General features: G+C 34.7%; 4 protein-coding genes across 4 annotated transcripts; all 4 read right to left on the bottom strand.

Annotated features, from left to right (window-relative positions):
• Window positions 1-3,246: 3,246 nt before the first annotated feature.
• Window positions 3,247-3,962, bottom strand: LOC110710396 (calmodulin-like protein 2). The gene has a single exon (XM_021888690.1). It carries the CDS (start codon window positions 3,841-3,843, stop codon window positions 3,295-3,297), a length of 549 nt encoding a protein of 182 aa, XP_021744382.1. The 5' UTR covers window positions 3,844-3,962; the 3' UTR covers window positions 3,247-3,294.
• A 4,728-nt stretch (window positions 3,963-8,690) lies between these two features.
• On the bottom strand, window positions 8,691-19,838 carry LOC110710472. Its single transcript, XM_021888777.1, has 19 exons — window positions 19,741-19,838; window positions 19,408-19,638; window positions 17,407-17,493; window positions 16,680-16,769; window positions 16,426-16,552; window positions 16,113-16,213; window positions 15,609-15,777; window positions 15,336-15,457; window positions 14,380-14,508; window positions 14,204-14,302; window positions 14,053-14,110; window positions 13,857-13,932; window positions 13,649-13,778; window positions 11,460-11,617; window positions 10,982-11,054; window positions 10,717-10,911; window positions 10,025-10,118; window positions 9,457-9,818; window positions 8,691-9,389 (listed from the first exon to the last, which is right to left on the bottom strand). The coding sequence occupies exons 1-19, from the start codon at window positions 19,813-19,815 to the stop codon at window positions 8,904-8,906; spliced, it is 2,862 nt and encodes a 953-aa protein (XP_021744469.1). The 5' UTR covers window positions 19,816-19,838; the 3' UTR covers window positions 8,691-8,903.
• Window positions 19,839-27,122: 7,284 nt separating this feature from the next.
• On the bottom strand, window positions 27,123-36,967 carry LOC110710475 (227 kDa spindle- and centromere-associated protein-like). The gene is made up of 15 exons (XM_021888782.1): window positions 36,666-36,967; window positions 35,974-36,101; window positions 35,645-35,716; window positions 35,439-35,552; window positions 34,513-34,581; window positions 34,346-34,402; window positions 32,116-32,169; window positions 31,965-32,027; window positions 31,762-31,824; window positions 31,371-31,535; window positions 31,130-31,285; window positions 28,605-28,685; window positions 28,437-28,498; window positions 28,186-28,310; window positions 27,123-27,574 (listed from the first exon to the last, which is right to left on the bottom strand). Exons 1-14 carry the CDS (start codon window positions 36,835-36,837, stop codon window positions 28,229-28,231), a joined length of 1,338 nt encoding a protein of 445 aa, XP_021744474.1. The 5' UTR covers window positions 36,838-36,967; the 3' UTR covers window positions 27,123-27,574; window positions 28,186-28,228.
• A 2,304-nt stretch (window positions 36,968-39,271) lies between these two features.
• LOC110710322 (60S ribosomal protein L44) lies at window positions 39,272-41,505 on the bottom strand. The gene is made up of 4 exons (XM_021888606.1): window positions 41,407-41,505; window positions 39,789-39,968; window positions 39,627-39,701; window positions 39,272-39,523 (listed from the first exon to the last, which is right to left on the bottom strand). Exons 1-4 carry the CDS (start codon window positions 41,407-41,409, stop codon window positions 39,464-39,466), a joined length of 318 nt encoding a protein of 105 aa, XP_021744298.1. The 5' UTR covers window positions 41,410-41,505; the 3' UTR covers window positions 39,272-39,463.
• Between the last annotated feature and the right edge of the window lie 14,209 nt (window positions 41,506-55,714).

Here is a 55,714-nt window from a genome sequence, read left to right as displayed (position 1 = left end):
GAAATGTATGTCACATCCGGCCCCGCCAAAGGCTTGAACCCTCTATGTTATGTGACAAAATGCTTGTACCTGAGACACATTTTCTATAGCTGATGTGGATTAAACCACGATAAGGGATACTAGCAATCAGGGTAAAACCTAATTCAATAAATTTTGATCTTTTCAACTCAAAAAAAGAAGAAAAGCAACGTAAATTTTGATCTTTTCGAAAGAAAAGCAACGTTTTGAAATCAATTCGATTCACTTGAACCAACTCACAATTTTCATGTTTTCATAAACTCAATCAATCTAAATTGTCATTAATGAAAACGAATATTTATAGGCATACAATCCCATGTCCGATAGGATAAACAAACCTAAAAGATAAATTAAATCCTAAAAACACTAATAATATCTTTATCCTAAATAAATCATATGAATACGATAAAATAAATCCTAAAGAAAATAAATCTAGACTCCTAAATTCTTGATGCTTGATCTGCACCATTCTCCCCCTCTTGAAAAAAACTTGTCCCAAGTTTTCTCGAACCAAGAAATCATCCAGATCAAATAAACAAAATATGAAAATATATTCTCTAGAAGATCATTGTTTCCACCTCTTCTGATTTCACCACCACTATTCAGTGTGGTTGCTTCCATATGCCAACAATTAAAATAATTAGGAAAAGATATATCATGAACAATAAAGTCTAATTTTATCACAAAAATATGTTGTATAGCTTGGATCTTCTGTTCATCTTGATTAATTGCTTGGGTTGCATCAATAAATGGATAAGACAAAGCTAAATCTAATTCATCATCTAGCACCTCGATTTCTTCTTCATCTTGCACAACCAGATTTGAAACATTATCAACCTTGTTCATAGAATTAGAGTCAATTCAACCACCTCTATCTCAAGTGCTTTTATTCTTTTATACTCTTGAATCTCAACCATAATTTCGTTTGTGTTACTTGTTGCAATTGTTGATTCACTTCCAACATTCTCTCCATATGAGTTATAAGCTCTATTTGGCTACCCATATTGAACAACAAATTGCAGTAGCAAAGTACACGTCCAATAGCAAGCAATCACATAATAGACTTAAAACTGACCCGTTTGGAAAACACTTCAGTTTAATAGGAGATGTTCACCAAAAATTCTGAAATTTTGTATGTGAAAACTAGACAAAAAAACACCTAGCTTCAAAAAAAGAATGGTTGAAAAAGCTTTTGTTATGAAGGAGATATAGCCACTTGAATCTGACCCTCAAAACGGTTCAAAGCTGATGAAAATAAAGGGCTACCAAGATCTTGATGAACTGAAAAGTTTTACAAAAACCTTTGGCTCTAATACCAATTTGATGTGGATTAAACCACAATAAGGGATACTAGCAATTAGGGTAAAACCTAATTTGATGCTTGATCTGCATCAATAGGGGAAGAATTGACAAAGAATTATAAACATAAAAATCATGATATGCGTGCATATACTTGTAGTTTTGACCTTTCACAGGTCAATCTAGTCTAAGTTTGCATGCTAGACTCATTATGAGTGACTAAGTGAGGGGATAGGATAACTGGATAAGGAAATCCTCACCCCAAAGTGTTTCTAGTGAGATTTTATCCCATAATTTAAATTATAAGGTCAAACCCTTATCTCGAGGTCAAGCCTTGCTTGATACGGCTAGAGTACAGTAAATTTAGTTAAACCTCGAGAGTATATGTTGGAATCTCCTGGCCTATTATTTGAAACGGTCTAAAAGTTTAGTGTTTCGGCTCATTCATGATGTATCCTCACAATAGATACGAGGTGCCCCTCCTATCACAGGAGGGGTGGGGTGAGGATCGAACCCCCATCACACGGGGGGAGATGGAGGGACGACTAACCATCCCTCCACTCCTTGATCCTTTGTCTATCTTGATCTATGCATATTATGAAAGGTAGGTGTTTAATTGGTTCGTTGTCAAATACGAGTAATAATTTGATATTGCCAACTCAGTATTAGCTAGTAAGAAATTATAACAGGTTGTGGTCTTAAATTCCAGTTTATAAATAATTAGTAGTACGGAAGTAGCGGAACATATTATGATATTCCGTTACATCTGTTGTGCACGAGGAAGAAGAAGAGGACGAGGCTAAAACATGTCATGAAGTCATGAGTTCTACAGCTAAAATGGGATGCCTTATGGCTGTTAATCCATCATTTTGTCAGTACTCACTGCTACAAAGAGTACAAACTACAACTACAACTACAACGGATCTTTTTATTTATTTATTTATTTTAATTCTTTTTCTAAATAACTACTTATTTATTTATGTAATGGTAGGGATCTACTACTATAGTAAAATGTTTATTTACATTCACTTGTTGGATAATCGAGTAATTAAGGCTTGACTTACTTGGTTAGATCCTTACTCATATCCTAGAAGTTTGAGGTTCGAATCTTGTTAGGTGAAAATGTTTGGGTTAGGGATTCCCTTACCTTCGGATCCCCTTTATATTTACTCCCCCAACTAGCTGCCTCGCAGAGAGAGAGAGAAAAAAAAAAAAAAAAGATAATGAGGTGAACTGACATTACTATGGCATGAGCATTGGAAGGACTTTGCTTAAGAGAGTTTATAGTACACTACCTTTGTTCTGGAAAGTTTTTACCATTCATTGTTTGCACACAAATTGATTAGGCAATTAGAAAAAGTAAGCATTGTAGTGCATGAATATAATGTAAGGAAAAATGTGTATGAAGTAAGGGAGAATTAGTGAAAATGTATAACTATATATGATGAGATAAGGGGAATAAGTATTCGGTAAAAAAAAAAAAAAAAAAAGAATATGTATTTGCTAAAATTGGATTAAAATATAAGTGTTAAGAACATTTTTAAACAAAAGAAAATGAAACATGTTACAGCTAGAATTTTTCGAAAACAGAGGTAGTATATGGCTATATGCTATCAAATTTTTTGAATAATGCAAACATTACTTGCTAATTAAATTAGCCAACGTTTAATATGGATGAAGACTAGAGACAAAAGAATTAAGTCATCATTGCATATCATTTGGCCACTACTTTCGTTTATGAAACTCGGGGTTGATGATCAAGCATTGAATTCCAAATCTTACAATTAAAAAACTCAACCAATAAACAAAGTTTAAAAATGGCTAGAATTCATGAGTTTTTTTTAAAGGTATACATTTCTTCATGTATACCCATTTTCCAAGTGTTTGTTGTATATTGACCCAAAATAAATATAAAAAAAATGAAAAGTGTATCAAATAATAAATAATGTTCCTTTATAACATTTTTGAATATGAAAATCATCCCATCATCAATTCAAATTCATGGAAATCAACTTTTCCATCAAGATTAAGATCAACCACCTTAATCATCTTCTCAATTTCATTCATATCCCATCCATTATCCAACCCTAAACATGCTAAAACCCTCTTAATCTCTTTAGCATCAATAAAACCATCCTTATCCTCATCAAACACCAAGAAAGCTTGTCTAAGGAGTTGTTGCTTTTCTCTCTTCTCTTCCTCCTCTAGCTCCATGAGGAGTACTTCATTCGCCTCGAGTTGTTCTTCAAGTACATCGAAACTCGATTCTTCTTCTTCCTTGACTAACCCTAGTTGCTTTACCACATTACAAGCCTTCTCTTTGGCTATTCTTCCATCCTTGTCCATGCCAAACACGGTTATTAACGCTTTTGCCCTTGTGTCGTTGGCTTGAGCTACATTCTTCTTGCATGGGGTTGGAAGGGTAGGATTGGAAATCGAATTTCGAGCATTTGAGTGTGGAACTACTCCTAGAGATGGTACTACGTTGCTTACAAGCATTTGGTATACCTTACGAATTCCTAACATATTGAAAATAATAGAAAGAATAGATATAAAATTTGTCAAAAAAAAAAAGAAGCACAAGAATTAAAGAAAGTTTTAGATTAGAAGAATAGTAGATTTTGTCTTGGTTTTTTGTTTTGGATGTTCACTACATTTATGTAGTGGAAAATTTGGTAACACGTACACCATTGGTGTGTTTCCTAACAATTTCTTCCCACTATATGCCCAATTATTGAGGAAAGGTACAATTAATATTATTAATTATCATTATCTTAATTTTAATAATGTTTACCAAAATATTCTAGGAGCATTAATTTGCCTTGTCGAATGGGATATGAACTGGATTTTAATTAGTGTATATAATATGGTTTATTATTGTGTGACTACAAGAAGAATGCCATATACATCTAGCTTGATAGTTGATACTATAATTAACAAAGAATAATATGAAGATGGATCATGTGATAGTGGAATAATGGATGTAAATCTTCACTTATGAAATGGAATATTGGTAATTTATAAATTAAATTAATCAACTCTCTTAATGGAAAAAGACGATTAACCAATTAATAATCAAGGGCATTTGTAAATTGATGGTAACGTAGATCATAAGATAAGGTCAGAAATGTTGGTATAATAGTAAGTGTGACTTGTAATCGAGTAACTCCTTGAAATGGTAAGAAAATTATATACGAAGTATTAGCCAATTAGTTGATTGTCTCATAAATTTTAATGTAAGAAAAAGAAATGATGTATGTACTTTTTTTAGGAGTTCAACATGTAAATATCATATAAATAAAATTTAATTGTACCGATCGAAATATGATTTTTTCATGAAAAAAAAAAAGTGAGTCAATTACTGAGTAACTAATACTATTTCGTACGTACTTCAGTAGTACATAGCTTAGGTATATACTTTCGTACGTAGCTATTAATTTGCATCATATGCTCCAGTTTGCATAAATAGGAGTATTACCTAACAACTTACTCTTCCTCCTACCTTACCCCCACCCTTTGTACTTGTGCACTTTAGTGCCTATTCTAAAACTTAGGTAATTAAGGTCGCTTTTTTTCTGTTGCCTATCTCGGACTAAATTTATTGTTTCATAATCATTAACCATATTTGGATCGTACAATACAACCAAACTCGAAAATGAACATGATTAATAATTTGTGTAGAATATTATATCAAGGAGAATTATTTAACCATAGACTTGAGTATATATCACCTTACTTAAAACTTTACAAAAAAATGATGTATCAATTGAATATGAGTCAAATAGATCCAATACCAAACAAACTAACTCATTACCAAATATGATTCACACTAAATTGATCAAAACCAGGCCAATCTGGATCAAATTACTCCTTTTGCACCTCTACCAGACACCAGTCTACCCTTCCGACAAGACCAATCCATTGAACAACATGCTAAACTATACCTCTAACCATGAGATTCAAACCAACACGCGGCATTGAATATATTGAAAAGATCATTTGTTAACTCTCATCCCTATTTTTTTTGGGTTGTTTGTGTGAAAGTTATAAATCATCTTCATTCAATATTGTCATTGAAATTGAAACAAAAATTATCCCTAGTCCGACAATAACGTTGAATTGATACATACAAATTAAAGGCATAGCTACAAATATACGTTGAACAGAAACATATAAATCTACATTGTATGATTTCTTGTCAGCTACGTATTTAATTAATTTCATATAGAAAATGGAGATCCAACTACATGTTGCCTTTACTAAATAAGTGCAAAAACAACTGAGCAAAGTCAGAAAATCCACAAAATATAAATAATTATAATTTTCTGATGGGCCTTCATTTTCAGTGTCAGTATGTTTAGTGACAACCCATTTTATATTCCATGCACCTCAAGGTCCAGCATATTACCTTCCATGAAGGAGGCATTAAAACGACTATGATATTCATCCTTAATGTTGCATATAAGCATTTTTATATTGATACTCCGTATAAGGTCTCGTTTATTTCACTTTAGTTTTACTGAAATGGAATTATTTTTCATTGAACTGAAATTATTTTTACTGATTCTCTACTATATTTCTTCTTTAACGTTACTAATATTTACTGAAATGAACTTATTTTTACTGAACTGAAATTATTTTTACTAAATATTATTTTTCTAAGCTGAAGTGAACAGGGTCTTTAAGTTTGAAATATATATTTAAAACACAGTATGTGTCGAGCATTGTAATTAATGTTTAATAATTCTTATATATAGCCTGACCATATATATAGTTAATCAAATTGGCTAAAATACTAATCAGAAATGTTTTATAAAAGTCCTTAGGAATATATATCCATAGAGAGCTTAATTTTTCATAATTTCGTAAATTAAAACTTATTTTAAAATATATTCAATGCTTATACACAACGTTTAGGCTACATGTAGCAAATCCGTATCTATTAGTATATAAAGATCCATAAATAGTGGTTTGGTTTAATGTATTAGAATATATGATATAAAAATAAAGATCTAAACAACTAACCATGGCACCATCTCTTGGCATGTACTAATAAAAAGGCCACCATACCAAATGCGCAAGATACAAGCTAGCTGACAAGACGCGTTTTCTAGCTAAACTTGTTTCCTCTACCCTTTTTCCTTTTTATACGTCACATCTCATTAATCATTGATTTATTATAATTAATATTTTACTACTTGTTATTTATTGTCCGATTAATGAATTATGTGATGACTAATATTGTAATGTTCATATTGTCCTTTGGAGATGGATGTCCAAAAAATTAAAGAGTGGACTTGGAACTTGTCATTCCTACAACAATATTTGGTAAATAAGTAGAGGTGGCCTTCTTAATTATATAAATTTTGGAAGGCAAAAGCTAATGAACATTTTCGGGACGTTGAATAAGATAATTAGAAGTAGAAATATTAAATTAAAATGTACATTAATTACACCGATCGACGCGTAATTTTGACATGCATTCCCAAATTAATAACACTTTAGAAAGTATTTTAAATGTTTATCTAACGCCCCGAGGACATTCATTAGCAAGATCCATTTCGAAAAAATAAGTTATGAGTGTGGAAAATTATATTGACGATGATTTTCACTCATTTTACCCTTTCAATAAACACATGATTTTAGAAATAGTTCCTCATTCTCATGTATTTAGAGAGTTTTCTTTTCTTTCTTAAAAAAAGAAGGTATATGAGGTTTCGATGTAAAATAGTTTAAATTTTGAGGTGGAATAATCCAAAAATTACAATCAAATATCGCCTATATTTATTACACTTTATGGCTCTCTCTAAACTCAATAAAATATGAACTAGTCTCTATATTATTAAGTTGAATTCAAATTAGGGTTAGTTTATTTAAGTCATTTCAAAGTAAAGACTCAATGAGCAAAATTCAAAAGTATTTGAATATGAACTTAATAATGCCTACACGAAACAATAGAATAATTAATTACAAAGTATGAGGTAAACTTTATACTGAGTAGATCAAATTTTTACAATAAAGTAGTCTAATTAGATGTTGATTGAATCAACTTTTGCAAACATTGTAAAAAAAAAAAAAAAAAAAAAAAAAAAAAAAAAAAAAAAAAAAAAGGCAGATCCAAGCTACTAATTAATTCTACTCCATATTTTATTATTTTTATAATGTATCTCTTTTTGTTTTTTTTTTGTTATTGTTATTATTATTACGCTGCATTGGTAAGAAGTCTTGTCAGGATCAAAACCCTTGAGGGTCAACCAGATCAAAGTTAACAGGCGAAGGGTCAACTTGATCAATGTTACAAGCTAGGCTTGCTCTTTAGAAATAGGCGGGAAAGGTAAGCAATCTCCACCTCTGAAGTGTCTCTAGTGGGAGATAATTAAACCCAAAAAATCAAAGTTGGAGCCTGTAATCTCCGTATTTTATATTTAAAGGAAAGGTACACAAAAGTTAGGAAATTCTTCTCTCAAAACTATCTCTGCATTCTATATGGTAAAGAGTGTAACGACCAAAGATATCTTGCAAATCTTAATATAGTATTTGTATATGCTAATGTTATTTTGTGGGTATATAGTTGGTATGGTGGGAGCTGATGTGGGTGCTGAAGTAGGTGTTTGCGGAGGGTAGACAGCCTAAAATAATACTGTTAAATATTTTCAGCTTGACTCATTTTCAAAGTTGAATGGAATTACTTTTCTTTTCTTTCTTTTTTTTTTTTTTTTTTCAAGTATCAATTTGAAAAGCTTGAGTATATGATGAACAATTTTAGTTAATATTGTACGTGAACTAGAAAATTGTGAACTCACTTTATAAACTATTAAGACCAAAGAACCAAACTACACAGAAGTGAGTACTTGAACAAAATTACTACGATCTCAAAGCACTGGACCTGAGAGCATGTCGTCGTACCATACTCCAGGAAACATACACCCTGGTGGCTTGTTTACTATACCCTCGTGCAACTTTACATTCGAGTAATAGATGTGTAATTCATGACCTAACGATCATATAATTTACATGGTTCACCGGCAAACTAATTCAGACATTTCATACTCTGTCTGTAGTCTGTACATATATCCACCTCTGGGAATTCTAATTCTACCTGTAAGCAGAATCTATTGCACAATCTCTCATACGCCCAAAAGAACACACATCTCATTCACTGGAAATGCTCGTGAGCCTTGCGGCAAGCAAGGCATAGGCTCTCATGCACCAAGTACACACCTCAACCTGCAGAGAATTTCTTTCATGCACACCACTATACTCATTATTGTAACAATCCTGTTGAACACCGCTGACAAACTTGGATAAGAATTAGAACTCATCGAGCTACACTAGCTCAGGTTCTCTAGCTGACCATTTACAGGTTTTTTTTAAAAAAATCTTTTTATTGAATTAATATAGGTAGTTATCGAGATTCATACAATATGCTTTCAGCATGTATTTGTATACAATTGCTAAGGGTATAGCCTTCAGTTTCTGACACTTTCGTATCTTATAAATATACATCAGTACAGATATCATTACAGAAGACCATACAAAATTTTAATAATGAATACAAGGGATGATAATTGAAGAGAAAATAAAAATCAATTAATTAAGGGCCTTCCAAAATCTGAATTACCTTCCCTATTGCCAAGACCTTTCAATTCCTTGGGTAAAGGGAGTTTTAACTCTGAACAAACCAGCTGAATAATCTCTCCGGTGACACCACCAAATGACATTTTATTTAGGGTAATGGCTATTGAGAATCTGTTTTTTATGTCACAGAAACCAGTTGACCCACCCATTCCCGAGTGACCAAAACCAATAATAGATCCATCAGCGGAGTTTATCCGCTTAAATCCTAACCCAAAATCTCCATTAGGCAAAGCAAAATTCTCATATTCTCCTATACCCATGAAGGCATCATGAATGCTGGGGTTACTGAAAAGTTTCTCAGTTGTCATATCATGATCATAGCCATTCACATCACTACCCAGTATGTTTTGATCAACATGACCGCCATTGCTATTACCATTGCTATTGCTACTGCTGCTAGCCTCATCACTTGGAACCCTATCATAACTAGGATCCTTGACAACCTTCGTACTTTTTTCATAATTAAATTTTTTCGGACATCATGGTTCTGCATAGAGAAACCAGATTTAGACGCTTCTTACTAGTGTTGTTTACTTTCTTTCGAAGTTTTTCAGATGAAAACTTTGGAATATGGACGTGGCTGCCAAGGGGTGGTGAGGAGGAGGGAAGCTTAGGAACCGTTCCACGATCGGCCAATGAGGCATAATAACGCGCAAGAGCACGAGCAGAGCAGTGCCCATTAGCAGCAGGTATGATAGCACGGCGGACAAAAAGAGAATTGAAGAGGGCTGGGAGTGCAGTGGCAACCTGAGCAATCTGACTTGGCTGGAAAGAGGAGGGCAGGTCAGAACGAGCTTCCACAGCAGAGAGTTTCTTGAGATCATCAGTGTCCAGTGTAAGTGCTGCTAGTCGATTTTCAACTCCTGAATTAAAAATATGTGAGACTGAAGAAATGAGAAAAAAAAAACTAAGAATCAAAAGGATGAGACTGAAGAAATGAAAAAAAACTAAGAATCAAAAGGAAGAAGAGGGAAAAAATAGCATCAATGGAATCAATTACATTCAATCTAATTTCAGTTTTAATTAGAAAATTAAAAGAAGAATTCTAAACACAAGAATGCTAACTCGCCTGGGGGAATCCCAATATACAGCTCGCCTTCAATACTTAGTGGACGAATGAATGCTTCTTCAAGAATCTCTTGGAATTTCTTCCCTGATGCACGCTGTAAAATTCAATATCACAATTTAAAATTAAAGCACGTATACAGGTTTAACCGTTTAAGTGTATATCAAATGATGATTAATTCTGAATGTAGAGTCCAAAATGGAGTCACCGGTCAGGCAGAGAGAGTAGCAAACTTGGGAGTCAGGACAAGAATAAAACCATGATCCAATATAAACAGAACCAAGGCAATGCTGCCAATAAATACTCACTAGATCACAAATTAGAACAAGAATATGGATTATTCAGATCAGGTCAATTTGACCTGGCTCATATTAAGTTCAGGTGATGAGTCACATTACATTAAATTAGGTTTAGTTCAGTTTAATTTGGGTAAAAACCTATTCAGCCCCAAAGATAAATTACTTGTATTTACAAAATCCATCATTGATAATCGTATCACCTTTCAGATTCAACGTGCAGAAACCCGTACAGTAAAGATAAAATGAATTTTGAGATGGAGCCAATTGTTTATATCTACTGGCGGCATGCCCAAAAAAAAAAAAAAAATAAACAAAAAAAAAAAAAAAAAAAAAAAAAAAAAAAAGAAGAGCATAATAGCATATGATAAATATTGTAGTAAATGTCAAGATTAAAACCTCAGCAATTCCACCACAGAGCCAACCAAATGAGAGATAATGGTACAGCTGTAGTTGACCAGGTTCACTCTCAGGAGTAGACTGAGACATTTGTTGCAAGCAATCATTCCAATCAGATACTGATAAAGGATTATCTTTCATGATGTTGGCAAATGCATTGTGGAGACCAGATGTATGATTAAGAACGTGATGAACCTGCAGAGGAAAAGCATGTAATGTAACAAAATAGAAGGCAAAGATGACTATGTCCATGTAAGAATAATACCTTTATCACATCTTTATTATTTGATGCAAATTCAGGCCATATAGAGGCAATGTTTTCATCATACCGTAGTTTTCTGCAGGATAAGAAGCAAAAAGAATTATCCAACAGAAAATTTCAGACTTTTATATCCTCCCCACTGCAAACCAACATAATTATATTCCTAGATTTTCAAAGGGGTAGATTCTACTTTGGACTTGGAGACCCTCTTTATAAAGTACATCTTTATATACTTAGTAGCTTCACAATTTATGCAAAACACAAAGCTTAGTTGCTTCCAAGGAATTGATACAAATGTCTAGCTGCAGGATAGCTAATTTTTTATTTTATTTTTTTTAAAAAAAAAAAGGAAGACAGACAGATATCAAAATTTACACACACATGCACACGCACAATAGCACCACTTGCCAACAGATTATAGTTTCAGAAACACAAATCCAAAGCAAAATAAGCACAATTGCACGACATTAGTAAATCATACCCGTTATCGACTAACCAATGTAGCAGTCCTGCAGTGATACCCTTTGTCACTGAAAAGACAGGAAACAATGAATCAAGCTGAACTGGACGGGGATCATACTTTCCAAGTGCTCCAGCAGCAGTGTCAATGATGACTTCCCCATCTTTGTAGGCACAGACCTAATTGACATTGTAGAAAACTGATCATGATAAGTACATGCTGTCATAGGAACAATTCAAATGCCTTAATTTGTTGTGACCAGTCTGCTGTAATTGGCAGTGGTTGAAAACATAAAATTCTTATTTCAACATCAGCAACATATATTCTTTTAAGCAGAATTATACTCCTTCCGTCCCCATTTATTTGTCATATTAAGGGAATGAGAAAATAATAAGGGAACATTATTTATTGCAATGCTTCCTACCTTTTACATTATTTATGACCAATAAAAATTGAGTTTAGTGGCACATCAAATGCTTTTGTGGTTTATTATTGGAAACTTGACAGCTATTTTGAAAAATCCCATATTGGAAATTTTGACTACTATAATGAGATAGAGGGAAAACTATTCATCTGCAATTCTTCATCGCCTAAATTCCATTATATAATCTCTGTGGTTCCACAAGTGATGTTCTATGTTTCGAGTCCTAGGTAATGAGTCTTCGTTAGCAAACTTTTGCTTTTCCTCGTGAATTTTTATATACACTCACACCCACATCTTTGGATGACAATGAGTAATGATAAATATAAAGAAGAATAAGTGTTTTCTAAAGAAGATCCATTACCTGGATATTCACAAGGGACATTCCGTGTAAAACTATAAATTTACTTTGCCATTCCCTAATTCATTACTTAAAAGAGTTAAAAACAATTGAGCCATATAACAATATAGCAAGATAGAACTAAGAAGCTTATATCAAAACAGAAGGGATGCTACAATTATGATAACTTTGTATCCAAGACTCAGTTACACACAAGCATATAAGAATCCTCAAAGATTCAAGGAAAAAATTTCACAAAAAATTATATAAAGGGAGCAAGAAGCACCTAATTTCACACAACTGATAACTAATGTGCTATGAATTGATATTAGGGGGAGGAATATTTTAGTGAGGCATTATGAGTTAGTGGCTTGAATGATAAGCTAGTTAGTAAGAGGAAGAGCTCAATAAATAGCTACAATTAGAAAGAAGGGGAGTCGTGTTATATATTTGTGGAAAGTAATTAGTATTATGCACCCTAGAAGAGGGCCATTGCTCTTGAAAGATTGGCTAGGCTGTAATTGGTGATTCACCTTGATTACCATTGATACAGTCATATCTTGCATATTCTTTCCTAGTCCTCCTTCCTCTCTTAATCACTCTTTTCTGTCCTTAACCTCTCTGTTTTGGTCACTAATCTATGCTAGTCCATAGCATAATGCTTTTCTCACTGTAAGATACTAGTACATGCCCAAAGAATGGAAGACATGTCAATACAATACTACATGTCTACTACTAATATAATAAGGTGAGCTAGCTCAAGCAACTTCTCAGCTAAATCTTGAGATCAAATATAGCTCTAAATCACTAGCGATAAGATCCAATACCAGTGAAGAGTTGAAATTAGGCACTTGATAGATTGCGTATGAACAATTCGTATATCAAGTATGGAAATCGAAGATTATGACACTAGCTAACTCTCTTTTTCAGAACCACCACCCAGGACATATTAATAGACACATGTAAATATGTATATCAAATCTCAACAGACCTGTAACTATCTTGTTCAGATTCCATTGAACTTTTGAATAAAATCAGCAATTAAACAGTTCAACTAAAAGTTCTAGATTAGGATAGTAAAATTTAATATTATGAAGGATGAGTAGATATTTCATTAAAATATAACATAGAGATACTCCAGTCTTTAAACTTCTAAATCCTCAAAGACACCCTTCCCACCTCATTAGGATAAAATGAGAAAAAGATGAAAGATGAGCAGACAAACAATATACAGATGAAAGATGTGAAAAAGCAGAATAAAACAACTAATAATTTACTTAGTAAAGATACATAATTCTTATTTACTTGTGAGCATGCTTCATCTACGCCAGGGGGGGGGGGGGGGGGGGGTTGGGGTGCGGCTTAGACAAGTCGCAACTTAGATTCAGTACTATAAGGAACGTGAAAAGAGTCATGACTCATACAGTATAATATACATAAATAACATACCTGAATACCAAGTATCTTTCCAGCATTTCCCAGATCAATCAAGAGCTTCCGCAGCTTGCCTTCCACATTTGAATGCACAGGAGTATCACAGAGCCATTGCGTATTTGTTGCAGGCCCCATATCAATGATTCTGACAGGTAATCAATTTACGTCAGACAAGGCATGAGTTGAATTTAAAACATCCACATTTGGTAGAAAATTAACACACCCGCCCAAAACAGACTCGGCAAATGGTCTCATGATATCAAAGTAGACTATGCGGACTTCCATTGTAGCAGAAAGACCTATTTCAAAGTCAGACGTTTAATTAATATCAAGCCATGTATATTAACCTCAAAAGTCAAGACATTGTTCAAGGAAGGTGAATTAAAAAAAGATTATCTATAAAGCATTAACACCCTAACCTCTCAAAAGATTTAGCACCCGTGCAAAAATCACTATATCCCCAGGAAAGGCATCAACCTAAAAGCAACCATTACAATGTTTACAAACATATATGACAGGAGAGATAGTGTAGCAATCGTAGCATCATTCATTGAGACCAAGTGTACTTACAGGACTAAATCGTTTAGCTTCTTTGTCATCAAGCTTCATTTTTTCTTGTAAGGCTTTCATTTTTTTTGCTCTTTCTTCTGAGAAATTCTTCAATGTTTCCTGGACAGAGAACATGAAATTAGTATAGATTAGATTAAAAAATCAACAGTGACCTTGACACCAAACTGGGCACTCACAGCAGCTTCACTTGCGGGAGTTGAGTTACGAAAGAATATTGTTGTCACTTCCATTGCCTGCTCAGGTAAGTCCATGCGCAACTTGAGTCCCATTTCTGAAAACGCAGACAAAAGGGCCACATGATCCCCCTGTTGTTGAAACAAATATTTCGTAAGACGATAAATATGATCAAATAGAAGTTCTAAGATGTATATTATCTTTGAGAACTCAGTAAAGCGCATCAAGGAAAAAAAGAATTTTAAACTAATCAAAAACTAATTATAAAATCAGATTATATGAAACAGCAGCTACACTAGAAACAAAATGTAACATGGATATTAAGGTTGCAGGCAATCAGGAAGAACAGAGTGATTACAGGATCTGTTGAACTGCAAATCATTTCTACAGAATATAGGGCTTTTAGGCAGTCCTAAAATTTCAATAAATTTTGTTGATACCCTGATACCACATTACAAATCTTCAAATAATATTACATTCTGGTCTGCTCAAGATCGCTTAGGAAATATTTTTTTCCAGTATCGATGTCACAGGGTTCACCCAGAGAAAAAAGTTCTCTGTCATACGTTAAGGCACTGTTGAATATGTCATTCATTCATTTCCTCCCTATTGACTGCAAAAGTTTTTTGTCAGGCTTACCAAAGAAGCATAACATATGTCAATCCCATGTACACAGACCAAGGTCCAGACTTAAAATACAAACATTTAGGAACTTTAATTTTTGTATAATATAAGGAAGAAAGCATTCTCCAAGAAGCATCAATCTTTAGTCAACATGATACTCATTTAATTCAAATGACCTCTGGATTGCAAACAGATTTGGGCATTTGGCCTCCTATTGAAGCCTGAAGCTTAGAAGGTTAAAACCCCGCAAACAATATTGCTAAAAACATACTTTACCATCATTCAAATTACTGGAAGAAAATCCCTTATAACAGCACAAAGAGCTCCAACTAACCTCCGCAGCTGCTAGGAGCATTTTCGCGAGAGCTTGTTTTGTGGTTTCTGGAAGTGACTTAGTGAGGCCAAAGTCGAGCAAAATTGGACGATGAGGATACGCTTTACTCACAAGAAAGTTTCCTGGTTTAACAAAACAAAAAAACATTTGAAAGCTAGATAGATGCAAATAAATTTTACTAGTATAAAAGCTGTGAGCAAATATAGTGGCAAAGAACATTACAGGGTAATGACAAGCAGCAAGGATGGACAGTAGCAGAGATATCTCACATACCAGGATGAGGATCGCCATTGAAAAATCCATCAACATAGATTTGGTGAGCATATGCACGTGTAATTTCTTCCACAAGTTTTTTTTTATCAACACCCATTGCTTGCAGAGCTTCAACGTCACTTAAACGAACCCCATCCATATACTCCAAAATTATCACTTTCTCAGTTGACTGTCAATGGTAAAAAAGCAGAAATTAAACAGGGAAAAAGTCATTGTTTTAGTGTTAAAGGCAAGACCTGAATAAGTTCGTAAATAAATCTCTCAGAAAAGTCTTGGAGGTATCTCACTTAAGATCTAATTGAATCTCAAGCTGAGTTGATGTGCTCATTCTTATATATTTGTAGTTCACTTTTGGAGAAAAATATATTTTCAGGATGAACTTTCTCTTGTATGTACCAAATTTGATGGAAATAAACCTATACTCTGGCATATTATCCTCTGTCACGGCTAAATATTTCAGCATCATACACACCATTCAATTAAGATCTTTCAAGAGAGTAATACCTGTATAACTTCTGGAATCAAAACTTCAATGCTATTGGTTCCCCTAGAATCCTTGTTTATTTTGTCGCAGCCTAGATTACTGGCCACCTTTCTAGTATTCTCTACAAATATGAAGAAATCTAGTGAAAAACATGCCTAGAATTAAAAGCAAACTAACTTAAGCAACAAAACTGATGATTGAAGAAAAGTTGTAGCACTAATTCAGTGAAAAACATGCCTAGAATCAAAACAAATTAATTTATGCAACAAAACTGATGATCGAAGAAAAGTCGTAGCACTTTATAACAATTAATAGCTACAAGAAAATAAGTACCAGCCTCAATGTTAAAATCAAGTTCTTTTGGTGCTTCTCTGCACCATTCATCTATCATGGGGTTGAAATTGTAAACAGGTTCAGCCCATGCTATCCACTCAACAATTGACTTTGCATTCTTCAAGTCCTATAAAAGAACAAATATTACATCAAAGTCAGTGCTAGTTTACAGGTTGTGGCTCTTTTATTTTGTTTATGTTTTAGTTTTGCTTTCTAATGCAAAAGTCAAATAGGGAGGAAAAGGTATTAAGAACCTCCAATATAACTTGCTTGATACCCTCATGCTGAACTTTGACCACCACTTCCTGTCCATTTTGCAGTGTAGCACGATGAACCTGTGCTATCTACACAAAAACATAAACTAAGTCACAAATAATTTTAACTTGCTAAAATAATTGAGCATGCTCCTTCATTTAAACATAGAGACAAAGTATTTAAAGGACGTTTTCATATTATATAGAATAAGTTTAAGTTAATTTAAAAAATTCCACAACTGTCACAGGCCATCCTATTATAGATCAGGATACAACCTTGGAATAGTCTAATGAGGTTTCCATAAAGAGCATAATAAACAAAATACATGTCAAACACTGCTTGATGAAGTTCAAGATATAGTAACACAAGACATAAAAGAATGTCACCCGACCACCTGAGTATCTCTTCACATTCAAATAATCATACTAAACAGTGAAATCATTTCCCATCCTTGACAAGCCCTCCCCATAGGAAAAAAATAAATAAAGGAAAAACAAAGAAAACAACTACCAATAATGAAGTATATTTGATTTGACAGGAAACCAAGTTAATTGTTTAACCGAGTTATTTTTTTAATCATTGGAAAAAAAAAATATAAAAAAGGAAAAGAAGGGTCCTGACTCCTGATGCATGTACAGCACTCTGAGATATAACAACTTATTCTATCCTGCAGTGTTAGGCTGACATACAAAAAAACAATCAGACCCGTAATAATTTAAATCTTACAGATGCTGTAGCCAGAGGTACTTCTACAAACTTCAAAAACAAATCCTCCACAGGTTTTCCCATCTCCTTCTCAATGGTATGACAGACCTGTTTGGAAAAAAATACATTTTAAAAAAAAAACAATAAAAAAAAAAGGACAGAAGTCAATCCAATGGTACATGTACATCTGTGAAACATCTTGTACACGGTTAATTTGCTATTTCACAGATGAAACCAACAACACTAATGCAAAATATAGTTGATATTGCCCACGTTTCCAGAAATATTTCATGTTTTGAAGCAATATGCTATTAGATTTAATCTCAAGATAGTCAAAGGTAAACAATATATATGTGATTCTTTCAAAGTGCTTAGCTCTAGTGAATCTGTTTGTTCAAATTGATAGAGCATGATCAAATGAGATTGTAGCTGATGGCTTAACATATTCAACTTCATCTTTGAATCTTTTCACAACATTTTGCCCCTGGTATGTTTCATAAAGCACTTAGTGCAGTAAGAAAATATATATTACGGTAGGTTGTCAAGAATGAGAAGCTTGAGAGAAAACTGGACTATCAGAAAACACACACACACACAAATTAAAAGTTCAAAGTGAAGTCCTAAGGTGAACACTTGATTGATAGGTAAATGGATACATTAGCTTCAAGCAAAAGACATTAATTCATTAATATGCTGCTCGAAATGTGATATACCTTAAAGTCATATATCAATGAAAGACAACACTTCATTTCCAAAACGAGTCCATTCCCATTCAGTGAAAACATTTAACTTTTCACTTTGTGGAGTTCTTTAGCTTATTTCCAACAAATACTCACAAAAGAAGCAGCAATATATGATTAACCGAAACTATATGAAATGACAGATAATATTAAAAGCAAAAAATCTTCTGGACTTCCATGAGAAGAAGTGATATTTACTTCAAATCCTAAGTAGTTTTTAATTAAGATTGCAAAAACAGTGTTAAAAGACTTCTCAAAGGCCAAACCTAGCGTATCATGAACTAATACATCAAAAGCAGTATCAGCCAGCCTCACACATAATAACACTCGGACTCGAGTCATGGGGAATAGAATGGCCAAGCTTAGACAAATAATCTGCAACACAATTAGCCCCACGGAAGTTGTTGCAGCTATACATAATTTAATAATCTTGAAGGAGGTAGTTGATATCTTGAATGAGCATATGGATGTTCCATGGGACTGAGTAAAATAACCAAGGAGGATAGATTGAATATTAAAGGCAAAGGAATATTAAAGACTGGATCATACTGGATAAAATACCCTAGTTATCCAGGCCACATATATTGAATATTAAAGGCTAAGGAATAAGAAGAGAAAGGCAGATAAATATGAAAAGAGCAACTGATAAGTAACCTGGATTCTCTAAAAGTTCAAAAGGAGCGTCATCACAGGAATTTGAGAATGTACATATTGGACCACTCAAAGATGAACTTCCAGAGGTAGTCTTTAATAGATATTTCAAATTCTGGACAATAATTGATGATAACTCACTCTCATTCTACAGGTATCTGTCGCCCAAACAAATTCCTAAAACAGACTCAAGCTAGCCATGTCTACCCATAACTAAAACCCAACAGGAAATCCAATATCCTTAAGCTAACAGCTACTCGTTGAATCTGGAAATTAACATATGACATACAACTATACAAGGATTGCATGTAACAGCTACTCATATACTCTCTCTGTCCCTATTTGTTTGCCCCATATTCCATTTTGGAATGTTCCTTAAAGATTGTCCCTTTTCTCCTAATATAGTAACATGCCTTCACCACTAAACCCACTTGCATACACTCATAAAAGTAAAAAAGACTAATACACCTTCATCCACTTGCAATTTATTTGTTCAATCCTTAATAAAGCACATTTTGCTTATGGGGCAAACAAATAGGGACAGAGGGAGTATAAAGTACATCCAATAACCCAAAGCCACTAATACTTTCACCTATTCAAGTTAATTTTGCAAAAGTCGATGGAAAATGACCTCATCTAAGGGTCGAGGAGGAAGGGAATCCTGTAGCTGTTGGAGATGCCGTATATAGGCCTCAGGAAGAACATCAGCTCGTGTGGACAAATATTGCCCAAGTTTTACCCACAAACCCTCCATTTGTATCATGAAGTTCAGAATACGCCTAGCATTGCGCTCATGAGCCTTTTTCCATATAGCAGCCTTTTTAGTTTTGTTTTTAATCCATTTACTTCTCTTCTGTAAAGCCTGTAAACATATAATTCCGTAATGGAGCTTTCAGCACATTATTTAAAATATGTAAGAAGAGGAAGAGGAAATGAAAGCAGGAATATATGTTGAAAGGTTTACCTTATAGTCCAGGTAGATTATTAAGGCCAAGGTAAAAACTTTGACACGCCTCTTATAAATGTTCCCCCACCCCATCAGACAAGCGATATACTTCTTGATCTTCTCAATAAGAAAAGGAAAAGTTAATATGCAAAACTCTAATTAAAAGGAAAATAATACAATTAGCCAAAACAGACAAAAACAACAAAGAAAAGGTATACATATACACATGAGAATACATAGAACAATTTCTGGTGTGATGATAGTATAATACTCAAACATATATGATACATGTGACAAATAGTTAGATTTACACACACAAGGACTTATAGGTCGTATACAGCTTTTAATTGTGAGCATCTAAAACAAACAACTCGTCAGAATACTCTATATATCCTTAATCTCATAACACTGAACAAGAATTCTTTGGATTTTATCCTTCACACTACCGTAAAAAGGTTCTTGGTCTATCACTTGTCTCCTCCTAGCTTACTATAAATCATTTTTCACCATCCCTTGAATCTAGTTTATCGTAAACATCCATATAAGCCCTCAAATTAGCCTCTCGAGTAACTTCTTTTGCCTCATCTTCAGCATCCTTATACTTTGCAATAGTTTCTTCATTTCTGCATTCTCCCAAGGCCAAGAAGCATTCTCTTTTGTTCTTAATTGCAGCTTTTACATCGTCATTCCACCAAAATGTGTCCTAGTGCACTCCCCGGAACTTGATGTCCAGCATTTATGTCACATCACAGTTATAGGGGATAGACTGACCGACATGTGGACTTACCTAAATGACTGCAAAGCTATAAGGTTCAAAACTTTGTTAATCAATAAAAATCTCAAATGTGCAACCTCTCCATATCACTTTCTTGACAAATCAACACTCACAGCTCTACAATTCTGCTTTCTCAAATTTTCTAGCATGTCAATTCCCTAAAGTAAACTTGTCTCTCCAACATATATAAAGCTACTATAGCAGACAGTGTTCCTTACACAAATAGTGATCAAAAGAATTGGCAGACTATCTAGAAGAATTCTACAATGGCCTAGCAAATGATCATAATGGCTGCATCCAACACGAAAACACCCGCCCCACGGCAACACACACCAATGCCTAAATGAAGACCATAAACATTTTAATTTCACTTCCTCTATCAAACACCCAATGAATATTTTTTGCAATTCTCAAAGTAAACACCTTTTTTTTCCTCACTCAAAAACTCCAACAACCAAGTTAGCATCAACATTGCAAACTTTTACAGTTTTACCAATACTAACCTACTAAAATCCAACTGCCTAGCTCCCAAGTAGCCTAATTTAACTTAACAGTCTACAAATACTCAAATTTGCTTTCGATGCACACAAATTACTCAAATTCAACCCAATTCATCACAAAAAAAAACCCTTCATAGTACATAATTCAACATTAATAAACTTCATGCATTAAAATAAAAATTGCAAAAATTCAAATGACAACTACTCAATTCTGATTAAAATAACATCAAATTTCAATGAAGTAATAACCAAAAATAGCAAATTCAAGTGATTGAATTAATACATGAAATAAAAACGCGATCGCCAAATTGAACAACAACATGATCAAATGAAATTGTGAAAACTCACCTAGAAAAAAGGGGGAGAAAATAAATGGAAACAGAGGAGAGAGAAAGAGAGGCGAGAAAATAGAGGATTAGTTCTTGGCTTGTATACTACTCGTATGTACTAGTGGTCCGACTAGTTATTTTTTTTTAGTGTAAAGTGAGTCAAAATGAAATAGAGGGATTAAAAATTGACTTGATCGATCTTAGAAAAAATCACTTGTACACATTTAATAATTTAAAATGATTTAATTTTGAAATAAATACGACATGACCTGACCTTATTAAGCCCTATTTAGGTATCTGAATCGATACCTCTAAATAAAAATAAGGTGTAGACGGGATGAGGGAGCCAAATTTATCACCTTCATAAACAAAATTTATTTTGCATAATCGCAAATAAATAAATAAAAAACGTCTAGTCAATATGCCATTTATGTAATTATATCAACAACCGTGAAACCCATACTTAATAAAAATTTGTTAATATATTTGTTTATCAAGGTGATAAACTTATAGTCCCTCCGTCCCAGAATACATGAGACATTGGATTTTTTTCACTATTTATGCATTGACCATAATTTTTTACTAATATAACAAAAACATATTTTATTATAGATTATGTGGTTAGATAGGTATTAATATAAAGTTTCATAATATCATTTTTAAAATAATTTTTATTAATATTTAATTATATAAAAATAAAAATAAAGTCAAAGTAGTGCAATATTAATTGTGTCATATATTCTGGGACAGAGAGAGTATTTTCTTAGACGGGAGCCTATCCGAAGTCTTATATTAGAGAGGTGGAAGAATTAATAAGTTCTGGAATTGTGGTTGAAGAGAGTGGGGTAGTAAGTACTTCGTATTAGGTGAGCAACGAAGGGAAAGAAAGCGGCATGCGTCGTTGCATAGATATGAAAATGAAAAAGTGAGGAAAGAAGAGTCCAAATAGATACGCCTTCCTTCGCCAAGTATTGTGGAATTGTCAATCGTTACGTATACGTGGGGTTGGCTTTGGTTAAGTTTTAACTACCGGCTCATATTCAATATTCATGCTGCTTTTAAGAATTGTATGTACTACTACTTTGGTCTTTTTTTATTTGTTTTATTTTGACTTATACGGTATGTAAAGCTTATTATTTACTATTAATATCTTTAATTATAAAACAATATAATGATATTACTTAGCTTAATTTTATCTTTTACTACTATTCTTTGATACAAATCTAATAATATCTCTTCCTTAAAAAAAAAATCTAATAATATCTCACACATGATTATATTTTAAAGCATTTTTTGGAAATAACCACCTACTATTGTTGTCGTTTTAGTAATTACCACCCACGTTTTTTTTTTTCTTTTTTGTAATTTACCACCTACTATTTTTAAAAACATGAAAATTTCCCACCAAATTTCCCAAGCCCTCATACATGACGTCATCATGCCTTCTTCTTCCTCGATTCTCATGTTCAATGATTTTTTTTCAATATAAATTAAAATTAGATTAGGAAAAAGCATTTAGTCGTCGATTTAACATAATTCAAGCTCACAGGAACATAATTAAGTCACTAATATGTGTCAATTATAATTTGTTGTTCTTCATTTAGGGTTTATCCCAGATTTGGGAAATTTTTCAAACTGAGATAATTTTTCAAATTAAGCATTATTTACATTGATTAACTCTATATAGAACTAATATATATGCTCAATTTAGGATTGTAAATCATAATTTAGAAAAACGTTTGATTTTAAGATATCCCTAAAATACATATGAACCCTAATTTTTCATATCAATAATTAGTAATAATTTCATAACAATAATATCAATTTCGGTACTAATTGAAGACATAATACGTTAAATTGATGCAAACTAGTCCCAATTTCATAGATTAATCACTAGATATCAAACTCCTAATTTCATTTCAAAACCCCAAATGATAAACACCATCTTATATTTAGCCCCAATTTTGTAAATTAGGCAATTCGAAAACTCCTAATTTTGTAAAATGATAAAACTCCTAATTTTGCATAATTTGTAGTTGCAATTCGAAAATCGAAGAACAAGGTTAGATTAAGGAATAAAATTGTAAAAAATCCGTCGGTAAGGCCCACAATGACGTCATGTAGGCAATTAGGTGGGAAATTTTCATTTTTTTAAAAAAATTAGGTGGTAAAATACAAAAATAAAATAAAAAACTGTAGGTGATAATTACTAAAACACCAACAATTGTTGGTGGTTTGTCAAAAAATCCTATTTTATACGGAGTATATATTAATGAGAATTTTTTGTTATAGTTTAGTTTGACTCTGAAAAATCAAAACCAAAAAAAAAAATAAAAAGAGACATAAGAGTTCGGTATTACATTTTCTCCGTTTATTTATATTGAAATAATTTAAAGGAGATTTAACATGATTATACTTTTCCCATGTATAGTTGTATAAATCATAAAAAGTGATCAAAAGAGTGTGTTAATAGTGTATAAGTCAAACAAGGTCAAATACCAAAAAACATACGAGTATGAAGTAATAAAGGTCATGCGATAGGGCAATACAAAATATAGTTCATCTAACCTTTTAAGTATCTTGTTCTTTCGTGACTTTATTTATTATGGGGCATTTTCTTAATCTTCAATTTAACTTTTTTGTTAAAACAATCCTGCTAAATGACAGATGATTATTTACTTTATGTGACCCTAAATATTTAATTTTTTTCAATTCTACCATCATTTTTTTTATTTTTTTGACTCAATTAGTAATTTAGTACGTATTGTAAAATGAGGGTTATTACCATTTCACAAAATTAGGGCCTTTTGCAGTACATATTGAATATTGATATAGATTTGTCTAAGTTGTTTCAAGTCATTGATTGCTACTTTATACTTACCAAATTTTTATGTTTTTCTTTTCTTATTATTATTAATCCTTATTTGCTAAAATCCACTAAAAATGACTAAAAGATACGTGAATTTTATAAGAATATAACTTTTCCAACTTCAAAGTTTTGAATAATAAGTTAATAACGGTTTTGTTTTCCTTGTCATAAAGTAACATATTTTCCATTCAATAGTCAATGATTGCAAAACTATCTTTGGATCACAAGTTCACAACATTTACATGATTCTCCGAATAAAAACAAATCAAATAGGACAGTCACTCAAGTGACTCAACCCCTAAAAAATTCTCTGTTCTCTCTCTGAGAGGCTGTCATCGATTTTATCGATGGTAAGCCCCAAATTCTTTTTCAATTTAATATTTTTAGCCAATAAAGATCACTAACAGTATGGTGATTATAGTCAATTCCTCTATGTAGGCTTTAGTCGGTTCCCTAATGGTGGGATATGATTTTTAGTATTGTTTGTTTGTTTGTTTTTCATGTGTGCATGGATACAAATTTATGTAGCTGCGGGTCTGTTGGTTTAGGGGTGCAGATTTAGAAGATTCGTCTTGCAAATTTGCCGATCTTGATGACCAATCAAGTTTTATCACTTTCGCGACTATACATCAATGGAGCTCCGTCAAAAACGATGCAAAGACATCTAAAATTTTTTAAGAGCAGTTCAGAAGCGATGCATTAGTTTAGAGGTGTTAAATACTTGTATTAAGAATTTAGATCTCTTAAGGGATGATTGTAAGTGCCGAATGACTATTATTATTTAATGAAATCACCCCTTCCTATTCCAGTCAAAAAATAAATAAATAAATTACTCAAAACATTGTACAACACAATTACACAAGCCACGCTTATTAAAATAAATAAAAGGTTTCAACCAAAGTATTACGAAGTAATATAACAAAGTTAATACTCTCTTCTATAATTATCTTGTATAATTTTTTTATTTATCTTTAAATATTATCCGGTCATATAAATGGAACATTTCACTCATTCAACTCATTCAACCCATGTGATATAGGCTCCACAACTATCTTACTCTCACTCTGTATGTGATGTGATGCCCTTCACTAATTCTATCTCCCTCGATTAAAATTTTTATGCTTACTTTTTCACATAATTTAAGGACCAAGGAAGTATTGATTTAGAAATATGTGACAATATCACACCCAAGTATTTAATACATTTCTTAACTAGGTATAGAGTAATATATAGAAATACGTGAAAAAATCATGCGTTGATTGTTATAATTAATATTCTTAAAGTATTTACTACTTGAAATATATGCTTTTGGCTCCTTATATGCAGTCTTAGTAACATTTTCCCTCTTTTTAAGCTAAATATCTAAGCATTATAAAATGATTAAGCAACATAATGGGCAACTAGACCTGTTCAACGGGTTGGATCTGGGTCGGATCTGGGCCGGACTGGGCTCTAATTAAATGGGTTGGATCGGGCTAGGGTTGAGACAAATTTGAAATGGGTTGGTTTATTCCATGGACTGTTGGGTCCAGCCCAATCCAGCCCTTTCAAACTTTTTTTAAATTAAATGACTTTAAATTGTTAAAAATATTGTCACTTATATGGGCCTTTTAATTTTTTTTTAAAAAATTCTTGTCAATTAAATGAGCCTTAGTCAGAAATTTTCAGTAAAATTGTGACAAATTTATTCTTACCAAACCATAGGAGAGAGAAAACTTTTTTCAAAAAAAAGAAAAAAGAAAAAAAAAGGAGAGAGAAAATTCTGCTAGAAACATGGTTGAAGAGGTGACAATGACGATGATGGTTTTTAGGTTCTAAATTCTCCCTCCTTCATACTCTTTTCTTGTTATTTTTCTCTCTCTTAATAATTTTTAGTATTTCTCAATTCCCTTATTCAAAGATGAATTTTAAGTCTTCAACTTATTCATCTAGAGATTTTTAAAAAATAGAGATATTTATAAAATTAGCAAAGTAATTGCTTAGATCTGTAAGTTTTTAGAGTTTTCTCTACTTTTTTTATTTTTTTTAATTGTTTTAAATTGATATTTTGTTTGTGATGGATGAATAATAAGAGAGGATGAGAGGAAGGGTTACACCATTTAAAGGGTTGTAAAACATTAATGGTGACCCTTTAAGAGCCCGTCACAACCCATTACAAGCCCGTATAATGAAGGCCCGTTAAAAGCCCAGCCCTTTTACAAGAGTAAACAAGTCTGGCCCGTTTAAAATAGGGCCGACACAGGGCCTTAAATGGAGCCCCTGTCCATTGAACAGGTCTATGGGCAGCTTATGCAAAAATAAGTCTAGTCTCTACTCTCTTGTGTAGTGTGAAGGATACAACCTCAAATATCTTATATGAAGACTACAAAATCAAGTCTCTATAACATTGCTTTATTTTGGTAAAGAGAAAGACCTAACTAAACTAACACTTTCCAGGCTATGTTTAGTTCTACTTATTTTAAATACTCCGTACTTATTACTTACTTCAAACCAGATAAAAAAATTAGTTAAAAACGATTAAATTAGGAAAAATAAGTTTTTAACACACTTTATCATATTATGTGTGATTTTTAATCGTTAAACATTTTTAATTATGTAATGAAAAAAATTGTGAAAACAACAAAATAATTAAACACACATTAATACAAATCTAATAAAACCCCATTTTGTACAGTTTTTTCTTATAGATTAGCGTATATACAATGTCAAAGTTTAATCAAATCAAACAGAATAATATTAAAAAAATATGTTTAGATCTTTGAAAAAAAAAAAAAAAAAAAAAAAAAAAAGTTCAAGCCAAACCAAATAAGCAAAAATAAGGTGAATTAAACATCACCTAAGAGAAAAGATAAAGGATTCTCCATTCCAAAACACAAGTAAATTGTAAGGCTTAAACGGTTAAACCCTTGACTTCAAAGTCACAAAAGTTACCTACCATCTCCATCGAACTTACTTAATTCAAAGTGAGACTGTCTATTTTTTTTTTAAAACACAATAACAAAAATATTACTCAACAAGAAATACTAGTCTTATCATAATACAACAGATGATATTCTAGTCCTCGATAATCTATGATAGTGGAAATCACCTAATCCCTAAAAAAAAGGCTATCTACGACTGTAACCTAGCAATGTGTAGGAGAAAATTACAAACCCAGGAGGTTAAAAATGAGAAGAGAAACATCATCATCCAAACATAAAGCAACCTATTATGTTGATAGTAAAGCTTCCGGCTCCATTATCGACATAAGTTACTAGACAATTTTTTCACAAAAGAATTAACAATACAAAGAAAATTGTGCCTAGCAAAGAAACCTCCTTCGGGGATGATTGATGCAGTACATCAATGACTGTAAAATCTTCTAAAACTTCATTTCAGCCTGCAACACGAAAAAACAGCAGAAACGAATGAGAGATGCCATGGAATTTCTATTGTTAATATATATCAATCTGTTGGATTGGAGAGAGAGACTTGCACAAGGAGAAGAATAATCTACTTATCATTAGTTAAAGCATGCAAAAATTTAAGGAGCAGAATAGTATCTTCTTCTTTCTTGGTCAAGGCACAGGAAAAAATAAACACTTTCAGCGAAACAATCATATTCATTGATACAAATCATGTTCAAATGCACACACATAATGATCACAACACCTCTTGTAACCTCCAATATAAATCATGTTGTAATTCTTGATATAACACCTCTTGTAACTCATCAAATACACACACACATATAAGCAAGAGAAGAATTACAAGAGTAGTCATATGGGTATTACAAGAGAGCTTGTGACGAGGTGCTGTGATAGGCTACAAGAGGTGTTGTGACACTCATTCCCATTACTCCTCTCAAACACCAGTTCCGCCATAGCAGATCCATAGAAAACAAAGGGGTCCAAAAGCAACAACTGGACAACGAGAATAACAAACTACGCATAATCACATATTGACCAACATTCCAAGAACAGCATATTACAAGCAATGGTGGCAAATTACCTCAGACGTGCCACAAAAGCAAATCAAACTAGATGCTGATAATCTATTTGTCTGAATGTCCCCTTTTACCCTTTCGACGGGCATGATGAGCTTGAGTATTACGAGCAGGCTTCACTGATTTTTTGCTGCACAAACCAAAACAAAGATGAATTAAAAAATGCATATTAAAATTCAGTAATATTTATAGTATATCTTCATATTTTTAATCCAACTTTCTTCTGAATTAGAGTGGAATAGTACTTTAAACTTACCAGAACATTGCTGAGCAAAGTTTAGATAAAAAAATCACAGGAAGGACCAAAAGAGCAGAGGCCTAAGCAGAGAAAATTATAATAAGTTTTAAGCTCAACATATATATATATATATAAATATATATGGACCAGCAAACTGAGAAACAACAGGATCAGAATGGAAATTACCAAAAACCAAACCAACTCCTTTGTTGCTAGATGTCTTGTAACCTCATGCTGCTGCAGCTTTTCATGAACTGCAGATTGGACCTACCAATCCCATTACAATGTGAGAATAAACTAATTATAAATTTATAAAACATTTTAATAAATAAATGAAAAAAAAAAATGGCAGGGGCTAAGATATGATTGCAGTATTAGCGATTACTAACGAGCAGAACTACGGTGGAATTTCAGGTCTCAAAATGAAGAGATAATTTCTCTGCCTTCAAACCCAGAAGGACATCATGGATGATGACTTCCCAAGAACATAATTAAACAATAAATGCTTTCACTTCTGAAACTCAAATCTCACTCTACTTCTAGGCATAACCCAAATGGACAGTATATGACAGGCCCAGACCACCTAGTAAAATTGATTCGGGATTCTCAGTTGTTCATGTAAATAACAGGACAGGTGAACTTCCACTAAAAAAAAGGGTAACCCCAGTTACATTGGGCACACTTTTCTTGCATAACCTCTTCCACCTTCCCCAAGTTACATTATTTGCACATTTGTCCCTGAATTAATTATAAAAGGAATCCCACCCTTTTTCAACAGTCAAAAGACGTTCTTGATAAATGGTCCTTTACTTTTGCTGTTTTGCAGTAAGCAAGTAAGTTGCCTAACTAATTTTATGACAGGGACAAGGCTGATTTCCAAAAAGAGCCTCTCTTAAACTGCATGCACAAGTATCTCATCTGATTATTATTTTTATTACCAAGTATTATTTTTATCGTTTTGAAAGAAGCATCTACTCTGATGTTCTGAAGTCTGAACCTCCTACACCACCCAAAGTATCAGAAAAGCTTATTATGTTATTGTAGATATTTCAAACCATCAAAGATTAAAGAAGTTATAATTGCAACCTAATCGAACAAAGTAGTGTGCTAATCACACTGAAGGCACGAAAGGCTGTCATTTTCCCAGCATAAAGTATAGGGTATTTAAACACATACAAGATACAACCCTACAAATCTCTGTTCACGATTCCATTGCCAAAGCCAACAGTCAATCCAGATATCCAACAATTTGTAATTGAAAAAACACTCCTCTCCAGTCCTATCGCTACAATTAGTTACATGTGCAGTGCAAGTGAAACATCAAGTGGGAGTGGGAGTGGGAGTGGGAGTGAAAGTTAGCTATGCCTAAGCCAACACCAACAATTTATTATACCACTTTATTGTGACAGTTATTCCTTAATACACTAGTACACAACTACACAAGAATAGCACATATGAAATAACTAAAGTATTACTGGCTTTATCACATCTTTGAACATGTAATGCTTCTTTATTTATTGCTATTTCACTAAATATAGCAAAGAGTTCACCATAAAAATTGTAACCACCCCTACTTCACCTGGACAAGGGAAAGAGAAAAAAAAAAAAAAAAAAAAGGCTAACACAAATTCCACAATTTTCCTGACTTGAAATATGCCACAGGATTCCCGATGAAGATTTTCTTTGCAAAGCAATGCCTAATTTTAAAAGTTTCTTTAACAGGAGAATGGTTCCAAAGGGAATTATCACAGCCACTATGGAACTCACAACCCAAGCTGTCACTTCTATATACATAGGGGACAATAGTTCAAAGGCTTGGGGAAACATTCAAAGTTTACCAGCAAAGTTGAATGCAATGGACACTGAAAAGTTATGAGGCTTAGGCTTAGTCAATGAGAAATTCAACAAATAAGTCTCTAGTTTTGACCCTCAAACAAGAATGCTGTCAAAATTTTCGTAAGAACCCAATCTGACGTTCACAATCAAATTATTTAGCAGAACTTTACACATCAATGAATTGGGATCTTGTCCAACTTCCTAACTGGTCAAGCTTTCCATTTCCTTGGGAATCTGACGACTCCATGCAAAACGGAAAGCCTCCAATGTCAACTAGAGGGTAAATAATCATGTTAATGATAGACACAATTTTTCTAAAGTGAGGCTATAAACATCCTTGACTTCCAAATATTGGCAATCCAATACACAAGAATATCACTGCTGCATAACCACAAGAGTAGAGCTAGAACTCTGTCCTCTACAAGTAGACTGCAAATTCAATTAACTACCAAAGTCTATTCAATTATGACCATTTCACTCCCATTAAGCAGGAATTTGGAACAGCTATAAAACACAGCAACCTAATTTAGACATCACATTGCAACTTAGCATAAAGCACAAACATAGGAGCATGTATCTAAGCCTTACTTTCAAGATTACGAAGCCCACTATGTCCAAAGGAGCATTCACCACATTACATATGGTTGGCAATCTCACTCGCCCATTTACCACAAAGTATATATTCATCATTACTTCATGGAAATTGCTTAATTTACTTTTTACTAATTTAAATTGAGTGAAGAGGCTGGCATTCATTCTTCCAGAACATTTAAGCAGCTTTCCACCTAGAGTAGGTAGGTAAGTTATACTGTTATACTAAAAGCCTGAAATACATAACAGAATTTTTTAGAAAAAACCACAATTACAAAAGATACCTGTTGATGATACGTAGTTGCTGATTCTAGAAATTTCCCATAGACATGAACTGCCTTCTTAGTATACGGCTTCAAGGCAGTTCTTGCTTTTTCAACATGAGGCTTTGCCACAGTGGCAACATGATCAATGTATGGTTTACTTACTTTCTTCACTTCCTGGCATAGTAGAGAACTTGTCTAAGCAAACAACATTATCTGAGGAAAAAAAATAAATAAATAAACAAAATAAGGCTTAAAATACCTGATAGTAAGGGTCTGCCAGCTCCTGTGCTTTAGTGATGTGTGGCTTAATGGCATTCTTAGATGCCTCAAATGCCTCAGCAGACTTAGCTGTCAACGTCTGAATATGGGGTTCAACATACTCTGTTGCCATCACCCATTGCTCCTTCACAACTGGGACCCATTTCTTCATAATTCAAACCAATTTGTGAGTGTCCACGATAGATATAAAATGAATATAAAAATGGCAATATGAACCATAAGCAGAGCTCATGATGCTAGTGTTATCGCTCATGCATACAAATTAATTAGATCAATCAACTGGAAATATTCACGAAAGTAGACTACAAAAAACAGGCATGCAGAACAATTACACACATTACAATTGACATTAAAATTCCCATGTAACTTACAGTTTTAATATTTTCAATGTGAGGTTCTGCCCACTTTTCAGCTTGGTCCTTCTTCTCCAATGTCTGGCAAAAATATTACACAAGCAGTGAGTTGGTAAGTTCTGAATACATTTAAATAAATTACATGACTATATAGAACCAGCAACAAACAAACAAAAACAGTAATTTGGTTAAACGGTAAAACTTGGATATCATGACATTACCTTCTGAATCAAAACCTCCATAACAGGTTTTCCATGCTCATTCCACTCAACCGTTAGAAAAGACTACAGTAGAAAAATGTCAGTAATAATAACAGAGGGAACAGGTTATTAATTATGAGAGATAAAAAGGAAACAAGGACAATTAATTTACCCAAGAACGAAGCGCATGATCCAAGAACCATGGTGGAAGCCATGCACCATGCACCTACACATCGATAAGATCAAAATCAATAATCAAGATTGAATTGGCTCCAAACAATCGTCGATGTCAAAAACTCATTTAAAATGAATTAGATGTGAAAAGTTTGCAGCTTTATATGTTTCATACTTTCAACAAACAAGTCATATACTACCTTGAAGCAAGATAGTCAACAATTTTTCTGCAATTTTTACTAAGTTATCTTTTAAATTTTAATTATTTACAAAATCATGAATTTATCAATCAGATCCTTAAAGAAGATGCATCCTAAGGTTTTAACAACACAATAGGTCTGAGCTTTCAAATTTGTTGTTTTTAAAGCCTAAAAACCATGATTATGGAGAAGACCGAGCTACTTGAGCTCTTGGCAAATATGATCAAACTTTCTCACATTATACAATACAGAGTAATAGGTTGTATATTGCCAATGAGCTTTGAAACTTATTTTAGGAACACATTTCAGTAACTTTAAAAAGCAAACTAGTATCTTATTATGCCTCAGTGCTTCTATGAACATCTACTTGCTTCAAAAAAATTAGCCTCACCAATCAGCAGGACCCTAACAAGGTCTAGAGCTAAAGAGTACTAATTCCTAGTGATAAAGGATAGCACAGCAGTCCAAACCATTGATACACGGAACGCGGGACGGCAGCATGTTTCGCGAACCAGGACGTGTGTCCCGAAACGCGGAACTTACTCGTTCCGGTTCGTGGTGGTTCGCGATCAGGTTCGTGTTTGATGGATTACCCGTTTGTAGGAGAAAGAACCTTCTATTTTCTTGAGTTTTTTAGGTTTAATTGAAGGCTTAAAGCTTCAAGTTTCATTAATGGAGGAAAATGAAGAGTGTAGAAGGAAGATGGTCGTTGACGGCTGACAAAGTGAATAGATCCTAACCTAAATTTTCTTTAAAAAAATGGTGTACCCTTTCATTTTTATTTATAGTACTCCGTATTATTTTATTTAATACTTTAGTGCCTAGTACTAGTATGTACTGTATAGCAGTACAACACTACAGCTGTATATATTTTTTTCTATTTTATTTTTTGGGTTAATAGGCAACTGTAAATTTTCCAGTTTATACGGTGTTAGGTAACTATAAAATCCAAAGAAAGTCCAATAAATTTAAAATTAATAAAAAAGAAAATTCCAATTTTAAAAAAAATCGAGAACTCTACAGTCATACGTTCCGGGAACTCTTTAGCCTACGTTCCGCGTTCCCATTCTCGTACCACGTTCCAAAACGCCCCACGTACCGTGTAACGTTGGTCCAAACAAATTTCTGAAGGAATAATGTTACCACCTTTATCATATACACATCGCCTCAACCTTGGAATGGGGAAATAAAAAATCACATGTATATTGGTCAAATAGTTCCCAAACCTTGATAGAAATTGTGTCGTGAATACCTCGTTTTTTATAATTCTAAAACTACGATATTTGCAACATGCATATGGTAGCAAAATAAAAACACAACTATGACAATCCCCATTAGATCATAGTCGTAGCCTAACACCAAGAGTCAAACCCACAATTCAAGAGAGAACTCTGCATCAATACATAAGACATTTGGCAACAAAAGGAATTAAAGACAAGAAAATCCATTGTAGAGATAATTTCCAAATAAATTCCTTCCCTTTCACAGCAAAAAAGCATAAAAGCGAACGATGTGTGATGTTAAAAGCTAAAAACTTAAGTGCAGATTAACCTATAGCAACAAATGCTGCTAAAATGGTCAGAATATAACTAAGTACCATAAAGGGATATCAAGAATTCTAGATCTTACAACAATGCCAAAGGCCTATCACATTACTAAATTGCACCTCAGTAATTTAAATAACTAGATTACTCCCTCTGTCCCATAATATAGTGCCCGTTTCTCATCTTTCATGTGAATTAAGGATAGTAGAAGGAGAGTGTAATATTCTTACAAGTAGGAGTAATTTACATAGGAAAGATATAAAATGATATTTAATAAATCTTTGGATATGTGGGAATTTTATATGGGAAAGGAAAAAACTAAGTAAACGTGCCAACACAAACTAAGTAAAACATTTCCCAAAGAACAATTCCAATACAGCCCTTAAATTTAGAAAATTCGACAGTATAAAACCGGAACCAAAGCAGGCTGACTGTAGCAACAACTCAGAAGTTATAAAATAAAAAATTTCAAACAAATCTTTACCTCCATTAACTCCTTAGTCCTTGAGGTGGCCTCTGACTTAGCCTTCATCATCTCTTCCTGGTAGCATTAAGATAAAACAAAAGTAAAATCAACAAAATGCTAAGGTAAATCATCTATCTAAAAATAATTAATAAAAAGTGGCATGCATGAAGCATTTAAAAAAATACCTCTGCCACTTGAAGAGCACGCTCAGTTTTACGGATTCTGCTCTTCTGTTCATCATTGATCTTCTGGAGCTGTACAATCAGACATAAAGCAAAAGTTGAGAATACAATTACCTATTCCAAGAGGAACAGTATATTCAAGCAACCCATCACTTAAACTCAAAACGCAGTGAATTTTCCAAAGTTTGTCATTAAAATTCACACCCATTAAAATGCCAAAAATGCATCCATCAAACAAGAGCAAACAACATAGTTACATTACTAAAAGGACTCTTAAATCCCTTTAGATGCACTGTATTTTTTAACCCAATTACTACTTGTTTGCCGGGGTTGTCATATTCAGGATAAAGGGATTAAGAATATGAAAGAAAAGATTTCATGCACAAGTTCTATCCTCAAAACACTTCTAGATTACCTGAACATAAAATTAGAAACTAAAAACAGAGATATAGGGTAAGTTGAGACCAACAGTCCTGCAAACAACTAGACGTGTAAGTTGCAATATTCTATATAATTCCCCGGACCCTAAAGCATCCTCTAAAAATTACAAATTACAAGCACTAAACCTTTGCCACAAACAATCAGGAGTTCTATCTATAGTGCTCAATAAAATCATGCGAATGCAGCTGTCAAGTTCAAAACCCAACTCAGGCATTACAGTCTATGACAATAGATCAGATAGTCACATCAATAAAGCTGTATAATATCTCATCACAGCATCAAGAATACCCTAAAGCACCTTGATCTTAGATAACCATCAAGAAAACCATAGTACTATACAATCTGACCACACTCAACACAGGTTAACTATGCAAGTAATGATAGAAAAAATATTATAAACTGAATAAGAATCTGTTGGACTTATAAAGGATGGCAAAAATTAGCATGTACTTTGGTTGGATGAATGGCCATTACAATAACTAATTTACCTTGTCCAATTTTGAACTCAATTTGGAAATTTTGTTCTCTGATTCAATCGCTTGGGTTTCCAAGGCCTCCTTTTCCTTTTTTTGTCCTTCAATTTCTTTCTTCAACTTGTCAACCTATGAAACATAGGAATGCAAATTAATTAATTAATTATTTATTTATGATTTTAATTCTGACCAAAAGGTTTATAGCATTTCCCTTGAAGTACCTGCTTTTGCAACTCACTAGCCCGAGCATGAGCCTTCCCAACCCGCTCCTCAGCATCAGATGTTCCCCTTTTCTGACCCAACAAAAACAAAAACAAAAAAAAAATATAAGGAATCAATAATATTTTCAAACTACTAAAAATTCCAAAAATCTCTTCAGCATTGTCTAAACCAAACGTTTATTTAGAGTATCATCTTTACATAAATTCAACAGAAATCCTCATTAGCACTTTCTCAGTATTCTCACCCTTTGTCCCCATGATCTGAAGCATACAAAAACATAACCATGCTCAAGAATAATAATAAAAAAAGCAACAAACACAATTCAAACCTGAGCATTCTCAATCTCGCTTTGCAACGATGCAACAACATCCGACTTCTCCTGAATAACAACCTCCAAGTCCGATATTTTCTCATCCTTTTTCTTCAAATTCGCATTGCTCTCATCAAGGCGAGTCTCTACAACAAGCAAATAGCGCCCGCTTACCAAATAATAAAAAGCACCTCAATGCATGACATCGCTTACAATGCATTGCTAAAAACTACCACGTCTTGACGCAATCAATGGATTTTGATGGCTACCAATCATCCATCACATTATCACCAACAGTTTCATCAAGGAATAGTAATAATAATTGTAAACTTTAACTACTAGTTTGTGAAACTTCAAGATCGCATTTTGATTATTATTTCACAATATCCAAACACAGATTATCTTCTAATTCAAAATTCTAAGCTAATTTACAATCTGTAACCCTAATTTCTCTTCCGACTCAAAATTTAACAATAAGCTTCACCACAAACAAAATTCATAAATTCAATCAACATTCACTTCAATAACAAAACAAAACCTTATCAAATCAAATCAATCACAACTAACATTGAAATGTTACTCAAAATTAAAATTTAAACAAAAATCATATTTCAAAGTAATAAAAACACATATAGAACAGTCGCTACAATCAAAATCAATAAATAAAAAAAAAAAATCAATGAAAACAAACTAAAAATTCAAAAACTAACCAAGAAGTTGGATCTTAGACTTAAGCTGATCGAATTCAAGCTTAAAAGCGGAAGAATCATCCGATCGAACTTCTTCGATAACTTCCGAATTTCCAGAATCTGCAATTACGCCGCTAAAAAACAACGAAAACAGCAACAAAACCGACAAGAAAACGAGCTTTGATTCCGCCATTGAAGAGATTTCAGAAGAAAAATGATGAGAGAGAAAGCAGTGAGGGAAAGAGAGAAAAGAAGAGATTTCAAAGCATACAAAGAGAGCAGCTTCGAAACCCCCGAAGAAGAAGAAGAAGGAGAGACGTGGTAGAAAGACAAAAATTGAATTATAAAAGGAACAAAAAAAATAAATGTTGGTATTTTTTTATTATTCTATTCAATTCAATTTATTTTTTTTGTTATTTTTTATTTTATTATTTAAAAAAAGGGTGTGTGATGTAGAAAGTGCAAAGTGTGTGGGAGAGCATGTATTAATTATATTTGAATAATTTGATTGATTTATAATAAAGTTTTTGGTTGGGAAGAAAAATCAAAATCAAGATCAAAATCAAGACAATTGAGTGTATGTATGTATTTGTATAGGTGGTAGTTGGAAATAGAATCTTGGGAAAGGTTTGATAGTTGAATGGCTTAAATCTACTTTTATCTATTTTGGTTTTTTAAAAATTGTTCTTGAATAGAATTAATCAAAAGCCTACAAAAGTTGGTATGTTGGTGGTCTTTGTCATCATGTGTAATGACTTTTGGTAAAGCTTTGGTTTAAGGAGTCAAATCGCTTTCGATTATTCCTTGATTTGGTGTTTTGAGTTGATAAATAAACGATGAAAAAATCAACAATTTAAATGAATACCAACTAACCTGATTGGTAGTTTGTTTGAAGAGGGATAAGATTGTTAATATTTGAATTGATTTTCATTAATTTGTGTTCCTTTAATCTTCCATCTAATTTAGAAGGAAATTAGTTTGTGTTTATAAAGGAAATTCTACATGTTTATTCACAAATTGCAAGGTTAGACATTTTCACCTTTGGTCTTATGGGTATAATCATGGATTCATGGTAAAGGCCACCTTTTGAAAATAGTCAAAATAGTTGTTTTCCCAAAATTATCACAAGTAAAAATTAGGTAAAATTTGTGATTCTTACACTCCCAAAATAAATGTGAGAGTGCTTGGAAAAATTATAACAAATCATGTGAAGCATTAGTTACCAACTTGTCAGCTAAAACAAGTAATAGTTGATTCCAAGGCCATTGATGTTTTTTATTGACCATTTCACTTTGATATATGCTTGTGTTAAGTGTTTAGGACATAAGCTAGGAGTAGGTAACAGTGTTAATACAGAGCACCGATAAAAACGAACGAATTCGATCTTTTATATGCACATTGTTTAATTCCGTATCTCTAAATAAAAGTCAAAAGTACAAGTAAAAAAATATTATATATACTCAAGTACAAATGTACAATTTCCTCAAAAAAAAAAAAAGTACAAATGTACAATACAAGTACTATTTTATTTGTCTCACATAACCAAATGTGGATTTTCTTTAACATAAAGTAGTTCGTATTATTTTTGGCCAATTAACCGTAAAAAAAAAAAAAAAAAGAAAAAAAGAAAAAAAAATCACGACAATTTGGTAAAAAAAATCACTCCGGCTACAATTTGTTAAAAAAAAAGTTAACATTATGTGATAATTTGGTAAAAAAAAAATAAACTCAGGCGACATTTAGACCAAAAAAATCTGTTTTTTCCGGCAAACTCTTCAAAAGTCCTAATTAAATTGTTTTGTGTTTTTAAAATTTATTTTTTTCATTTAAAAATTAAATTATTATGTTATCTCCTTTTTATTTTGCTAAATTGTGAATTACATAAATTTATTTCCAATCCTTATTAAAAAAAAATTGTCACAAGTAGTTTGTTGGGAATTTTATATTTTTAGGCTTGATTGTCGCATGAAATTATTTTTTATTACCAAATTGTCGCTTGAGATTAGGATTTTTTTACCAATTTGTCGTCGGAGTAAATTTTTGGAGTGACGAATGCGGTTCCTCTCCCTGGATGACAAGTTCAAGAAATTGGGAGGACCTGTCTAGTCCAGTGGGTAGAGACTCTCATATGAAAAAGAAAACACCCTTTTTTACCAATTTGTCGCTGAGGTTAGTAAGAATGTTCAAAGCTATACGGTAATCAAACCGTTCATTTTTCCAACGGAAGTAAGAATGTTCAAAACTATATGGTTAATCAAACCGTTGCAATAAAGAAAACAGAGGAAGTTCTAAAATACCAAGGAAGATCACCCGAATTAGAGGGTAGGTTTCAAGCTAAACCCGACAACCACTATTAAAGAGCACATGCCAAGTGTAGTGCTCATTCATACACGCTCTTTTGGTAATGGATGAAACAACTAATAGCCTATCGGCTAACCCAATTTATATTTGCGCATAAGCTTATTTCAGCAAATAATTTGCGTTCAAAGACCATCAGATCCATATACCAAGTTTGAAATCTAAATCCAGATGTTTACTTGTCGATTTATACGACTATCATCGCATATGATCCATTCAGATTCGAAATATGGAGAGGTTGTTCTAGTCTACAATAGCACCCACAGAAATAACCATACTAAGTAAACAAATAGACTAGTCGGTCTAGAAACAATGTAAAAGCAGCTCAGCAAGTATATAATTCTGTCATAGAACACTAAGATGATAGGTGTCAAAAATACTCGAGTGATTCTTTGAAGATGGCTATACCGAGTCTCACCATTCATGATAACTAAATAAATTGAAACACAATAATAACACATCTAAAAGAGTGAAGTTCCCTTTCCCTTCTTGTCTCCACCAATCTCAAAGTGCTTGCAACGCTGCATAAACAATACCGTGGATGCATATAGTCAGCAAAAACAGAAACAAATAACTACAGGACACAAGAATAGGACCATTGATTTAGTATATTGAAACACAAACCTTAATGGGGTGCTGGGAGACATGCTTGCATGACTGGCACTGTAGCCTCAACACAATCTTCTTGGTAGTCTTGGCCTGTTGAGTAACAATACACGAGCTATGTCAATATACAAAGCTGAAGGTAAACATTCAAGTTTTACATTAACCAAACAAAGTCGTTACCTTCTTGTGGAAGACGGGCTTGGTCTGACCACCATATCCAGATTGTTTACGGTCATAACGTCTCTTTCCTTGGGCAGCCAAACTATCCTTACCCTTCTTGTACTGGGTCACCTTGTGCTGGGTATGCTTCCTGCACTCCTTGTTCTTGCAGTAAGTCTTCTTCACCTTAGGTACATTCACCTGTGTCATCAGAAGCAATACGAATCAGAAGAAGTTCTCACAGATTACTCAAGTACCAAAATCAGATACCAATTGAATGAGTGATTAGTATAGAAATACAAATCAATATCAAACATCAGAACAAGAAACATCACAGCCCTCACTCCACAAATCCAAGATGTAAAAAGAGAGTTGGTCAGAGAGTTGGTCAGAACAAGAAATATCACAGCCCTCACTCCATGAACCCACAATGAAAAAGAGAGTCGGTCGAACAAATATTTCACATGTTCCTTATGACAATTCATGTTAGCCGACCCCAAATCATTTTAGATCGAAGGCTTTGTTGTTGTTGTTGATCAGAACAAGAATTTCAGCGGTCTTTGAGAGCTGCTTTCTATTATTCAATTCTATGTGATGCTATTAAAGGACTTCTCAAAGGCGTAAGGAGTAGTATTAGATTGCCATTGTGATTCCTACTAGCTACAGGCCATACAGCTTTTGTAACTACTACAAGTAAAACTCAAGGAGGTTTGCACCGAGAAACACAAATTAACCAGCAAATACATTCACAATACGCAATTCAAATCTTGTTGGAGAGACTAACGGCCTATGAAAGGGTTATGTGCAGTAAAACCTAACGTTGATCGGTTCTTTAACCAGTGTTAGCCGATGTGTTCAAATGTAGCTTCAGTAAAATCAAGAAACAATCTCACGTTATGTATACACCACACCTCAATATTGTTCACAATAGGAAGATTGTCTCTTCTATCGCGTTACATATACCTCGTAACATGTATTTATTATAAACAATGTGCATCAGCTAAGTAATTAAAATCTGAACACAACATTTAACATCATAACAGTTGCAGCAGAAACATTCATCACAGAAATAACCTTAAATCAGAATCAGAACAATAATAAACCATTACAATGTCGGGCAATTAACATAAAAATGAGTCTAATCGATACATTTTGTTTGAAACATAAAAAGAAAATTACGAGTTCTTCAGATAGCACGAATTATTAATAGTATAGCTCGGATTTACAGAAATTCAAACTTTATATTGAAACAAAAATCGCACAAGTCGAATCAAAAATTAGTATAGTTTTACAAATTCCAGCTTCAAATCTCTGTATATCCAAAGATTATTTAACACTATAACCTTATATTTAAACAAAAAAATCGCACAAATCGAAGCAAAAATTAGTTTCATTACACAAAATCTAACTACAAATATTCATATATCAAAATTTTAATAAAATTTCATCGCTAAAATTGATGATAATTCAGCCGAAAAAGTGAAAATAATTCACTAAAACAACCAACAAAATGTCGGAAAAAAAGAAGCAAAATTCTAATTTTGAAGATTAAGAAACTAAGTAAAATTCACTGAATCTAATTAAAAAAAAAAAATGCGAATCGTAAGATTAATAGCAAGAGTAAAGAGACAGTGAGTACCATTGTTGCAGGCGGCAGGAAGACCTGGTGTTTATAAACCCTAAAAAATGAAGAAGACGGCTCAAAATGTTAATTTCGGTGGTGTTTTGTATATATATGAGCCTAGTTCAGGGTTTCTGTGATTGGGGGAGGAATTGGGCCGAGTTATATGGATCTGGGCATTTGAGATTAGGATGGGCTCTGCTATTATTTTGATTTAAAAACTGGATTAATGTCCCAATGGCCAAATAATGGCCAATACCAGTAGAGTTGGATCCGGGTTCGGCTTCAGTGAGTGTGGTTTGTACTCCTTCTGTTTCAAAATAAAATTATCGGGATATTTGTCAATATGATAGTTTGACCAATGTTATATCTTTAATTATCAATATGTATACATTGTAAAAAGTATCAAGTGTATATAATATGAAAACTATACATTGAGATAGTTCTGATAAATACCAACATGACTACATTTAATCTTATAAGTAAAGCAAAAATGAAGGTTAAAGTGATATATGTGAATACTATAAAGTCAAATTGAGACATTTATTTTGAAATTGAAATAGTATTTTATGTCCAAATGAATTATTAAAGCATTACAAATTACTGATAGGGGGGAGCTATGGAGGGATTATTGTAAAATGTGATCTATGGTAGAGAGACTCTTAGTTCTTTGCCTATTTTTTTATTTTATTTTTTTAATTTTTTGAGGAAAAACGGACTAGTGCATATTATTAATCAATGGACAACTTGTCCATGAGAATATACGACGAAACATCCCCGAGACAATGGTTTTCCCACACTTGTTCCGTATCAAAGGGCACTAGCCTAGCAAGGTGATGTGCAATCGAATTGCCATCCCTTCTAACATGAGACCACGAGACAAAGTCGAAGTACTTACAAAACCAGATGACATCATCTAACACAGAATCTAGATCAGTGAAATAAGAAGCACATTTCGAAAGCCTATTAATAATAATTTGGTTGTTAGACTCAACGAGCACCCTCTTGAAACCGTAGCGTTGTGCGAGCTTCACCCCAAACAGAATTGCCTTGCACTCTGCAATCTTAGTTGGCCACCTGCCTTTTATTCTGCGAGTATCAGCATACATCACCTCTCCATTTGCATCTCTCAAGACTGCCCCCAGACCCACCCAACCCTGGAGCCAAACATTAGGACTTTTTCTCCTTCTAGAATTAGGCATGTTATAGATTTGGGCTGCATACCTCCCACAATCCTCCAAAAGCCTCATGACACGATCATACACCACCAAATGGGGAAAATCCTTGTTATTAAAAAATTTTGTCGTTTCTACGACTCTAAATAAACCACAACAAAGCAGCCCCAACCAGCCTCTTCTTATCACTCATCTGTTGCCACCCTGCAATAACTTCCTTGAAATCTGCATGACGATCATTACAGACCAGCTCCTCGCAACCACATTCACGCCACAAGTCGCGAACAGTAGGATACAGGAAAAGAGCATGACCTGCTGTTTTAGTGTTACTTGCATACCAGGGGAAGCAATCCGAATCAATCATGTGTCTCCTGTGAAGCAGCTCACAAGTAAGTAAAGACCCAGTACATACCCCCCAAAGAAAGTGTTTCACCTTTTGAATGGTATCAAGTCCCCAAATGTCAATCCATACATGATGAAACGCATCAAAATTGCACGACTTGCCAAGCATATACGCGGTTTTAACAGAATATTGCCCATCGTTTGAAAAAGCCCACGTTCTTCAGAAGGTCTACAACTAATAGGAATAGCTAGCATACAGTCAACATCTCTCTTAGTGAAGTGTGTATTGATCAGGTCATGATTCCAGCCATTCTGTTCCCAGTCAATGAAGTCGCCAACACATGAGATCTCATCTACCCTAGGTGTTTCAATAAACCTTCCCTTCTCATCCGCAACCCATGGGTCCTCAAAAACATCGATCTTCAATCCATCTCCTACTCTCCATAATAATCCCTCTTTAACAAGTGATTTTGTTCCCCATATTCCTTGCCATGAGAAGCTGCCATTTAAACCAAGGGACGCACCTAAGGAGTCACCATTAGGGAAATATTTTCCCTTCATCACTCGACAAAAGAGAGAGTTTGGATGAGAAATGAATCTCCAAGATTGCTTACCAAGTAGTGCTTCATTGAAAACCGCCATATCTCGAAACCCAAACCACCCAAACATTTTGGCTCGCACATAGAACCCCAACTTCCCTTATGCACCTTTCGAGTGGATCCCGAGTGACCCCACTAAAATCTCACAGTCAACGACTTAATCTCATCAATCACACTGCAAGGCAATTTATAGACTCCTATGATGTAAGTAGGGATGGCTTGAAATATGGCTTTCACAAGGATTTCCTTTCCAGCTCTAGAAAGAAGCTTCTCCTTCCAACCCTGAAGTTTCTTCCATATTTTGTCTTTGAATGCTGCAAAAACCATTCTCTTCGACCTTCTTACAATCATCAGAATACCAAGGTACTTCTCATGTGCATTCGCCAATCTCATCTGCAAAAAATCCACCAACTCTTCCTGTTTTGACATACTGATGCCTTTGCTTAAGAATACCTCCGACTTTTCATAGTTAATTTTCTGACCGGAAGCTACTTCATATACGTTGAGTAAATCAACTATCGTTGAGCATTCCACACGGTTGACCCTAACAAAAAGCAAACTGTCATCGGCAAAAAAGAGTTGGGAGATTTTTAACCCATTCCGACTAGCACCCGCTCCATGTACAAGCCTGTGATCCGTAGCCTTTTTTATCATAGCGGAGAAGGCATCAGCTATAATAATAAAAAGATACGGCAAAAAAGGGTCCCCTTGTCTCAAGCCACGAGAAGGAATTACAGAGCTAGAGGTGGCCAGTGGGCCGGGTTGGACCCAGCTCGCACGACAGGTGGGTTAAATGGGTCCAGCCCGAATCCGACCCGGCACAACCCGTCTGAAAAGGTGGGTGTGTCGTGGGTCCAAAAATTCTAGCCCAGCCCACTTCGACTCACGTGATTCGGCCCAACCCGTCTAACCCACGTTGACCCATGTGTTTCGGCCCACCCAACACACGAACCCACCCAACCCGGCTCAGCACGTACGGCCCACCCAACCCGGCTCAGCACGTACGGCCCACCCAACTTGCCAGTTGTAGGGAATATTTCAAACATCAACTTTGAGCCCCATGTGGTCATGCATTTAAGCATGGTGGCGTCCAAAGGGAAGGAAGCTAGAGATAAAAGAGTCGCCAACAAGTTTTAGGAACTTGTAAACCGTTCACGGGTGTGAAGGTTACACCCCATTCACGATCACGAGATCGCTAACTCCATAGTGGTCCGGAACCATGACTGGATATTCGGGGATGATGGTACGAATCCAACCTAAAAGAGATTAAACCCGCCCTAAATCGGCCTCTACTTAATTCTTATTATATTCATGTGCGCTTCCCGATCAACATACATCCAACAAGTCAACCCTAAACCTGTTTAAACTATGTTGGTTGATTATTAATGCACAAATAAATCTATTATCAGCGATCACTTGAATTAAAATCATATTAAGCCTAAAACAAATTATTAATTATCTTATTAGGCGTGATTTCAAGTACAAATTCCCTTTAAACCTGCAGAAAAGGGCGTGATCAAGCAATAACAATCAATCACGAATAATCAAGCAATATATAATTAATTGACACAACAATCATCATCATAATATCATCATCAAAATATAATTAGCAAGATCCTAGGCATGATACTAAACGGATTAATAACAAACCCTAGCATGTCACTAAACAATAAAAATCAAAGCTTTAGCCTAAACATGATACTAGGAACTAACATGATACTAGGAATTATATTAAGATTCTGAGCATGATTTCTAAATCAAAAGCGAGGAATAAGGATAGTAAATCTACTCACTTTGATGCCTCGTATTTCCTTCGATCAAAACAATACACACGTTAGTAACTTCAAGAAAGATTAAATCAAAACAAATAAATCAAATAAGAATTGAAATATAGATTACAGACCAAACCCTCAAAACTTTCAACCTTTCACGTCGAGGTCGAAGGCAACTTTGAGATTGGCTTGGAGTATTTAAGGCTCTTGAAGGAGGTATGAGGTATGATGTGTGAGTATTTAAGGCAACATATCAAGATGGTGTTGGGATGTGTTTAGGCTAGGCAATAAAGAAAGAGAGAGAGAAAAGCTTTAGCTTAGAGAGGGAATTAGAAGATGATTGTTGGTGATCAAGCTTGTTGATAATTGAAAACAGGGTGAACCGACCTTTATTTAATTATAGGGAAAAACGAGGGTCGAAGATCAGAAAAGTGTCAAAATCCAACTCGGAGTAAAACAGATTTCTATCGCGACACGATAGATTTATCCCACGCACGATAGGCCTATCGCTATGCAATATGCATATCGCAGCGTGATATTTCTATCGCTCAGCGATACTTTTTGGAAGATAGAATCCGTACGGAATCCAACTTCCAATCAAATTGGGTTAATCGAATTTCCGTACGTATTCTAATTTTATCATAATTAAAATCATTGGAAAACAAATGTTTGATCCGATATGAAATTCTCAAGTCTTTATCTTTTCAAAAACAGGATAAATTAGAACCTTCTAGAGGATTCCAGAAGCTAATAATAGATCCTAAGGGATTTAGGATTATAAACAACCTTCTAGAAGATTCTAGAAACTTGTAAATCCTAATTAGTTTAGGGATAAGGTTAAGGTTAATGGACCCTCCACATGATCATTAGGTCGTAAGTAAGACTCGATTTGGGCTCGGTTTGGTATTTTGGCCATAATTTCTTCGTTATAACTTTGATTTGGGCTTATAACATATCGTTGGAAAGCTCTTTTCAAACCCCATCCAACTACACAATTATTGGACCCATAATATGGACCAAAATAGACTGGTTTGGACGTTTTTATAAAAGGGCCACGAAATGAATGATTTTTAAATGCACGAAATGAAGGATTTTGGATTTAATGACACAAAATAAATGATTTTGGATTAAAATTATTTAGAAAAGGTTAGAAATGGTTAAGGTTAAAAGGAAATTCACGAGACTCTTTAACTCTTCACCTAACTCGATAATCAAAGACGTGAAAGGTACTCATCACTAGGTTTGGTTTTTGGGGAAACACAATCATGTGTCTACACCAGCCCACCCAACTCGCCAGCCCACCCAACTCACCAGCACGCACAGCCCACCAACCCGCACAGCCCAATCCGCCATCCTATCAGATCTTTTCCAAATTCTTTTAAAAAGTAACGGCTACTTTTTTTTGTTGGAATAGAAGTAACGGCTATTTTCATTGAGTCTAACAACTAGTTTTTTGAATCTAACGGCTAGTTTTTTTTTTGTAGGATCATCCTCTAAAATTTTCCTATAACTACCAATTTCATTTCACTCAAATTTCCACACAACTCAAGCTTTCTATCTCTCTTGCTCAAAAATTCTTAATTGTTCTCAAATTCTCAAGTGTTATTTAGTGTTACACAGAGTTTTATTTTACTCAAAAAAAGAAAAATCTCCTCAATATTATTATTAGAAATCTTAAATTTCTCAAAATAAAAAAATGTCCTTCTCTGTATTATATTAGTAATCATCAAAAAAAAAAAAAAAAAGGGGATCAAGAGGAGGAATGGGAAGGAGTCAAAGTGGTGGTCGAAGTGGTGGCCAAAGGAGTGGTGGTGCTAATTTGTCGTCTGAAATTAATACGGAAAATTTAAACGAATTTGTCAATGAATATGAAAATTGTGGTTTAGGAGATGGGCAAAATATTCAAACGTCTCCACCACAACCTTTCTCCCACCAATCATCAATTTCAACTATGCCACCTCCATCTCAACCAACATCACAACCAACATCTCAACCTTCATCTCAAGGTAATTTCTAATTTAATTTTTTTTATTATGAATATTTAAAAAAACTATTATTAATGATTATGAAGTTAGTTTAGTTTCCAATTTTGCTATGACTTATAATTACCATGAAAAAATGTGTTTAAATAATTACAATTAAAATACTTGAAATTTTAAAAGCTTATTTTCATGAATAGTGTTTAAAAATTAACTTCAATAATTTGATTTATGAAAGGTGGTGGCAGTGAAAGTAAAGGTCGAGCACACTCTTGGGCGTAGAAACATATTGAACGAGTTGACGTCACACCCTCGGGATGGCAACCCGGTCAACCAAAGAGGTTCACTTTTACACATCTAGTTTGCAAGGCGCTAGGTGCAAACGTCAAGACATATAGTTGGAAAACGGGGTATGGAGCTGGATCCATGAGTCAGCATTTGCAAAACAAACATGAGTTGTTCGAAAATGGCCCCCGTCTTTTGGGAAGTAGGTTACCCGTCCAAACACAATTACATGGGTATATGAACTATTTACCCGGCGGAGGTACACCTTTCATTTATAATAAAGAAAGAATGATTGATGAATTAAGTACGTTAGTTATTGCTAATGAATACCCTTTTAGTTACGGTGAAAATGCAAACGTTGAGCATTTTAATAAAGTTGCATTACAACCTGCATTTACTCGTGTCCCTCGAAATACCCTAAGGCGCTATACACAAATTTCTTATTATAAGTATAAGAGTGGTTTGATTGACTTATTTCGTACTTTATGGTCGTGTTAGTTTTACAAGTGATACATGGACTTCTTGTTTTGGTGAACCTTTTCTTTGCATTACTACTCATTGGGTGGATGATGATTGGTTTATTCAAAAACGTATACTTTGCTTTCAAGCTATGGAAGAAAGGCATATCAGTTTTAACATCAAAGTTTGTATTATGGATTGTTTAAAAGAATTTCACTTGAATGATAAAGTTTTTTCTTTATCTCTTGATAATGCAACTGCAAACACAAAGTGTATTGATTGTTTGAAAAATGACTCCGATCGAGTTGCATTTGTTGTTGAATGGTAGTCTCTTGCATGTTAGATGTTGTGCTCATATTTTGAATTTGTCTGTTCAAGAGGGTCTTGCTGAGCTGCAATCATTGCTAAACACAATTAGAACTGTTATAAAATGGATTAGGATTACTTCCTCAGTTAGAAGAAAGTACATGGCTATGTGTAAAGAGAGAGGTCTTAAGAAAAGACAATGGTCTATTAATACCCCTACCCGTTGGAATATATAATTCTACTTTTAATTTGTTGAATGATGCTATAAAGTATTGTGACATTTTGACCCAACTTTACAATAATACTCTGTTGATCCTAGTGAGTTAATAACTGAAAGTCATTGGACTAATGCCTCTTTTGTTCGTGATGTTCTAAATGCTTTTGATAATGCAACTCATATTTTCTCTTATATCTATGAGCCTAACATTCATTTAGTCATAATAGAGTGTGTTAAAGTAGTTCACACCATCGAAGAGCATATGAAAATTGATGGACTTCGTCCCGTTCTTAATAGCATGAAACGTAAGTGGCATACTTATTTTAGTGAATTTCCAATTATTTATGGAATCGCTACTATTCTTGACCCCGATGTCAAAGCTGAAGGTTTGGAAAATCTTTTAGAATTTTATTATATAAGTTTAAGTATGGATTTTGATGTTAGTGAATATATTAACAAATGCAAATCTGTTTTGGGATACCTTTATGATCATTATGCATCTATTTATGGTTTTGATTTAGCTACACCAACTACTACTAGCACTTCTGATTCTAGATTTTGTTTTCTTGATAAAGTTATGAAAAAAAACACAAAGCATCTACATCATTCTCATCATCAACTTCTTCAACACTTGCTGTTAATGATTATTTGTCTTATCAACATGAGACTAACAACAGCTTTCAAATTATAAAATGGTGGCAAGAACATCAAAAACGTTTTCCTATATTGGCGAAAATTGCAAAAGATATACTTGGAGCTCCCGCCTCATCCATTGCTTCCGAGTCTACTTTAAGTGCAAGTAGAAGAGTGTTATATGAAAAAAGATCTCGCTTAACTCCGGAAAGCATTCAAATTTGTGTTTGTAAGAAAGATTGGGATCAAGCTGAAAGAAGAACTCAAGGTTTAAAGGAAGACGAAGAGGATGAAGATGATCCCGTGATGATATTGGAGTCGTCAACGGATGATGATGTAACAAGCACAGGTGGCTAGAAAAGTCTAAACCAGGTACGCTAAGAACTAAGTGGGCTTTGATTCCTTCGGGATACATAGGCAACTTATTTTTCGAAAATTACAATTTAATTGCAAAATTAAATTTTAGTTTTCTAAAGATAGGTCCAAGCCCCCCAAAAAAAATTCCAAAAGAAGTACAATATAAGAACTACGTTGGGTTTGATTCCTTATTTTGTAATATAAGGATACGTAGGAATCTTAATTAAGAACAATCCATCAAATTGTTAATTTTGTAAAAATTAAAACAACCTTAAAAATAAATGTGCAAAATGTTGTTTCAAAATAAAAGTTTAAACCAATTTCAAAAAACAAATTTGGATATTTAACCCACACAACCCACTTAGCCATTTGGCCCACCCGACCCTAACCCACGAACCCCCCCGACCCTAACCCACGAACCCTTCCCAACCCAAACCCACGAACCCACCCGACCCTAACCCACCTAACCCACAAACCTAGCTCGACCCACCCTAACCCATAAACCCAGCTCGACCCACCCACGACCCGTCTAACCCACGAACCCAACTCGACCCACCCACGACCCTTCTAACCCACGAACCCAACCCTGGCGTGTCCAATTTCTCCGACCCAACCCATCCTACCCTACATGGGTCGTGTCGTGTGTCATGAAACCCCAACCCGCGACCCAACTAACCCTAACCCAGCTTGCACAACTCGCACGGTGGACACCTCTAAACGGAGCCATACACATACACTCTGATTGATAATAAAAGAATAAGTTACTGTCGAAATGCAATCCATAACTACCTTCACCCATTGCTCTACAAACCCCATTTTAAGCAACAATTTCTCCAGAAAAAACCATTCCACCCTATCATAAGCTTTACTCATGTCAAATTTCATAGCAATAGCCCCCTCCTTACTTTTGCTCCTTTTTTTCATAATATGAAAAATTTCCATGGCAATGAGCACTCTATCTATGATTAATCTACCAGGAACAAAAGCACTTTGATTCTCCGAAATGACATTAGGGAGAATTGACTTTAATCTCATAACTATCGCCTTGACACAATTTTATAAAGCACATTACATAGGACGAAATTCTGACATAGTAGTAGGAGCATTCACTTTCGGAATAAGAGCAATGTTAGTGCAATTTACCGCTTTTGGAGACATACGGCCATGAAGAATATTACTAACTTGCTCAAAAACATCATCTCCCACTATGTGCCAAAACTTCTGATAGAAAATAGCATGAAGTCCATCCGACCCCGGAGCCTTACACGGGTGCATCTCAGAAAGAGCTGCGAAAATCTCTGCTTTATCGAACGGTCTAAGTAGGAATTTATTGTCAAGATGCGAAATAGAAGGGGACACAACATCCAGCACCTTCTCACAGTCTTCAAAAGATGGGTTCGAAGAAGTGAACAACTCACTGTAAAACCCCTGGACAACCTCCTCCAACTCTTCCTCTTCCTCACGCCACCCCCCCTCCTTGTCAAAAATCCCCTTAATCTCATTCCGCTTTCTTCTCTGAGATGCTTTATGGTGGAAATACTTCGTGTTTTGATCACTGTCTTTTATTTCCGAGGCCCTAGATTGCAAGTACCAATATGCCTCCTGCTTCTCACTCAAGTCATCAAGTTTTTCTCAAGACTCACAGCATTATTCAATGTTCACTCCTATAACCCGCCTTCCTTGAGCCTCTTTAAGCTGCTTTTTAGTGTCATCAATCTGCCTTGCTAAAACATGGAACTTCTTGCCCCCCTCCCCCCCATCTTCTCAACGCACTCAAAGTGGCCTCCAATTTTTCCATAACCAGAACACTAGTAGCCCCCTTCCACACCTCTCTCACCACTTCCTCACATGATTCATCTAAGAGCCAAGTCGTTTCAAACGTCAGTGACTTCTTCCCCCTCTTCCCCTTTTTCTTTGGCCGCTTTAAACGAGCAAGAATCGGAGTATGATCCGATTTAAAACGAACCAGATTCTCCACTATTACATCCAGGAACAGATTTTTCCATGACTCATTGCAACAATATCTATCAAGACGTTCTCTCATTAGTGTTGCTTCCGTTAGGCCTCTTTTCCACGTATACCATTGTCCCTCGTAACCCCAAGGTCCTGCAAACCACAGTCCACCAAAAAACATCCCGAAAACCCGCAATGGCTCTTCTTTCAGTATCAGCTCATTCATTATAGCACAGAATTTCGTTAAAGTCGCCCCTCACAAGCATAGGGCCCGTATAGGCATCACACAACATTCTCACAAGCTGCCAAGTCTTCCACTTAATTATTTCCTATCTCCGGTCACCCATAAATACCCACAAACCTCCACACTACTTCATTATTCGCTTAAATGTCACCGCAAATGTGGTTTTGTGAATATGACACAAGAGAAAAAGAAATATTATCCCCCCTCCAGAACAAACAAAGACCACCAAACAATCCCCTACTACTCACTCCAAACGCACTATCGAACCCAAGTTTATCTTTCAGTTTCTCAGACTCACATTTTTTAATTTTTATCTCTGACAAGAATAGCAAGTCTGGGGCAAAATTTAAGCACCACCTATGGAGTGCTTTGACTGCAAGAGGGTTGCCCACCCCTCTACATGCAGTTCCAACATAACAGATTCATTGTTGTTCATGGGGTTTGTCAATGCCAACTCCCGCTACTTTTCTTGTCAATGATGATCCACCTTCTCCCTCCACTTTACCGCGTTTCTCATTACTACTCCCTTCCTCTTCTAGCTCAGCACGTTCCACTCCCCTTTTAAGTCCTCTTCCTTGTACACTGTCATCATGATTTTGAGAAATAGCCCTGATTATCCTCTTCCAGGGCTTTTTCCCCTTCCCTGGCCTATTTAGCCCTTCTCGTTCTAGATTAGAGCAAGCAACATCAACATCATTAACAACAGGGTCATCCTCCTCATCCACCATCATTCTATTCTCCACACTCTCCAGTCTATTCTCATGAGTCACATCGGCATTATTAACCTCCTCCTGAACTTCACTTGTGGAGTTGGTTAGCAGAATTTGGGGTGCTTCCTCCTCTGCCTTCTCAGATGAAACAGATATGGAGCAATCAGTTCCCTTTGTAACAAAGAGTTGTCTTTTGCTCGCCATTATTTTCCCTTCTTCCTCTACAGCTTTTGCATTGCCCTTTCTTGGTGAAGCCCTCAGATACAGGCCCTAGTTTAATCTCTTCATCCTTTCCTCCTTCGAAACCACAGAGCAGTCCTTTTTAGAGTGTCCAATAGTGACGCAAGCAAAGCAAAAGTACGGCAGCCTTTCGTATTTAAACTCGACCTTTACCTCCTTCCCTTGTTTATCACATATTAATTGATGCTGGCGAAGCGGCTTGCGAACATCAATCATGATTCGCATGCGACGAAATCAATCCAACCCGAATTTATTTTCCTTAATGTCCATGAACTCCCTTAATCCAGCAGTTAAGGTTCTTAAGTCATCGTTCGACCTACAATTGAAGGGTAAATTGTAGACCCTAATCCAAAACGGGGAATGGTTTAAAGGTATATTCTCAGGTTGCTCATCTCCAGGATCTCATTAAGTATCAACAGATTGTTCTCCCAGCACCATGGTCGCCCTTTTAACACCTTTTCTTTATCCTTCCAATGAAAAAATTGGAAGGCATACATATTAACCCCAATCGTTCTGATAATCAGGTCATGTGACGGATCCCAGACCTTAATCATCGTCCTTTTGAAAGCTTCAACATTGTAATTTCGTTCAGTGCATAATCGCCCAATCAAGAGCAATTCTAGGTTTTCCTGCAATTCGCAATTCTCTACTCCACCCCGATCCATAATTCCACCTTTATCGTCATCTAATCGAAGAGAGGAACTTTTGGATATGAGATCCTCAGCCATGGTGGCCAAAGAGCAGCGTTACAGAAATGGAGGTCCGACTTTCTTCCAAAGAGCGCAACCCTTTCTTGCGAGGGAATTTGGTTCTTAGTTCTTTACTATAGGGTCAACGTCTCGTTGATATATTCGAATATATATATATATATATATATATATATATATATGTGTGTGTGTGTGTGTGTGGTTGTAATAATTTAAACCAAGTTATGAAATAATTGCGTTGGTGTACAAGAAAACGTAGTAGCTAGTGTATGAGAAAAAAATTAATACACAAAATTGTGGGTATTCTTTTGAAAGAAATTGTGTATGGAAACAATAATGTGGTTTATAAAAGTATACTTTTAGTTGAGACGAACGATTACAAGAGGGGGTGAATTGTAGTGAGTTCCTATATGACTAATTTCGCAGAATTTAAAACAAATGTAACAGGTGCTTGAAAAGCACACAGCGAGATTTACGAGGAAACCTTCCAGGGCCCAACTGGAAGTAAAAACTCGACCCTCCAAGGGATTTCAAACACCAAACCAATTCACTATAATAGGGCAACACACCTAGTTACAACCTATTAAACACAGACCATTACTCACAAGTTCCAGAATAAACTGCTACTCGATGGAACCCTATTTTACCCAACTTAAGTTCCACTGAGTACTCCTAGAGCACTCAATACTCAGCTTCATACTAGAAGCCTACACGCTATATGCAATATGAAAACTAGAGGTGATCAAAGTTAGCCCGGCCGGATTTTAGGAAGAATTTTTGGCCCGAAATCGGGTTGGGCCTGGCTCGGCCCGAAAACTTATTTTTTTGGGCGGGTTTGGGAATGCGTTTTTATGCATATTTAGTTGATTTTTTAGGCCCGGCCCAAAAATGGCCCGAAAAGCCCGTACAGCCCGACCATTTTGGGCGGGTTTGGGCACAAAAATTCCGGCCTGGCCCGGCCCGAGAAGTGGGCATAATTTTTTAGCTTCGCCCCAGCCCGCCCAATGATCACCTCTAATGAAAACACTCACCCAAATTCCAAAACAACACAAACACTTGACTCTAATATGAGATTGGAAAGCTATACATGAAACTCAAAACTAATATGATAAAGCTCTTAAATTTTGGCAAACTTACACTTAAGCATTCTCGAGATTTCCACGCATAAAACTCACACCATGCTCAAAATACGAATCCCCTATTTATAAGAACACTAGTAGAAAAACTTAAATGGGCACCGCCAAATGCGCACCGGTTTTTAAAAACCGGTGCAAAAAAAAATAGGCGGGATTGAGGGAAAGAGTTTTCGCACCGGTTCTAACAAAACCGGTGCGAAAAGTTGAACTGGACCGGTGCGAAAGCTGTTGTGAAATAAAAAAAAAAATACCGGTTATATTCTTTTTTCTTTCTCTTTCAATTCCTCGATCTTTCCTCCTCTCTCATCTACCTCTCTCTCCTCTCTTTCTCCTCCATTGAAGCGTACTCGACATTCTCCATTGAAGGGGCTTCTGAGCTTTCTCTCAGCACTTTCCTCAACCTCCTTCTCTCTCCTTCGATCTCCTTCTCCATAACCGCCACTTTTCCTTTCCTTTCTTTTCTCTTTCGATCTCCTTCTCCTTCTCCATAACCAAGCACAACCACCATCGCCGCCGCCGTCAATGTGCACCAAATACAACAACAACAACAAACTTGAATCAATTATCGATTCAAAAATCACAAATTCGAGGTATGTGCTCTTCGATTTGAAATCTAGGTTTTAGGTTTTGTAATTAGGGTTTCTAATTTGACTCTGAATCTCCGAAATTGTTTTAGGGATGAAATTGTTTTGAGGCTGGGACCTGGGTGGTGTTTTATCTTTGCCTCTTCACCCTTTGCATTGTTTTCTTCAAGTGTTATGCATTCTGTGTGTACGCTACAATGGAAAGATTTCCTCATCCCGAGCAAATCAATTCAGCAATGAAAAACTGCTTCACAGTTTCTGTTTCCTTATTTTCCAAATTGGCTGTGATTTTGAGGGCTTTCCTCCTTCATTCTTCTTCATCTTCTATGAGGGCTATGATTTTGAGCCGATTTTGAGGGCTCGAATCCCACCATTTTTACTATCTCTTCCTCTTTAATCTGCTGCTTTGTATTCTCTGTTCATTCAAGATCTGTTGATTTGTTGTTTTCACGAATTGATTTTACGTTGGGTTGCGCGGAGGTGAAGCTTGATTCGGAATTGATTCTGATTTTGGGGGTTTTAATGTTTGTGAATCAAGTTGATTTGTTGTGTTGATATTCGAAATTCAACGAGATTTGTGATTCCTCGCTATTGTTGTTGTTGTTCATCGTCTAGGGTTTGCGATTTC

This window comes from Chenopodium quinoa, unplaced genomic scaffold (genome assembly GCF_001683475.1).
Source record: "Chenopodium quinoa cultivar QQ74 unplaced genomic scaffold, ASM168347v1, whole genome shotgun sequence".
Classification (NCBI taxonomy): Eukaryota; Viridiplantae; Streptophyta; class Magnoliopsida; order Caryophyllales; family Amaranthaceae; genus Chenopodium; species Chenopodium quinoa.
This window is presented reverse-complemented; position numbering and strand designations above follow the sequence as displayed.

Excerpts from the sequence above, each read along its gene's own strand:
- LOC110710396 (XM_021888690.1), bottom strand. The coding sequence starts at position 3,843 with ATGTTAGGAATTCGTAAGGTATACCAAATGCTTGTAAGCAACGTAGTA.
- LOC110710472 (XM_021888777.1), bottom strand. The coding sequence starts at position 19,815 with ATGGGGTGGGGGAACATTTATAAGAGGCGTGTCAAAGTTTTTACCTTG. Across the intron at positions 19,639-19,740 it reads TAATCTACCTGGACTATAAG|GCTTTACAGAAGAGAAGTAA; the intron begins GTAAACCTTTCA and ends ATATGTTTACAG. Across the intron at positions 14,303-14,379 it reads CTCCCGCAAGTGAAGCTGCT|GAAACATTGAAGAATTTCTC; the intron begins GTGAGTGCCCAG and ends TTCTCTGTCCAG.
- LOC110710475 (XM_021888782.1), bottom strand. The coding sequence starts at position 36,837 with ATGGCGGAATCAAAGCTCGTTTTCTTGTCGGTTTTGTTGCTGTTTTCG. Across the intron at positions 31,286-31,370 it reads TGGCAGACCCTTACTATCAG|GAAGTGAAGAAAGTAAGTAA; the intron begins GTATTTTAAGCC and ends CTACTATGCCAG. Across the intron at positions 28,311-28,436 it reads CTTTGCTCAGCAATGTTCTG|CAAAAAATCAGTGAAGCCTG; the intron begins GTAAGTTTAAAG and ends TGGTTTGTGCAG.
- LOC110710322 (XM_021888606.1), bottom strand. Across the intron at positions 39,702-39,788 it reads AGCCCGTCTTCCACAAGAAG|GCCAAGACTACCAAGAAGAT; the intron begins GTAACGACTTTG and ends GTTACTCAACAG. Across the intron at positions 39,524-39,626 it reads TCTCCCAGCACCCCATTAAG|CGTTGCAAGCACTTTGAGAT; the intron begins GTTTGTGTTTCA and ends TTGTTTATGCAG.